General features: G+C 53.6%; 6 protein-coding genes across 7 annotated transcripts in view; all 6 read left to right on the forward strand.

Moving 5' to 3' along the window:
* The window catches only part of LOC111157905 (homeobox C10), a 5,136-nt gene extending 4,414 nt beyond the window's left edge, over positions 1 to 722 (forward strand). The window contains exon 2 of the mRNA XM_022519628.1: positions 1 to 722. This exon is cut by the window's left edge and continues 329 nt beyond it. The gene's annotated coding sequence lies outside the window, so the exon portion shown is untranslated.
* A 9,998-nt stretch (positions 723 to 10,720) lies between these two features.
* Positions 10,721 to 13,948, forward strand: LOC111157892 (homeobox C9). The gene is made up of 2 exons (XM_022519600.1): positions 10,721 to 11,327; positions 13,035 to 13,948. The coding sequence occupies exons 1-2, from the start codon at positions 10,790 to 10,792 to the stop codon at positions 13,277 to 13,279; spliced, it is 783 nt and encodes a 260-aa protein (XP_022375308.1). The 5' UTR covers positions 10,721 to 10,789; the 3' UTR covers positions 13,280 to 13,948.
* A 6,057-nt stretch (positions 13,949 to 20,005) lies between these two features.
* On the forward strand, positions 20,006 to 23,459 carry LOC111157889 (homeobox C8). The gene is made up of 2 exons (XM_022519596.1): positions 20,006 to 20,441; positions 21,818 to 23,459. The coding sequence occupies exons 1-2, from the start codon at positions 20,006 to 20,008 to the stop codon at positions 22,108 to 22,110; spliced, it is 729 nt and encodes a 242-aa protein (XP_022375304.1). The 3' UTR covers positions 22,111 to 23,459.
* A 4,548-nt stretch (positions 23,460 to 28,007) lies between these two features.
* On the forward strand, positions 28,008 to 41,093 carry LOC111157998 (homeobox C6). 2 transcript variants are annotated; one of them, XM_022519770.1, is made up of 3 exons: positions 28,008 to 28,044; positions 39,020 to 39,365; positions 40,097 to 41,093. In XM_022519770.1, the coding sequence occupies exons 2-3, from the start codon at positions 39,212 to 39,214 to the stop codon at positions 40,402 to 40,404; spliced, it is 462 nt and encodes a 153-aa protein (XP_022375478.1). In that variant the 5' UTR covers positions 28,008 to 28,044; positions 39,020 to 39,211; the 3' UTR covers positions 40,405 to 41,093. The 2 variants fall into 2 exon arrangements, with proteins under 2 accessions (XP_022375478.1, XP_022375477.1); XM_022519769.1 differs by lacking the exon at positions 28,008 to 28,044 and having other exon boundaries at positions 38,641 to 39,365.
* Positions 41,094 to 43,557: 2,464 nt separating this feature from the next.
* Positions 43,558 to 45,267, forward strand: LOC111157936 (homeobox C5). The gene is made up of 2 exons (XM_022519677.1): positions 43,558 to 44,044; positions 44,761 to 45,267. The coding sequence occupies exons 1-2, from the start codon at positions 43,591 to 43,593 to the stop codon at positions 44,973 to 44,975; spliced, it is 669 nt and encodes a 222-aa protein (XP_022375385.1). The 5' UTR covers positions 43,558 to 43,590; the 3' UTR covers positions 44,976 to 45,267.
* Positions 45,268 to 63,838: 18,571 nt separating this feature from the next.
* LOC111157847 (homeobox C4) lies at positions 63,839 to 66,148 on the forward strand. The gene is made up of 2 exons (XM_022519535.1): positions 63,839 to 64,489; positions 64,983 to 66,148. The coding sequence occupies exons 1-2, from the start codon at positions 64,051 to 64,053 to the stop codon at positions 65,336 to 65,338; spliced, it is 795 nt and encodes a 264-aa protein (XP_022375243.1). The 5' UTR covers positions 63,839 to 64,050; the 3' UTR covers positions 65,339 to 66,148.
* Positions 66,149 to 67,511: the final 1,363 nt, after the last annotated feature.

Genomic DNA, 67,511 nt, shown 5'->3' on the forward strand with positions numbered 1-67,511 from the left:
GCCCCCTCCTCCCTTTGTGCCTGGTGCTATATATTTTTTTTTCCTCCCTGAGTATAAATGCAACGCGCCTGCCAAAAAGGCAAAGACCTCAGACTCTCCTTCCAAGGGACCTATGGTTCGTGCTGCGAAGATGCCTCCACCTAAAGCATGAGAAACAGGGTGCCGGGGTGTGGGGTGTGGTGTGCCCGCATAGATGAGGGTGGGAGTGTGGCTGGTGTGTGTGTCAACCCCTCACTCACCCACGCACTCACACACACCATCCTGTCCTCCATGCAAAGTTAAGGTCGAACCCACCCGATCACAGGGGGAAAAAATCAACTAGAGAAGGTCTGTAATCTCGCAGAGCACAGTCAGAATCGCTCCTTCCTTGCTGCATTTCCTCCTTAGGATAATAGACGTTTTGGAAAGTTCGGCTAGTGTTTGTGTGTTTGTCGTAGCGCCCAGCGCCTCCACGAAACCCTCTCCATGTCTTTACCTCCCAGTCGCTCTGAGAATCTGCTTGAAGTCTCGTATTTGTACTGCTTTCTGCTTTTCTTCCATTCTCCCAGCACCCCCCACATTCTCCCGCCACTGACACCTCAGAAATTCCATCCAGAGGAATACAAAAAAATTTAAAAATTAAAAATAGAACATAGTGAAGCAAAGACAGACTGCCCCCCCCTTAAATATTGCCCTGTCCCTGTCTGGGAGTTGTGTTATTTAAAGATATTCTGTATGTTGTATCTTTTGCATGTCGCTTCCTTAATGGAGAAGAAAATCCTAATAAATTTCCAGAATCGTAATCCTCAAATGGGTGGTTTTTTGTTTTTAAGTGTTTTTTTAGCAACACCCCCACCCCAAAAAGAGGCTGAGTGTGTGGATGTGTGTGTTTTGTGTTTGACTCATCTCCTAGAGCCTTTCTAGAATGTCTCTTGGCGGGTTTAATGTAAGTGAGAGACCATAACGTTGATTTAAATATTATCCAGGTGACCACAATAAGTCAAGGTCATAAAACAGTAATGTCAGGACGGTCTTGGTGCGCGCGAGAGGTGGATTTTATGATCTGCAAATATAATGTGGTGCTGCAGTAAAAGATGCATTTAAAGGTGACTGGAGGAGGGAAAGAGGCAGAGAGCAAACTGCAATCTTGAGGAGCAGACGGATCTGATTGCCTGGGGTGCTGGGCCAGGCGCACCCCACCGCTGCTGGGGGAACCCCAAGAGCCCCCCACCTATCCAAAGAGAGGAATAAACTTAACCGCCGGAGGGGGACGAGGAGCTCAGCCAACCCCCCCCCCCTCGACAGCAGCAGCAGAAGCGCCGGCAGAGGCAGGAGGAGGAGGCGGCGACAAGGTAAGAGAAGCGGTTTCTTGTTCTTCTCTTGGCGGCATAGTGGGGACCAGCGGTGTCCCCAGGTGTCTGGCGTGCAGCGGGCACAACAGGGAGGAAGGTGTTTCGGGCATCTGAGCTTGCTGAGAGCCCAGGCTTGTCTTGTGGCCGTACTCACAGTGGAGGGCAGTGGCCGGGAGCTCCCTCTCCACCCCTCCCCGACCCGTTGCCGTGGGGTTCGGCGGGTAAAGGGGTAAATTGGTGGTTTTTGGCTTCTTTCTCTGCGCGGGCACTTAGGGTTGCCTCGAGGTCGACACATGGATGTAGATGTCGCTCCGTCTGGTCGTCTGCTGAGGGAAGAAGAGGGAGGGTGGGCGAGAGAGGGCTGGAGCTTGAAGCTTAGGTTTCCTGCTTTCTGCTGGTTTGGATCCGAGCCTTATTCAAGCTCTCGGTCTCCACGTTTTCTGGCCGTGGGGTTTTGCCAGGCAAGTGGCCTGATTGGAAGAGGCTCTGGAGCACAAGAGCCTTGGTTCGGCCACCCATAGAGGCAGGGAAGCAACGCAGAGCTGAGACAGGGAGAAGACCAGAGGGAATCCAGGAGGAGAGCCAGATGGACAAGACAGGGGACCCAGCTCAAGAGTGGAAGGACACTCCAGCTTCCCCCAGGGCCAGGGCCGGAGGCAGGGGAATAGCTCCACTGCGGGGCTGGGGGCGGGGCGGGGGTTTGGCGGCTGGAGGTCTCATTTCACCAGAGTTTCCCTGAGCAATTTGCTTAGACCAGAGGCTGTTGAGGCAGTCAGACCCCCTACCCACCCAGCCACCCAAAGTCTACTCTCTAGTCCTTAGGGAGGTTGTGGGGGCGGAAAGGGGGACGGGGCTGAATTTCTTCCTTCCCCAACCCCCTTCCCTTCTCCTCCCGATAGATGCAAAGCCGATCCCGCCCTGCTCGCTCAGCTGATCTGTGGCTTAGGTAGTTTCATGTTGTTGGGATTGAGTTTTGAACTCGGCAACAAGAAACTGCCTGAGTTACATCAGTCGGTTTTCGTCGAGGGCCCCAATCCACCTACCCTGCTCCTTCCCTCCCCAGTGGGACTGCCCCACAGCCCCCTCCCAGGTAGGGCAAAATGGGTACAGACTGAGGAGGACAAGCTGTGACTGGGACTGCAGGACAAGTCTGGGGAGCCCCGCTTCATATTGTCCACTCCTCAGCCTGTCCCAATCCCTGTGACTGAGGGAGAGGAGTTTTCCCAGCAGCTATTGTTTCCTGGGCCCAGCTGATGGAGACAGACAAAGAAAGTCTAGCCAATTCCAAGGAAATTGAGGAATTTGAGTAAGAGGTGGCCTGGTGGGCCCTCTCAGTTGGACAGCAGGGTGGAGCAGGATCAGAAGGAGAGAGAAGAGCACTGAAAGAGAAGGGAGTCTCTGGAAGGGCTAGCTTCTCTCACCTGCCAACCTCCAAAGACAAAAATCTACCTCCAGTCGGCTGGGGCTGAAGCTTCTCCCTTGACAAGTGGGGTGTCTGGGGGGGGGGTCCCAAGAGTTGGGGAACTCTGAGCTCCAGCTCAGCCACCTCCCCTTCCCTTTCTATAGCTCCATCCCCATGAGAAGGGGATATTTAGGGTGTTAGTAGGTTAGAGAAAAGCCATCAAGTCCAAATAGAAACACCCCCCCACCCCTCCCACCCCCGCCCAACACACACACACACACCCTACTGGGAAACATCAGGGCAGGAACCTAGTTCTAGTTTTGGCCTAGCTGTCTGTGGCCCATAGGCCTTGGTCTGTTGTGTCTGTGGCTGTCAGGCAGCTGCTTGTCTTTGCGCTGTGTGGAAATGTCTGGGTGAACGGAGGATGCCAGCGCCCACCATTACCATATTGTTGGGAAGGTTGTTGGCTGATGCCAGGGGGAGGAGGGGAGGATAATGGAGTAGAGAACCGAGCAAAGTGAAACTTTGCAAAGCTTCTTCCCTTCCTTTCCCTACCTGGCTCCTGAATTCTGGCCCTGGTCACTAGAGAGAAGGCTCTCAAAAGAGGCTTCTCTGCCTGTGGAGAAAAATGGGAGGGGGGTCAGGGAGAATGGGGAGATACACCCCTGTTCTCAGAGAGACTGGGAAAGAGAAAGCCAAGAGGAGAAGGATAGACTCCTGGTTCTCTTACTTTGGAATTATTATGATTATTAAAGTATTATAAACTTTGAGACAGGGGAATAAAATTACATCCCTGTAACAGAATATATACATGGAGTTCTATTTTCTCACAGTGGGCTGCTGGAGGGATATATCTAACCTTGTATATGAGTGTGGGTCCCTTTTTCTATATGTCTGTCTTCTCCAGACTCTCTCAAAGCCCTAGTATATTTTTCCATGCATACTTCGTGTATTTCTCTCTCTCTCTCTCTACAAAGAGATTTCTTTTGACCCCAGGGAGGCTAGAGGAGAAAATGGGAATAGAGCCTTTCTTCTCCCTGAGTTTGTTAGTCTTTCTGTCTATCCCCCAGCCCTTTGTGGGGGAAAATAATCTCTTTTCCTTGAAGGAAAGTGCTCAAATCTCTCTATGGCTCCTGGGGAAATAGGGAGGTTTTCAGAGAGGAAGGCCAGCTGGTGCGAGGCAGGCAGGGGCTCCCCTGGTTTGGGAGCCCCTAGCAGTCTCTGAGTTTTCAAGCTGTCAGAAGCACAGGACCAGTTGGAGTGAAGGGAGTCCCAGGCAGGGGCCGGGTGCTCAGGAGTGCCTGGCTTGGAGAGAGTGTCCCTGATGGGCCGAAATTCACCAATGAACGACTTTTGTGCTTTGGGTCTCTCTCTGCCCCCATTTCCATTTCAGAGTCGGTGGGCTTATGGGGGGGTGGCCACAGAGCCATGAGTCTGGGGTGTTCCCCTTCCCAGATCCTGGGGAATGGGGCGAATCCTCACCCCGCCAAGGTGAGGGCCAGCCTGGTGGCCAGAGTCCACCCCTATGGCCCTGGGACCGTAGATTATGGCTAAGGCGATGGTGATTATTTATTCGCTTCGCTGGAAGGGAGTCTTCAGATGAAACAGCGTGAAGAGGAGGGAAAAAATTATCTCTCTCGTCTGCGGATATTAAGATGGATTTTTATTTCTTAAAGGACCCTCCCCGCCGAGAGCGCATAAGCGTAAACTTAATATATGCTCCGCAGCCCAACTCCAGAAATCGCAATAAAAGTTAAAACCTCCCCTACTGGTTTTTTTTAATTATGATATGGGAAAGAGGAGCAGGATTTATAGAGCTGAACTCCCGGCGTGTGAGTGTTTAAGACTTGCGGGAGACGGAGGAAAAGGCAAGAGCTCGTCAAGGAGAGCCTTGGTCTCTGAGATATCTTGCTGGCTCCGGGGGCTCCGGCTTAGCCCGGCCGATCCTCTGTGGCCTCCATGGGACCTCGGCTCCCCGGCTCCCCGGCACCCTCCGCCCAGGCCCACGGCCTTGCCTCGGCTCGGAGATGCAGCCTTTCTCGGAAACAGGTGAAGGGCAGCGGCGGCTGGGGACTGGGGGCCTGCGGGTGGGCACTGGGCTTTGTGTGGGTCCCGTGCGGGGGAGAAGGTTTGCAGTTCAGGGCAGGGTCGCGGCCCGAGGGTGGCCCGGCGGACGCCTTGGCTAGGAGGGGTGTCCGGCCCGGCGCGAGGGCTCGGACAAGGTGGATTGTGTGTGGACTTTGGCCGCAGACGGAGCAGAGCAGGCTCCGGGGCGGAGGCTAGCCGCGAGGCGGGCAACCGGATGTTGAGTCTGTAGGAAGGACCTTGAGGTCTGTTTGGTGTTTGGGCTGCCGGGGGGCGGCGGCCCAGAGTGTGGAGCGCGCAGTGCGCGGGGCGCGGCGGTCAGCGTGGGCGAGGCAGCAGGCCCCGCACACCTCTGCAGCTGCCCGACAGTGTCCAGGGCGTCTGCACAGAGGCCGGCCAGTGGTCAGAGCATGGAAAATAAACGCGGTTAAAGGTCTTTCTTTCTTTTTCACATAAGAGGTCCTTTTCTCTCTCTCTCTCTCTTTCGGAGATACCTGGATTTGGTCCAGAACAGGTTGCCGCGGGAGGGCCCCGCGAGCGGCAGCGCGCGAGGGAGGGAGAGAGGGAGGGAGGGCAAGAAAGAGGGAGGGAGGGAAGGAGGGCGGGCAGCGGCGGCTGCGGTGGCCCGGGCTTCCCTCCCCCGGCGGGAGGCGGCTGCCCTGCATCTGTGGCCGTGGGGAGCCGAGGAGCAGGTAACGAAGGCGCTTCCCGAGGCGGGATTGGACCAAGCCAGAGGGACCGAGTCTTCCGGGTCTCTGCCCAACGCCCTGGAGGGGAGAGAAGGTAGGGAGATCGGCGCCCGCCCGGCCTGGCGGAGAGGCCTCGGGAATGTTGAACCTGTATTTGATTTTAGGCTCACACTCATGTTGTGAGTCTGTCTGCCTCCGGAGATGCGGTTTGTCTGTCTGTCTGTCTGTCTGTCTGAGACGTCCCAAACCCTAGGCTCTCCTTCAAAAGCTGAAAAAAATCGGGAAATTTCGTCGGAATGTACACTTTCATTCATTGGATTCTCTGCAACTCAGCGGGGCTGGCTGCTGCGCCCCCAAGTTGGAAGGGAGCTTTGGTCCAGCTTTCGGGATGCCGAATCCTCTGGTTCCCTCCGCCATGGGCTGAGTTTCCGGCTCCAGGTTCGCGGGTTGCCCTGAGGTTTGAGGCCAGACAGCTCCCAGTCTGGCAGGGAGGGCGGGGGAGAGACTAGCGGCTCTGGCCCCTTAATTGTACTTCGGACCCGTATTGTCTCTCCTTTCGCCACCTCGGCTTCCTCAGTCTGGGCTCCAAAGTCACTGCAAATTTCCTTGCGACACACACATCACACAAAGATCAGGTAACAAGGCTCCCCAAGCCATGGGGGCTTCAGGCAGAGAGCACCCCCAGTTCTGGGGCCGCTCCTCCCTCAGCCACTCCCCAGGCTGGGAAACCAGACCCGGTTGGGGGAGCCGGAAATAGCCCCGTTTGCTGCGGGGCGGCAGGGCGGGGGCCGGCGGGAATGCAGGCCGTGGCGTTGAGAGGGCCACGTTCACAGGCCCTGGGGGTTTCACTCCTGCTGGGCTTAGGGGCCTGACTCCTGGTGTGTAGGGATCCCGGATACCCACCTGGGGTGGGGGCAGGACGCGGTCTCTCCTCGCGGCGGGCCAGAAGAATTCAGTTTCTGCTTCCAGCGCAGGCCTTAGCTAGGAGGAGTTGTGTGTGGGTGTGTTTTTCCCAACAAAGAGGGATCAGGAGCGAGAAGGGGGGAAAGTAGAGGGGAACCGAGGAGGGGGCGGGGAGGGGGAGAGGGCAGCCGAGAGGTGAAATGAGCCCATTTCAGGGGGAGAAGGAAAATGAAAGCAAATGGAGCACGGCCTCCTCCGCGCGGGCGGGTGCTGACGAGCCGGGGAGCGGGCTCCCTGCCTGCGGCGGCTGGGGACCGGGAAAAGCCTGTTTTAAATTTAATCCGAACTTGACGGTGTGGATTGAACCGGAGGGAATTTAAATCACTAAGAGGGAGGCGCAGGGCGAGGGGAGGGGATGACTCTAACCTGTCTGTCTTTCTGTCTGTCTGTCCTTCCCATGGTGGTGCTATCTTGGTTGTGGTCGCAGCTGTGCAGGTCTGAGGTGATGGAGTCAGGGTGCCCCTCCCCCTTAGGGGGTCTCCTCTGCCCAGTGAATTCTTTTGGGGTCGGAGGCAAGCTCTAAGAACCAGAGTGAATGCAGAGCTGCTGGCTGAAGCTGGGGTTCCCCCCACCAACAGGGACTCCCAGTGTCCTCCAGTCCCTCGGGTTTGCCCCATCCGTGCTGAGGAAAACTGAAGGGATTGGTGGGGGTTGAGAGGGAGTGTGGGAATCTGGCAGGAGATTCAGCAGGAGTAGGTGAACCTGGAAAGACAAGCCCCTCTATTGGTGCCCCCACAGCCTTTGTGCCCCCACATCCACAGGCTGGGATTTGTGGGGGGAACCTCAATTTCTGCTTCAGAGCCCTGACCTGCCATCCCACCTCCAAATGCAGAGACTATGGGTACAGCCCACAGACAATTGTGGAACCTGAGGGACCTCGGCCTGGTGAACTCAGGGACTCCCAGCCTCTTCCAGCCCCCCTCCTCGTGGCTGCTGCTCTCTGCAAGGCATAGGCAAACCAGGGCATTGGTGGGGAGGGGGCTGTGGGCGAGGCCTGCTTCCTGATCCACAGCTGTGTCTGTGCCTGAGTGGGGAGGGTCTGAGTTCACACTCTCAAACGAAGGCAACATCTCCCATCAGTTTCACGGGGAATTTGATGGCAGCAGGGAGCCCCGGCTGGGTGATCAGGTCTGCCCCGCTGTCGCTGCCTCTGCTGGGTGGGCAAGCAGGGTGGGCAGGCAGCTCCAGAGTTGAAAAGAAGGTAGTGGCCAAAGGGGTAGGACAGAAAGGGGCATCTGTTTACAGCCGCTGTGTCTGACGGGCTCTTCCAAATAGTAGAGGCCCATAGGAAGAGGTCTTTAGGGACGCCTTTCTTCTAGGAAAACTGAGGTGGGGGCACATGGGCCCTGTCGGCTGGCGAAGATGCACAGGGAGGAGCGGTGCATGAGACCTTCTCCTTCCTCATGTCTTCTTTGCTCCTTGACTGGAGCGTGGCTCAGCCCCCAGATGCCTGGGGGGGCTGCCTGGGCTGAGATGGGGTTCTACATTCTCCAGAGGCCTAGTGTACCCACCCCAGCAGGTCACCCGGGAGGGACAGGAGAGGAGGCCTCTTCCTCCTTTGTGTCCGGACAGAAGTGGCCGCGGCGCCCGGAGCTGGTCCCGCGGCAAAGGCCTGGCGAGCAAGCGGACAGCACAATGCCACGGCTGCTCCCAGCTCGCGCCCTGCCCGTCCCGCCTGCCTATCGCCAGCCTTCCTCCCTCCCACTCTCTGAACGCCTTCCTCTCCCTGCTCTCCCATCTCTTTTCATCTTGCCCCCCTCTTTCCTTTAATTCTCCCCTCTCCTTTTCTTTTTATCTCAGTCCTCTGTTTTCTTCTCTCTTTCCTTCCTTCCTTCCTCTCCATGGGCCTGGCGCCGTGGTGCAGTTGTTATGTCTCGGGCTTAGTCTCTCTCAGGCTCTGTCCCCTGATGTCCTCTAGGTCTCTGTCTGGCCCCGGGCCCGCTGAAGGCTAGCTACACGTCTCTGCTCAGTGCTGCCAGCAGCCGCCCCAGAGCCAGGCAGGGTCCCCAGCCGCCAGGGCTGGGGGAGGTGCTGACGGGGCTGGGGATTTGGAGAAAGCCTCGGCAGGGGGACGGGAGGGAACCTCCTGTCTTTTCCTTGAACTAGTGAGGGAGAATTTTTGATTGACAGCTAACCCGACTCCATCAAGGCCAAAGAGATATTCTGTTTCTTGATGTAATTTGGATTTCCCACGCCAGTGCAGTCCGGGGGAGGGGAAGACAATCAGAGCTGAAGGCGAGGAGGCTGAGGCCCCGGGTTGTCTCTCCCTAGCCAGGCACTTCTCACACACCCCCCATGCGTCGAAATCCCAGCCCCGCTAGACCGAAAAGGAAAGAACCAGAGAGGGGGAGGAGCAGGGACCGGGGAGGGGACTTGGAAAGCTGGGGTCAGTGCTGTGGGCTGCAGATCTACCCTTCCCCCCTCAACTTTCCTTCCCCCCCCTTCCACAACACACATGCTACACTCTCTGGGACACCTCTCTCCAGCCCTTCTCCACCCCAGAGGAGACAGGTCGACAGAGATACAGGAGAAAACCATCCTCCACCCCCACCCCCAGCGTTTGGTCCCCTCCTGGGGACAAGAGTGGGAAAGAAGGGCAGGCATCTCCTGTCTGGGAATCCTTGTCTTTTCCTGCTGCCTCAGAACCTGTATCTCAGCCTCAGCTCCTGCCTATTTCCCACAGCACAAACTGGGACTCTTCTCTTCTGACCCTGAAATTGCACTCCTCCTTCAAACTCACTCTGCCATGCCTAGGGTGCATCGTGTCTCTGGGGGACATCACCTGCCCTTCTCTCTAGCCCCCCCCCCCCCCCCAAACCCCCCCCCCCCCTCTCTTGCCCCCACTGAAAATTTCCTGTTTGCTAAAAGCCCACCTTTACCAAACCACCATGGGACAGTCTGATGGAAAGCCCAGGGCTGGGCGACAAACCCCAAATTCAAGGAGGAGGGTAGCAACCAACTTATTGGGGGGAGGAATCCAAGTTGTCTGATCTTCCTTACAATCTCACTGCCCCCTCCAGAATTCCTGCGTCCGACCCCAAAGAAATTGCTTTCTCCCATCCCTCCGTTGCTTTTTTCCCGTTCCAAAAACAGCCTACAATTTTATTTAATGAAAGACACATTTATGAACAATCAAATGATCCTCATAAAAATTTTATTGAAGGACGTAAAAACAAGCTACTTGCCCACGACCGAGGTCGCTCTCTCTCGCCTTGCCCGCTCTCACCCTGGCTCTCTGCAGACAGAGCCCTGGAGTGACTTCTTTTGGGGGGGCAGGGTGTCGCAGAGATGGAGTTGGGGGCAAAGGAGGGTGAGCAGGAAGACGGGACGGGGATGCCCCACTTGTGCTGATCTCTCCTCCACTTCTTCAAGCTGGCAAAGAAAGATAAATAGATATAGACAATAAATTTAAAATAAAGGAGCTTGCATATCTGTGCCAAAGCAAAGAGAGGACTTCTGATGATAAAGGTGTATGAGGTCCGGAGGTCCTACCCCTCCCACAAGCAGACCACCTTCCCCAAGCTGCCCGACCCCAGATTTGGGGGGGCTGAGTTGGCCAGTGGCAGAAGGACGCTCCCCCTTTCCCTCCTTCCCTCCCTCCACCCCAGCTTCTCCAGTCCCCTCCCACCCTCCCTCCCTCCCTCGCTGCTGCTGCTCCTGAAAGAAATACATACATACACACTATTTAAAAACGCATTTTTAAAAGCCACGTTCCGAACTGACAATCGCTGATCTCGGCTCGCGCAGAGACTGCGGGAGCGTCGGGGCCGACAGAGACGGATTACGTCAAGAAATAGTTCCTCCACCTACCTCGGCCGGCCTCTCCGCCCCTGCGGGGCTCCCGCGCCCAGCTCGGCCCTGGGGGTCCGGGAACCCTGGCTTCGGGGACTGGCATTTTCACCCCATTAAGAAATCCTCCAGGGTGTGGGGGGGGGTGCGGGAGGCCATCAGCTTATGGGTGGACATGGGCAAGGGGGTGTGCTGATGAGGTACGAGTTGTCCTGAGGGGGTGGCCGGTGCCTTGGATCCAGAGTTCCGGACCCCCAGGAAAACGCAGGTCGCGGGGATCAGCCGAGAGAAGGGGGTGGGAGAAGGGGGAAAAAAAAAAAAAAAAAAAGGCAAGAAAAAAAAAAAAAAAGCCCCTGCGCATTGATCCGCGCCGTATTTTTGGGTAAATACGATCACGTGGGGGCCGGGGAACCAATGAGCTGCGGGGAAAAGGCTGGAAAAATAATTACCTGCCTTGATTGTTCTGTGAGCAGATAAAAAGTACATATACAGTTCATACAATAATCTTATGTATGTAAAACCCTGTTACGATGTCGGCGACGGGGCCCATCAGTAACTATTACGTGGACTCGCTCATCTCTCACGACAATGAAGACCTCCTAGCGTCCAGGTTTCCGGCCACTGGGGCTCACCCCGCCGCCGCCAGACCCAGCGGTTTGGTGCCGGACTGTAGCGATTTTCCGTCCTGTAGCTTCGCGCCCAAGCCGGCAGTGTTCAGCACGTCGTGGGCGCCCGTGCCCTCGCAGTCGTCCGTGGTATACCACCCGTACGGCCCCCAGCCCCACCTCGGCGCCGACACGCGCTACATGAGGACTTGGCTCGAGCCGCTGTCCGGCGCCGTCTCCTTCCCCAGCTTCCCGGCCGGGGGTCGTCACTACGCCCTCAAGCCGGACGCCTACCCCGGGCGCCGCGCCGACTGCGGCCCGGGCGACGGCCGCAGCTACCCGGACTACATGTATGGCTCGCCCGGGGAGCTGCGCGACCGCGCCCCGCAGACACTGCCCTCGCCCGAGGCGGACGCACTCGCCGGCAGCAAGCACAAAGAGGAGAAGGCCGACCTGGACCCCAGTAAGTTGGGAGCAATTTTCCTTTACAACCGGCGCGGGAGGGGAGGGGAGGCAGGGCGTAGGGGGGAGCCGGATTACAGCCCCTCGGAGCAGCGCAGGGAGCGCGGGAGAGGGGCGAGGGCGAGGGGGCGAGGACTCAATAAAAGCGAATTACCTTGGGGAGCTTTCAGGGGCAGGAAGGTCTGAGAAGGGAGCCCAGGGAGCCAGGTTGGGAGAGGGCTGAGGGGGGCTCCTCTCTCCCTGGTGCTGGCTTTGATGAGACACCCCCCCACCCCACCCCCAGCCCAGGCTTTTTTGGCTCAGTCGCTACTTTCCAAGAAATGCACACAGGGCCAAGGGATGGGGTGGGGGGTGAGGTTCATTTTATGGTTTGAGGTGGGATAGGGGAAGAGACAAGGAGGACACTGCGGACAGAGAGGAAATACCCCAGGGAGAAATATCACCCCTACCTCCCAGCCAGCATGGGGGTCCTCACCCCATCAGGGATTCATTGAACAGAAGGTGCCTGGACTTCTCCCCTCCAGGAGCACTAGGTGAGGGGTCTGGGGGATTTCATAACCTGGGAACTTGGAGAAATCAGGACTTCCAGAGTTGGGGAAGAGAAGTGGGGTCCCAGTCTCCTTAAACTTGAGAGCCCTCTTCTGAGGGTCTGCAGGAAAGAGGGTTGAGAACAGGGCTCAGGAATGAGGAATGGAGGGGGAGGCATCTCCCCAGACTGAGAATTATACCCCCCCAACACACACACACACATACTCCCATCAAGGAGACTGGAGCCTTAGAGTATTGCAAAGAAGGGCAGGGATGGGGGGGGGGCAGGTGGGAGCTGCTGGGCCAGAGAAAGGGGAAAGAAGGGGAAACAGCAGGGGAGGGGGTGCAACCCCTGGGTGTGAGGAAGTGTCTGGGGGAGTCCCAGGAGGGGGCTGCAGGAAATCCTTTCCTCCAGCTCCATAAGGGGCCAGGGCCTAATTATACCCCTCTGAAGGCTTCCCTCCTTGCCCTCAGCTACTCCCATAAACCTGAAATTGGAGGCTTGGCTCCTGCAGAGCCTGTCCTGGGGCTGGCGGGAGGGGGGCACTGGAAGCCTAACAGGGAGGCTAAGATATGGGGAGCCTGTCCCAAGGCTAGCAGCTCTCTGGGGAGAGGAGAAAGTCTTTCCCCATTCTAGCATCACTCTGAGAATTCGCCTCAGCAGGGTTGAACTCCGAGAGAGCGGAGGGCGCTGAAGAGGGTAGTGAGGGGCTTAGGGACTCTCAGGGTCAGGAAACAGAACTGCTGAAATTTCAGGACTGGGGGGGGGGGGGGGGGGGGGGGGGGGGGCAGAGGAGGAGGGAAGTGGGGAGGAGAGAGACCTCACTATAAAAATAAAAAACAAGAGAGAGAAGCGTTTATGGGCCTATGAAACGGTTGGGAATTTGGACTTTTTATGAGCATATTCTCGAATTACTACTCTTGAAGCTGAGGACCAGACTGTAGGGGCTTTGATAGCCTTGATTTCCTCTAGTTTGAGGTGCTAGAAATTGAAGAGGGGGACGATGGGGAGAGGGCAGCATGCAAAAGGAGACAGGGCGAAAATTCCCAAAGCAAAACGTGTCCAAATTCAGGTTCAATTATTGCATTGGGGGAGCCTGGCTAAGCCTGGGGGTAGGGTGGCAGGGGTCCTGGGCTAGAAAGGGGCTCCACTGACCCCTGCCTGTGTTTGGCCCTCCAGGCAACCCTGTGGCTAACTGGATCCACGCCCGCTCCACGAGGAAAAAGCGGTGCCCCTACACCAAGTACCAGACGCTGGAACTGGAGAAGGAGTTTCTCTTCAATATGTATTTAACCAGGGACCGTCGGTACGAGGTGGCCCGGGTTCTCAACCTCACCGAGCGGCAGGTCAAAATCTGGTTTCAGAACCGCAGGATGAAGATGAAAAAGATGAATAAAGAGAAAACCGACAAGGAGCAATCCTAAACCTGGCCCCAGCCTGCTGCCTCGGCACAGCCAAGGGAAAAACAAAACAAACAAAAAAAAAACCCGCAAAAATACCCCAACCCAGGCGGGAGAGAGCACGAAAAGAAAAGGAAAGAGCAAGATAGAGAAAAGCCAATCGGCTTAAAAAGAAAAAAAAGGAAGGGGAAAAGGAAAACTCTTGCGATTTGGGAGGGTTCAGTGTTGAGAAATTGGTGTTTTAGAGTTAGTTCTACCCAGCGAGGAGGAGGATGCGGGGAGAGAAGCCGCGTTCTCTTCTCCCACCGCAACTGAAATAAATGACACACACAAATGTGATTTTTCCCCTCCTTTCTCCAGAGAAGCCAGTACTTGAATCGCTATATTTCTATTTTTTTTTCTGTATCGTATTCGGTCCGGGCCATCCCTCCCCAGGCCTGGGGTGCTCTGCGTGCAGATTTTGTACAAAATAAGACACACACACATACACAATAACAATTCCCAGCCCAGGAGCTGAGGGACGAGGGCCCAGACCGTGCTGTAGGCTGGGTCCAGCGGCGCAGGCCGACGCCTCGGGCGTGTGTACATAGCAGTGTTTCTCCTCATCCCCAGCGTCCGTCCTGTAACGTGCTTCTGTTTGTTATGGTAGAACAGCTCTGTGTTAATATATCGAAGTCACTTAAAAAACCAGAAACCCAACCGCATCCAGTTCTCGTTATTTCTCCTCCCTGTGGCTCCCAGGCTGCTGTCGTGGAGGAGGCAAGTGCTCGGTGCCTTTGGGGCCAGCCGGAGCCAGGGAAGGGGCTCCCTCTACCTCGGAAGGGCAAGTGCTTGCCGCTGCTCTCAGGGCAGGGTGGGGTGGGCGTGAGAGCTCCAGGGGTGGAGTGGAGGCTGCTGAGGCCCTGGCCCAGCTTGTGCCTGCCCTGCCGGTGGCCTGTGAGTTTCCTGGTAGCTCCTTGGAGTCCTGGGCGGGGGGGGGGCATGGCATGAATGGTTTTCCCTGGCTGTAATTAATTGTAATAATTTATGAGTACATGAGATCGGAGGGAAGAGATAGGTGAAGATGAAAGGTGGGTGCTGGGTGAGGGCCCGGGCTGGATTCTTGCCTGTCTGCCTTGGTGCTTCGAGGGATGGCTGGGAGGGAGGGAGGGTGTGCGGTGAGCGGTGAGGGAGAAGGCTGAGCAGGCCTCAGGGAGCAGAATAGACACTGGGGACTGCGTTGAGAGTAAAAGAAGGGGGCGAGAAGAGGGAGGGAGAGAGGGAGAGAAGGAAGGAGAAAGAGAGGAAGTAGAGAGGGAAGAAAGAACGGGAAGGAAGGGAGAGAAGGAGGAAAGAGAAAGCAAAACAAATACAATCAGAATTAGATTTAGTTTCAACTTCCCAATGCATTCTCAGCTTCTGTCTCGCTCTCCCTCTCCCAGTTCTCTTTTCTTCTCAGTCTCTCTCTCTGTCTCTGGTGGTTTAGTTTGAATGTTGGTTTGGGGGCGACAGGGTTATGTGAGTGGTTTGGGGGCGACAGGGTTATGTGAGTGGCTGGGGAATGACGTGGCCAAGGCCTGAGGAAGCTGGTCAGGGAGTAGCCCAGAGTGGGGTGTTCCCTGATGATGGGGGTACCCCAGGCACAAGGGTAGAGGCCCGCATGTGCAACAGCCTATTGGGGCTGGTCAGTTGCACTGCACCCCAGAGCGCCTTCCCCAGCACAGGTCGTTTCCATCTGCTAATCAGAAGCAGACATGAGCTGCTGGGTATGCCTCGGCCCGGCGCCCCCTTTCTCGGAAATCCCCCAATCTGGAAACTATTAAACTCAGACGTCTTGAAATATAGCGCTTTAATATCTCAGGCTGCCCATTCTGGCAAGGGTGCAGGGTGTTGTTCTGAATACTTGGGGAATACCACCATAAAAGAAAATCATTGGGGATCCCAGTCCTTCTGCAGCTTCCTCCATCGCTTGGCCTTACAGGATTGGTGAGGCCCTTGGAGGGACCAGCCCCTTCCCCATCATTTGAATCTCCTACCCCCTCCTTCCATTCAACACTCCAATTTCGGGGGCTGGAGGAAGGTAGGATCCTGACACAAACATTTTGTTTGGATGATATTTTGAGGGGGGCAATCAAAAGTCGCAAACACTGGTTTTCCCAGTGGCTGAAGCACCCTCTCTTTCCCACTGAAGAAACCTCCACCCTAATTCCAGAAGCAGTTGTTTCCTTGGTCCTTTTGAAGGGTGCTTTGCCTGTCGTTTATCCTCTTTTCTCAATCCAAACTCCCCCCTTTGGCCAAATATTTCACTGTTCTGGGACCCTGGCCTCAGTTTCGCACTGGGCGGAGGCCAGGGTACCCGTGTCCCTGGGTCCTGACTGCCGGTCCTGACTGCGGAGACTCAGGCTTTTCTCAGCCCAGGCTCCGCGGCCTTTCCGAGCCTCCACCCCGCCCCTGCTTCAAGGCCCAGTCGCCTCCCCTCGTCCGTCAGCGCGGCCTGCTTCCTGCAGCCCGCTCAATCCGGCCTTACTCCGGACAGGAAGGAGGGCCGCAGGGCTCAGGGCTCCGAGGGTCCTGGCGAGATCGTGGGATCCAGAGCAGGCCCACCCGGCCCAGCCCACTGTTGAGTTCCAGTTCAGCCTTCAGCCTGCAGGTTAGGATTGGATTCAATTTTTTTTTAATTTATTACAATTTGTGAATTAAAACCACAACACAAGATACATCTAGGGAAAGAAACGAAAGCTGGGGGGGGCGGGAAGAGAGGCTAGCAAACGCCCTCCTGCCCTAATCTTCCCCTCCCACCTCTCCTCTGCTCCTTTGTCAGAATCACAAAACCCTAAAGGTTGTTCCACTTGGGAAGGCAGCGGATAGGTACATTTCCGCAGCCCCGAAATGCCACTTTTATGGCGCTGTTTGTCTCCCTGCGCTGGATTCTGAATGGGGCTGAACAAAACAGCAGCGCGGAGCTGGCTAGACGTCTGGGCTTAATTGTTTTATGGTTTAAATAAGGTGGACACTCTTTCCTTTGAAATCGGATTATAGAAATGTTTTGTCTATGGCCCACGGAGAACAGGACCTCACTGGCTGGGAGGGAGAGGTGGGGAGAGAGCGCGCGGGAGGGGGGCGCGGGTTGGGCTACAAACCAGGGGGCAAACAGTCGGGAGAAGGGAGAAGTCAGCGTCCCACCCCAAAGTCCTGCGGGCGGCAGCGGAGTAGGCGGTGCGAACCAGCGGCAGGGTAAGAGGATCGAGCAGTTTTGGGCGCGCGCCGCGGGCAGGAGGTCGCTGGAGCCTCGGAGCATGCATCTGCGTGAGCCGAGGTGTTCCGAGCCCAGAAATGCGCCTGAATAGGGGGGAGATCGCGGCAGGTCCTCTGCGCAGCGTCTCTTAATGCGGCAAGGGAGGGTGAAACAAGAAAATAGTGCGAAACCTTTGAGAAGGTTATTTGGAGAGTTTGGAAAACAAAAGGACAGCGGTCCCGGGGGAACTCCCTTCCGGGGACCCCTCGCTCTCGCACCCATTTGGAAACTCCTTCCTCTCACTTCCCACCTTTGGGCCAAGGCTGGGACCTTCCGGCTCTGTTGGCATTTTCCGGCAGGACGGCATTGGAGCAAGTGGACGCGAGGTGGCGCTGTTGCTCAATGTTAGAGGCGGCGGCGGTGCCCCTGGCCGGCCTGGCTGCACTGACATTTGAGGCACGGCCCGGAGGAGCGGCGGGGAGAAGGCCCCGCGTCCCGGCCCAGACCGGCCCCGCTGGCTCTGAGCAAATCAATCCTCTCACCTGCGAGGTGTAAATAAATCGCGAGTGGCGGCGGGAGATGGGCCCTCGCTCTGGCGGCAGGCTCGGGAGGCTCAGGAGGGCGGGCGTCGAAAATAATCGCTTTGCGAAGGAGATAAGCACCAAGCAGGCAGCGCGTAATTAACACAAAAAGGCAGAATGACCCGGACAAAAGAACATAAATCCGTGGTACCTAGGAGGGCGGAGTAGGCCTCGGGGCGAGGGGCAGAGACGCCCCAGCGAGGATGGCTGCTTGTGGTTCCTTTATTTCCAAGCTCCGGGAGCGAAATCAACCAGATACGTGTAAAAGAAAAAAAGACAATCCAATGGGGGGGGGGGGGAAAGAAAGAAAAGGAGAGGGACCCCCAAAAAGGGGAAATCGAGTCCAGCCAGGGTTTTTGGGACTGGTGGGCTCTCAGAGCAGACGGTGGTGGCAGCACACTCGGGACAGTCGCATTCCAAGACACAAAGGCCTGGAAGAATAGCTCTGTGGCAGGGTTTTCGCTGGACCATAAAATGTCGAGATATCCCCCCCACCCTCTAAAAGATAAGGCGCAGGCCCCAGAGAGAATTTGGCCTGCCGAGCCTCCTCTTTCCAGGCAGGAAAGGGGAATTATTTATGACAGTCCCCAGTGACCCAGATGCTGGGAACCCAGAGCCCATCTCCTTCAGCTTGGTACTCTGAGCAGAGGAGGCTCAGAGAAGGCAGGGCTGAAACCAAGGCTGGAGCTTGCTCTAGCAGTGGAGGAGACCCCTGTCATGTCCCCAACTGTCCTAGACCCTAGGGAGACCTGCGGTGCTGGCACAGCCCTCCTCTGATCCTCCCCTCCTGCTGCTCCAGGGCCAGAGTTCTGGACGTTGCAGAGTCTGGGCAGTCCTTAATTCAGGTGGAGGTGGGTCCCTCCATATTCAAGGGATCCTGGAAGTGTCTATGGCTGGGGCACCAGTGACTCTTCTTTGGGAATTTGGCTGAGAGTGGCCATTTTCCCAGCAATTATTTAGATATTAGAGGGACTTGGGGGCTGGTGTTATTCTACTCCATCCTTTCCTGAATTGCCATTCCTTCATCCATCTCCAGAGCTGGGCTCCGGCTGGGGAAGAAAAAGATCTGGTTTTCCAACAGCCTCCTTCCTCATCCAATCCTGAGACCCCAGGATGTGGAAAGAAAATAGGGAGCAAATTTTTTCCTGATGCAAACAGCTAGAGATGCACGTGTATTTGTCAGGCTTTGGTTCCCTGTGTGCCTGGGCGAACAGTGTCTGTGAGGTGACAGGGGTGCTTCCAGGCATGCATGATAGTTGAGGGAGCATGCGTTCGATGCGTTTTGGGGTGGGAGGTGACATACCCAGTGTGTGTGTGTATCCTGAGTGTGCTCCACTGTTGCCCTGTGTGCACCAACCTCACACACTGTGGAAGGGGAGGGCTGGAAAAATCCTTCTAATTCCTCTTCCTAATACGTATGCACACAGCACACGTATTCACAGCTCTCTCACTTTCTCTCTTTTCTCTGTCTGTGTTAAGCCCCACATAACTGTACACGCTTATGGTATGAGAAGGGTGCTGATGGACTAAGGTTCTTTTATCCATTGAATTACCTTGAATTTACCTAGTCTTGGGGATGGGGGAGGAACCCCCTAGAGAAACTATGGGTAAATATTTAAAGAGTGTCTGTTGACAGTTCCCATCCACATCCTGGCCTGGGCTGCCTGCCTGGGGAAGTAAAGGGTGTAGTGAGGCCAGGGGGCCCCTCCAGGTTGAGCTGGCATGTCCTATATGGCTAGAGTGTGTGGGAACAAGTAAGAGGCCTGCTCCGGTCCCATCCGACCCAGATACAAATAGTCTCCTGAGAAGAAACATCTTGGATCAGCCCATCCAGAAGTCAGAGACCGGCCAGCTGCCCTGTCCTCTGTCCCCATAAACTGCTTTGCTCTCAGAGCCCCCAGCCAAGCTTCAGGCAGGAGCTGGTGTCTGAAGGGGCCAGTGCAGCCCTGCCTGGGTCTATACAGTGTGCCCCACCTCCAGCCCTCTCCTCTACCCACAGCAGCCAGGCAAAGGATCTTACGGATAGGGGAGATGGAGCGGCTTCCCACCCTGAGGAGGGACCCGAGACATGGAGGGTTGGGGTTCCTGAAGTACTGGGGGATATGCTGTACTGATGTGCTTGCCCCTTCTGAGTCCCAGGCTTACGGACCCCCTGGGGAACCCATCTTTTGGGTTAGGGGACCTGCTCTCTCACGCTGGCATTCAACACCCCCGAGGGGGAGGGTCTTATACCTGTTGAGGTAACCTGGGTTGACCTGCTGGCTCAGGTATCTCTGTCTGAGAGGAAGGAAAGGGGAAGGGGGGGAGAGGCACCTTCAAATCGGAATGCGCACCTTGGAGAAGCTGGCCCCAGTCATTAGCTGGGGCTGGCTCACCCCCCACCACACACACATATACCACACCCCCTCCCTCCTCCTCCCTCTCCTCCCCTTCCTCCAGGTCCCCCCAGCCCTGAACCCCTCAACCCCCCGCCATCCTTCCTTCTCTCTCTCTCTCTCTCTCCCTCTCTCTCTCTCTCTCTCTCCCTCTCTCCATCTCTCTCTCTCTCTCTCTCTCTCTCTCTCTCTCTCTCTCTCTCTCGCCTGTCTTCATGTCGTGGATTGATGAACGCGAATCGCGTGTAAGCGCCGCCACCGCCGGGAGTCTGAGGAATTCGCCTGGGCTGTTAAAGGAAAGAGCTAAGTGCGAGAGCGCGAGCTCTACCTACCGACAGTGAAGAGAGCCGCTGCCGCCGCCGCCGCCGCCCGCGCCCGCCGCCGCCGCCCGCCCGCGCCCAGCCCCGGGAGCCGCGCCGAGCCGGCCGGCCCGGCACCCAGGCCCCCCCCACCTGCCCAGCCCAGCCCCGGGGAGCCGGCCGGCCCGGGGTTCGCTCCCGGGGGAGGGGACTTTCGGGGGTACCGGGCGGGGGAGTCGCGAGCCAGAGGGGAGGGGGCGGCGGGTTTTCATGTGCCCAGCATGAGCTCCTACTTCGTCAACCCCCTGTTCTCCAAATACAAAGGCGGCGAGTCCCTGGAACCGGCCTATTACGACTGCCGGTTCCCCCAGAGCGTGGGCCGGAGCCATGCGCTGGTGTACGGGCCCGGCGGCTCGGCGCCCGGCTTCCAGCACGCCTCGCACCACGTCCAAGACTTCTTCCACCACGGCACCTCGGGCATCTCCAACTCGGGCTACCAGCAGAACCCGTGCTCGCTGAGCTGCCACGGAGACGCCTCCAAATTCTATGGCTACGAGGCGCTCCCCAGACAGTCCCTTTATGGGGCTCAGCAAGAGGCGAGCGTGGTGCAATATCCCGACTGTAAATCCTCCGCCAACACTAACAGTAGCGAAGGACAAGGCCACTTAAATCAAAACTCGTCTCCCAGCCTCATGTTTCCATGGATGAGACCCCACGGTGAGAAGCCTTTTCTCTTTCCCCCTTGGTCTCCCGCGCTCCGGGGTCTTCCCCCCCCTCCCTTGCCTCCTTTTTGTCTGCCCTCGCTTTCCCTCCTGGCTTTGGGGTCTCTGCGGCCCCACCCCCGTGCCTGAGTGGGCTTCTCGAGGTGGGGAGGTTCAGCTGGGGGTGGGGCGCGGGGCTCGCCTGGGATATTTGGGGAACTGGGGTGAAGGTAGTGTCTGGGAGCAAAGGGTTAAAAATCGTTTTCTCCACCACTGTCTGTCTGCCTCTCTCCCTCTCTGTCTCTCTCTTCTTGCTATCCCTAAAGTCAAAGTTGGGGAGGTGGCTGGGCAGGGGCCCCAAGGACCCTGAGGTTATCAGCCTTTAGAGCAAACCAGTCTTTCCAAAAGGCAGAAAGCCTCAGTCCAGAACAGTGGCCAGGCTGTCTTGGGGCGAAGTGAGACCCCTGTTTCCCTCCCCCACCTGGACAAGAAGGGTGACAAGACCCCAAGGACAAGTGTCCTGACTCTCTGGGGTACCCACTGCCTCCTCTCAGAGAACTAGCCTTAAGGCTACTACCCCAACTTTGCTTTAGTTCCCTCAGTTGGAGAGAAGAGAGGGAGCCAGAGAGAAGAGAAAAGAGTGCAGGAAAGGAGAGGGGCCATGCAGATCAGAGGGCTCTGGGGTCCAGAGGACTCAAGCCCGAGCTGCCCCCAGTCAAAGGTTTGTGGGCTTTCCCTGAGACCTTCAGAGTGGCTCAGGCCATGAGCCCCTCCAAGGGTGGCCCCTCATGGCCCAATTTCGAAGTAAAAGGGGAAGTGAGAAAGCGACAAGTTCCAGCGGGGATGGCCCGTGATTTATTTGCTGGTCTCCAGTTAGCAATCAGGCCAAGCAGTGATACATTCCAGGAGATCAATTATTTTTCTTCCTGGCAAGGCATTAGGCAGAGAGATTCAAGGAGGGGCCAGTGAGCAGAGCCCCCCTTCTTTACCCCCAGATCTTTCTCCTTTCTTTTGGGAAACAGACTCTATCCCCAGCTCTGCTCACCAAATGCCACTCTGCACTTGTAAACAAAGCTGCAAGGGCCAGTTTCCTGAGACTGCAGGCCTGGGGTGGGGGGGAACTCTGCAGTGCTCCCCCTGGCCCCTGCCATCCCCCAGTTTCTTGACAGACCCCAGTCCCTGTCCCCACCCCCATCCCACCTCCCAAGGTGAAGCCGAACCAAAGCAAGCCCCCAAACTTTCCTGCCCTTGTCTGCTCCCAGCTCCTGCCTGGTCTTCAGGAGGGAGGGGAACTGGGGAGATCACAGGGGGTACTTTAGGGGAGGAAGAATGGTGAGGGGAAAGCCGAGCCCCCACCCAAACATAACCAGACTGGGGTTCTATTCTGTCCAGCTCCGGGGCGGCGCAGCGGAAGGCAAACTTACAGCCGGTATCAGACCTTGGAACTAGAAAAGGAGTTTCTCTTTAATCCTTATTTGACACGAAAGCGCCGGATTGAAGTCTCTCACGCCCTGGGACTGACTGAGAGACAAGTGAAGATCTGGTTCCAGAACCGAAGGATGAAGTGGAAAAAGGAGAACAACAAGGATAAACTGCCCGGAGCCCGAGATGAAGAGAAGGTGGAGGAAGAAGGAAACGAGGAAGAGGAGAAAGAAGAGGAAGAAAAGGAAGAAAACAAGGACTAAGCAAAAAAGAAAGCCCCCCTCCCTTAGCAACTCCCTTGAAGTTTCGTTTTATGGTAGCGGATAAATTGAGAAGTTTACGACTGTCATTTGCTTTTATAGAGAATAGAATGACACTCACAACTCTAACTACCTGTCAGATACTTGCAGCTCTGGTTTTATTACCTTTGGACTTCCCCCGATCTTTATTTGTTTGGGGGCTGGAGTGGGGGAGACCGAGACACAGCGAAAAGTTCGGACTCTGTCTCAGTCCTTGCCCCAACACACACACTTGTCCCTACCCCCACCCTTTGGAGTCCTGCCTGGATTTTAAGGTCTGAGACCTGGCCTCTTCGCCCCTCTCTCACCCCTTCTTGCCACACTCCCACCTTCCTGCTTCTCTGGTATTTATTTTAGAGGGGAGCCCTCTCAAAATGCGGAAGAAGACTTCTGGCTTTGCTTTTATGCTAGGATTAGTGTATTAGATTTACTTCCTTTCAAAAGAAAGGAAAGAAAAGGGAAGGAAGGAAGGAAGGAAGGGAAGGAAGATGTTTAAAGAAATTTTTTAAATGATAGCAAGGACTATCCCTTCTCCCTCTCTGGGGCTCCCCTACTTAGAAAGACTCCCTTGACTTTCTGTAGAAACCTGATGGAAACCTGAAGGAGATGCGGGTCTCTCCCCTCCCTCCCTCCTCATGGGGTAGATAGGAGCCTGCAATCCTGGCTAAAATCCTACCTAGCCATCCCATGGTCACTCGGGCCCATGCCTTCCTCCCCTTCGCTGTCTGATTTCTGTTGTTGGGCCCAGCTTCCTCTGAGCTACACTAGTATTAGCGCTCAGAAATCACCATAATCATGAAAATAATAAGAATGATAATAATAATAATAATAATACTGATAATAAATCTTTAACATACTACCTAAAGGGAACCTGCAATAATCTTGAAAAAATAAAAAAGAAATTTAAAAAAATCCTAATATGCAAGAAAAAAAAGAGAAAAAGGTGAAAATTTAAAAAAAAAGAAAGAAACCTCCAACGTATTTTATCACTACCTATAGAAAGAAATCCTGCTTTGAGAGTATTCGTAATGCGGTTTTGTTGTCGTTTGTTGCTGCTTATTTCACTAAGAAAAACCCAACAACTGAGACTGCCTAGCCCGCCGGTCCTGTGCGCTTTTATTGTGCTTCTAACCCCAGTAGAGTAGAACTAAATTGCACTGAATGTATAGTTAACTCTGTCTTGAATTCTCTGTTTATGCAATGTGCTCGAAAGAAAAAAAAAAAACGTTAAAATATATCTATAATAATAATTTTGGGTCATTCGTCTTTATGTCCAGCTATGAATGTAGATTTTGTGTCCCGGCAGCCCTGTTCCTGGTCCAAGTACTTTGTATTGTATACGTGAGTCATAATAAAAAAAAAAAAAGGAGAAAAAATATTTGAAGCTGGAATGACTTGCTTTTTCTCCAATGCCCCCCTCCCCCCCTCCATTCTCTACTCCTCCTTCCCTCCTTATCCTTCTTTCCCAGCCCCGTGGAAAAGGTCTCTGTCACTGATCTGAGTTTGAGGTGGGGGAACTCACTAGGAATTGAGAGGGCAGTCTGGGCAGGGAAGGCAGGTGAAAGGTGGGGGAGGTGCAGAGGTGGGGCAAGAAGAGCACTGTGCTCCAAGCATGCTCTCAGGAGAACCTTGGCTCCAAACTAAATGGGTTTCTAAATACCAGGATCCTAATGGGAAGGAAGAGTCTCCCCACTTATTCACCTTCCTCCTCCTCAGCCTCGGGCTGGGCCCAGACAAAGAATCTGCCCCTGTGCCCCTCCCACAGCCAGACCTTTTTCTTCCAGGGACTGAGGATGAGACCATGGGGGACTTTCTGGTCTCCACATGCCCCTCATGGTCAACCCTGGGCACGCAGCACAGAGTGGGGAGAATGTGAGGCCCCGGGCAGCCTGGAGGACTTGGCTAGGGGGAAGATGGCTAGGAGTGCGGGTTAAGGAAGCTTCAGCCTGGGGGAAAGGAAAGGAGAAGGGGAAGGTGAGTGAGTTGTACACCAAGCAGCCTGGGTCCATGTTCTGAAATTCAGATGCCATCAGCACAGAGCCATCCCTGTCACCCAGGCCGCTAGCATCAAACCTAGCCTCTGTTCTGGCGGTTACAAGCGGGCCTGGCTTCACCTTGGCAATTGGGCAGCCCGCCTGCCCTCATGGTGTGGGCCATTGGCCTGGGGGTGAGGACATGGGCCTGCTGAGTGGACAGTCCTCCATCCCAGCCACAGCAGGGTAAAGAGAATCTTCAGTGGACTCCTCATTCCCCAAAATAAGGGATTGAAGGCTCAGGGACTCAGGGGGCAAAGGGGTGTCTTACTCTTCCCTGGACATCCTAGGCAGAGCAATCTGTTCATGCCAGTAAGATTCTGGTCAAATAATACCAAATTCCAGAGATACAAGTCATCTGGCTCAGTCAGGAGAAGGGGAAAGGGAAGGAGATGGGATCTTCTGAAGGTCCTTTAAAACCAGATCCCCCAAAGACTGAAATATTTTTGAGGCCAGATCTCTCTCTCTCTCCCCCCGCCCCTGGTCAATGATTTTCACAGTCTTAGGCCCAGGCTGACTCTTATTTTGTGTAATTTTACCCGCATCTGGGTCCCTGGCTCCCACGCAAAGTGGTGGTGAATACAGGATTGGGTCAGGCATCCTTGATAAGGGACTCCTGCGGCTGAGAGAGAGGCTGGCGATTGGAAGTACAGGCTGCAGGCAACCGGGAACAGCTTTGAACAGCTCTGGGGAAAATCTTTAGAAACCTGGGGTCCCTGCTGTGAGCCGCTGAGCCAGCCAGGTAACCCTGTTTGCTGCGGGAGGCACTGGCTACCCGCTGCAGGGGAGGCCCGAAAAGAGAGCATTTCGCTCCGACCTCAGGCCTTCCCACGGGCATCCCTTCCAGACTCCGAGGGCCGGCCGCGGGTCGTTTCGTTTTTTTAACGTGGAATTATGATTGCTATTAATAAACATCGCCGACCTCGTAGCCAAGTTGCTTGAACCCTACACTACGTGGCTCCGAAGGACGTCGCTGAATTTCCCTCACACCCAATGCCCCATTCATCCCTGGCCCTGCTCAGCAATGCCCGTGGCCCCAAGCCGGGCGTCGGAGGGCGGGGTGCGTCTGGCGCCCAGCATCGCTTGAGATGCGAAGCCTGGGGTGGGCCAGACCAAGACAGCTCCAGCCGCCCCTTCTTGCAGCACCCGCTCCCCCACCCCTTCTGCCCACCGCCTCTTTTTTCTCGTTTGGAGAGAAAAGGAGGTAAAACCCGTTTTATGGGGGAACTTAATTGCGAGGGGGATGCGCTCTCTTTAGAAACGCGTCCTCCCAAATGCTCCCGCCGTCCCATTACCGGAATGGGGACCATTCGGCGGCAGCAGATAGGACTTTCTCCCATTCTTTACTTTTTTATTAGCCAATCAAAGTGGCTTCCGAAAGCTATTTGTGATTTGTGAAAAATAGTATCTTTCAAAATGCTGAGTTGAAGCATCTCGCTCATTTCGCCTTGAATTTATTATTCTAATCTCAACCGTAGAGATGGGATAATGTAGCTATTTAGTTGGGGGGCAAATTCGTTTCTTTTCTTTTTTTTTTTTTTTTTTTAATTTTCGGCATTTTATCTCCCTCCCCACTTCATCGCAGAGGCCAAGGAAGATGCGGGCCTGCAGGAGACCTGTGGGTGAGGGAGGTAGTGAGTTGTCTAAAGGGCTTTGGGGGGGACCCTAGGATAGGAGAGTAGATTGGCCTCCCCCCAGCCTCATCTTCCTCAAGTGAGATGTCCCACCGGCTTCCTGCCCGCTCCAGAAAGTTACCTCATCCCAATTACACCGAACTCGGGACAGGTTGTGCCACAGACGAGAAGTAAAATTTCCGGTGAGCAGCCCGCAGTGCTGTCCCATTCTCCCAGCAGCCCATTGTGAAAAGCTGGGCCAGAGCTTCCTTGTCGTAATTTTTAACTACCTGTTATAAAATTTATGGGTGGGTTTGTAAAAGAAACTAGGTCTCTGCATCCGGCTGAGGGAACTGCTTCGCTTACTGAGGGAGGAAGTTTGGGGAGGGAATGAGGAACCCCCTATGGCTTGGGGTGGGGCACCCAGCCATGGATGTCCCCACACCGGCCAGCTCCGTTCGGGATCAAGGGGAGTGTTTTGGGCTTTCAAATCTCCAGCTAATGGGGAGTGTTGGGCTGTGACTCGGCTCTGCTGTGACTGGTTGGCAAATAGTCTCTATGGGGGAATTTATTCTGGGCTCCCCCACATTGGATTAATCGCCAAAGTTAGGGGTCTGGAGAAAGGTGGGGGACACCTCAGGCGCTCAGAGTTTGGTATAGAAGGTGGAATTTGGGGAAGGTATGGTAAGTTTCTTTTTGTGGGGAGGGCCTCCAAGGTGTATCCCAGCTGCCTGGACGCCAGAATTTTTCTGAAAAAGGCAGGTGGGTGCGGGTCACCTGACAAAATAGAAAAGGCTTCAAAGTGCCTCGCATCCAAAGGGGTGGGGGGAGTAGGAACCAAGATCTTGGGCCTTCATTTTATTTTTAATTCTAAAAAAATTGGGAGTTATCTGCTATCTAAACCTAGGAATTGAGGAGACTTGACACTAGGGATGGTCTTGGAGAAGGATAAATGTAATTTTCTCTGAGAAAGGAGCCTGAGGATGATGGGTACTTTGGGGGTTCTGGAGGCTGCCCCCAACTCGGCTCTAGCTGCCTCCGCAGGGTTACTCAGTAGGGGTCTAAGCGCTTTCAGTTCTTCAGATGACGGCCAGGTCAGGCTTGGTTATGAGGCTTCCAGCAGCGTGTCCCTTCTGTCTAGGGCTGAGTGGGGGGCTGCCAGGGCTCCCCACTGGGAAATATGTAGTTCTTTTCCTAGAAAAATAGGTGGGAGTAGGGAGAGCATCCCTTCTCAGTCCCTTCACCCCTCCAGCCGTCACTGCACCAACCAGTGCCACAAACCTTTGCAAAGCCTCGCTTCCCCCAGATCCAACCTTAATACCCCATTTATTAAGAAAAATATTTAAAATTCGGTATGGCAGAGGGAGGGGGCCGACTCCCGGCCAGAATCCTTCCTTTCCTCCTCTTGCGTTCCCCCTTTGCCCTTTCTGAGCTAGCTTGGAGCAGCCTGGCCCGTTGGGAGTGGGCGGTGGGCGAGGGTGGGGTGGGGGTCGGGGGATGCTCCCTCTCCGAGAGAATTGGGTAAACATGGCGACCGCGGCGCCCATTTGCACACGCTACACAAATGCATCGCATTCCCGGTTGTTTGCAGAAAATTTACAGCTGAGTAATAAAAGTTTACGATCGACTCACAAGTTGGATTGGCCACAAGAAGTCATGTGGATTCCATCCATGAACGTGAACTTTTTATTGTGGTTTGTCCGTTCGGAGCGCTCCGCAGAACAGTCCTCCCTGTAAGAGCCTAACCATTGCCAGGGAAACCTGCGCTGGGCGCTCCCTTCATTACCAGTATTTTTTTTTAATTAATCTGATTAATAATTATTTTCTCCCCCCATTTAATTTTTTTCCTCCCAGGTGGAGTTGCCGGAAGCTGGGGGCACCTGGGGAGGGGGGATGTGGGGGAAGGGGCAGGAGTTGAGGACACCCCTCTCTCCCTTCCGATCCTTTAGCCCCCCAAGGGGCAGGAGGAATGCGGGAGCAGGAGTTGAGATAGGGAGCTGAGATGCCTCCGCCCCTCCCCTCTCCCAGCCTCTCCCTCCTGCCCCTTTCTTGCAACTCTCCTTAATTTTATTTGGCTTTTTGATCATTGGGATTATTCTTTTTTATTTTTAAATTTATATAAAGTGTATATGTGTGTGTGAAGCTGAGACAGGCTCGGCAGCGGCACAGAATAAGGGAAGACGAGAAAGAGAGAGTGGGAGAGAGAGAGAGGCAGAGAGAGAGAGGGAGAGGGAGAGTGACAGCAGCGCCCGGTAAGTGTTTCCTTATTGGTTCAAATATGTAACTAATGGTCCGTAGCTGGGTGGCGGTTTCAAGATAAGGACAGCAGCGGCTTGTCTTGGTTAGAGAGGAGAGGGGGGCTGGCGAGAGGGTGGGCGTGTGGGGAATTAAGGGGAGAAAAAGTGGGCGTGGGGGGGAGGATTGGGTTAAGCTGTAATACGGTAGTGTGGGAAGAGTGTTGTCCTGATGTCACTGTGCGCCGAAGTTGGGGGTCGGGGGGTAAGAGGACTGCGCCTGTGGGGCTCAAGGCCGGGGTCTAGTACGCTGATGCGCTGCCTGATGCCCACCCTGTCCTTACCTATTAAGAGATCTGTGGCCTCTTGGCTAATGGGACTGGGACGGAGGGGGCCCGGAAGCTCAAACTCCAGGGCAGGAGAGAAAATTATAGGCTGTAACCATTGCCCCCTGAGCAAAGTCAGCCCCCCAACCCCCAAACAAACTTTCCAGAGCCCCCTCCTTGCCCGCAGCCCCCTCCCTCCCAGAGAGCGCCACCGCGAGAGCTCACACATGCGCAGTGCGGGCCCAGAGCCGGGCGGCTGAGCAGGAAGAGAGCGCAGCTAGGCGGGCGGCGGGGCCTGTTAATTGGCAATTAGGGGGGAGGCTGTTGGCTGGTGCGCGTCAGCAGAGGAGAGTGCGTCTGCCCACCCCCAGCTCCCGCCCCCACTCGAGCGGACGGAAAGATGGGAGGTGCCCAGCACTGCGGGTGGATGAGTGGGGGTGGGGGACGCGGTACTCAAAAGCCATCTTGTGCTTGGAGAAAAGGGGCCAATCTGCCTTCTCTCACCGGCCCAGAGTCCCCCACCCCCAGCCGCGGCTACTGTACCCGGGATACCCACTGGGCTGCTTCACCCGCCTCGCCTGGCCGCTCTGAGCTAGGATCTGCCTCGTCGGAGGCGGAGGTGGGAATTGGGGAGGCCCCAGGCTGGCTGGGGAGAGGCCCAGGCCTCGCTGGCGGGGCCTCTTGGGTGAGTGGAGGCAGTGAGGACTCAAGGCGCGGCTGGCTACTGGGGTAGGGACGTCAGAATCAGGCGTCCCGGAGGGTCCTGGGCGCTCGGGATCTTCCTAATAATTGGTGCTAATGGCGTGTTGTATGGTCTTAACCCGACACATATGGTTTCATAACACAGTGGCTTAATTTCTTCCAAATGTACGTGGCCCTGAATGTGTTGCAGTTTGATATATGACCCCGCCCTGCTCCCTGGCCTGGGTCCGAGGCGGCCCCTATATGTGTGAGCTTCTGTTTGTAAAGGGCGATGCACACAACAAGCGCTTACACACCCAGGCAGACACACCCCAGAGCTGGGGGAGGGGAGAGCATACTCCTGGAGAGGTCTGAGAGTCTGGGGGCCAGACTCACCTTCAATCCGAGCTAAGAGCTGCCCCCCACCTCCAATCCTCTCTGGAGGCGCGACTGGGCTTCTCCGCCAAGCCCGAGTGGGGGAGGGGAACGCTCCTCGATTTCCTGTTTAAACCCTGACCCGTCGCCTGGGGGTCGGGGTTGGAGGGTTGGGAGGGAGAACCTGTTTTTATCAAATTCTCAAAAACGTAATTCGACTGCGTTCAAATCAAACCCCATTGGGTCCGAGTTGATGGTGAATCTTCTCTCCCCTCCCCCACAATCCCCTTCCCTTCCTCTCCTGCCCCCCCAAAATTCCCGTTTCATATCCGACATAAAGGCCTCTGAGGTATTCTCCCGGGGGAAGAAATGGCATTTTCTCTCCCCCTTCCACTCCCCCCCCCCCAATAGGACTTGTGTGTCGGCAGAGGCGTCTGCCGAGGGGCTAATTTCGCGTTCCTTGTTTACGATCGAGAAAAGCGCTTGGCTCTCCCCAAATGGGCCCAGCCCGCCGCCTACTCAGGCTGCCGCGCGCTCTCCCGCAGCTCCAGCGCAGCCCAGGGTCTGACGCCCCGGGTAGCCAAGCTGCGGCCCGCCAAGACCTCGAGTCTGTGCGACCTGAGAAAGGCAAGGGGAGTGCAGTGGGCCAGTGGAGGGGCCCCCGGAGGCCTGAAAATGGGAGCCTTTCTCCTGGCGTTTTGTGGGAACCGCCGACCGGTGAGGTCTCTATTTCTCTTTCGCCTGTATTTTGTCTGCCCCCCCCCAGTTGTCTGCCACCCACCCCGCCACCCCGGCCCTGCAGATGGCCGCACTGACTTGGTTGGGGGTGGGGGGGACAAGTCTCCTTTGTTCGTCCTCCCCCGAAAGAGTTTCCGGAGAAGGCCACTCAGGACAGTGGGTATTCACCTGGAATATTAGAGGGGGCCCCTCCCTTCGGAGGGGTGGGCCTGGGGAAGGCTCCAGTATTTATCTCGGCCTCCAGGGATCTAAACAGATATACTGCCTGCGAGATTTCAGGGTGCTCTGTTCATGAGTGACGGGATAACGGCACCATCCTGAGGTGTTCTTATATTTTTATCAATTGATTTTCTGTCCCTTTCTGGCTAGGGTCCTGCAGGCCCCCACGTCCTTCACCCCCTAGATCCTCCTCATGAGACAGAGGGGTGCGGAGAAAGTACAGCAGCAGTGACTGATCCTGGTTTTCCAGTTTTCTAGCCTGGCCAGGGGATACATCCAGCCCCCAACGCCAGCCCTTTCCTTCCTTCCTTACTTTCGATTTTCATTCCCGTCTTCCTCTCCCACTCTGGTGCTCAATTAGAAGCACAAGAGGGGCCACCAGGGGCAACCCTCAGCCTCCTTGTAGGCCAATGTCTCTGTAAACGTGGTCCTCAGTGCAGGGTAGCTCTGGCATGTGTATCTAATAATAGCCAGGGCAGCTGAGAATAGAATCTGGCCTTGGGACTCTGCACGCCCAGGGCTAAATCTGGGCAGATGCACCGAATGTGTCCGTGGGGTTCTGGCAATACTCCCTGGAGCTCAGGGCTCTCAGGGTTCCCCTCTGAGTCCACTCTTTGGGCACCTCGGCCCTGCCCCTTACAGGCTTTGTCAGTCCTGCCACGGACTGTATTCCGCACGCCAGTTCCTAGCTAAGGAGAAAATGGGCAGAGCAAGCCCTTTCTCTCCCTGGTCTGACAGTTGTGATCCCTACGAAGAATGCGCTCTTGTTTGGAGAAGGCGGCCTTGTTGGGTTGGCTGTTGTGTTCCAAAACCAGCCTTGGTAGCTTTATACACTTATTATATACGGGCTCAAATGTACAGACTCCGACTAATGCATGAATATATACAGACTCGGATTTCCTCGGTGGTTAAGTGTATATTACCATGCTTGTACTCGCTCAAACACCGTTTTATGTGCATGCAAAATTTTGTTAGATGGAATTGGGCTCAAGGAGGCACTCGGTGCACCAAGAAGGCGCTCTGTGCATGCTCTCCTGCAAACGTGTGCGTGCTGAAATCGGACTACGCGGGTTCCAGGAACCGACTGATGCCACAAAGTCTTTCTCAAGATCTTATTGCCTTTACTGTCCAGCCAGCTGGGCTGGGGAAATATTGAATCCCTTCTACTTTCTCTCCACACCTCCCCCCTAGACTTCCCCAGCTCAGAGGCTGTTTACCAGGGGTACACTGTGGTGTTGAAAGTGAGTTTTGTGGGAAACTCTTTTTGTGGGTAAGGTGGACCTTTGAGCAGTTCTGAGCAGTTGGCTAGGCCTGGTGCTTGCTGCCTTGCTGGGACAGTGAAGGAGATCTGAGTGGTTAATAAGGTGGCCTCTGGCCTGTGGTCTGAGGCAGCTGTTTGAAGAGGCTGGTGGAGAAGGCGAGACAAAGTGGGTAGGGGTGTGGTGAATATCTATCCCCAGCTCCGGGCCCTGCTCACCACGTAGCCCAGCTTTGCCTTCGTCATCCTCTGTGGGGCCGATTAGGGGCTCTCTAGGCTTGCCAACTACCCAGATCTGGTTACTGGTATGACTTCGTTTTAATTCTCTCTACTACCGAAGAAGCTGGGGAGAAAGCTGACAGGCAGGACCGAAGAAGAAGCTGGGTCTAGCTGCCTGTGGGCCTGGAACCCTAAATGTGAGCCAGGGCTGGGAATTCCCAGCCTCCCTTCCTAGTCTTTCTCCCATCCGGGGCCACGGAAAGCCAGAGCAGGGGAGAGTGTACATGTCCTTGAACCGCTCCTGAAAGAAAGTAAGGACAGGAAAGGGGCTCCTGGGGTTTTCCTCAACTCCCTAGAAAATCAGGTTCCTCCAAAGACTTTCCTGTCCAGACACGCTGCGGGTGCCGGGACGTGCAGCTTTCTTCCAGCTTTTCCCGCGGGCACTGGGGGCAGCCTGGGGCTTTTGGACCTGGGCCATGCCCGGGTGCTGGGGTGACATTACCCCCAAATTGTGCTCCTCACCCAGCCCACGGCCTCTGCCACGGCGGCTGCGGCCGCCCCTGTTTATTGTGTCTGTGAGTTGTTTACTTGTTTTGTCTGCTGCCACCCTGCGTCAGAAACCCGCCAAACCAGCAAACTCACCCAGGAGAACAAAGTGCGGCGCTCTCCTGTGCTCCCTCCCCTTTCCGGCACCCTGCGCCCGCCATTACCTCGTCCTTCACTCTCCTTTTCCCAGGGGAGGAAGCAGAAATTGTCCTAAAGTAGGGCAGCTGTTTATGGGGTTGGGGGAATTATGGGGACACCATAAACCTCCGGGTGTCTGGGTGGTAGAGAGACTTAGAGCTGCCCTCCCCTTGCCTCGGGCTTTTCTTCCTTCCCCCTGGCAACTGCTTGCTTAAGGGGGCCACAATCATTGAGAAAGCTGAGTCCCCCTCACCCTACTCCTCCACTCCTTTCTGCAGGAGTTTTCCCTGAGACACAGGTTGTTGGGTTTTAAATCAGAGTAATGTTGGCAGATTCATAAAACTAGATAAAGCATGTCGTTCTCCCCTCGCCCTCCCTTCTCCTCAGCCCCCCAAAATAGCAGTGAATTTAAGCAAATCCTACAAAATTAAATTGCCCCTTCGCTAAAGATCCTATAAATCTCCAATCCCGCCAGGTGTAGAGTCGAACAGGCCGCTGTTCGCCTCTAATTTTGCTCCTGGCTATCAAATCTAAAAGAGTATCATCGAAGTAAGTAATATTCTTGTTTCTGAAATTAATTCCCCCCTCCCCGTCTCTCTCTTTCTCTCTCTTTTCGCCAGTGCAGATTAAATGGTTCTCTCAGATCTGCAAACAATAAAGGATGAAATTATTTATAGGGAAATGAAGGTGGTGTTTCATTGTTGGCTTATTGTTCCAGAACATAATAACATTTTATTTTCAAGGGGGAGAACTTAGGCTAGGGAAAGAAACAGGAAAGGAAAAAGTGTGAGGAGAGGCAGGGCACCCCACCCCAAACTCCTACTGTATATGACTTAATATGACATTTACAATTCCCTCATGGCAACTCGCTGTGACGTCATAAATGCCCTGCTCTTGAATTTTATAATTCTCTTAAACCTCCAAAGTAGGGCCAAGCAGTGCTTAGTGTGGAGGGGTAAAAGAAAAGCCAGGAAGCTGGGGTTCCTTTGGCCCCATTTTGGGGGCCAAAAATATTCTAATTATTTTAGATTTTCAGTTTTTTCCTCCTGGGCCAACCAGGGCCACTTGCTTTTCCTCCCTGAAATGTCACTCGGCATCTGAGTTTCCCTCCCCATTTCCAGTGGGGGTGAGATACTCTGTCCAAAGGCTCTCTTGCATGGCCTCTCCTCAGCTGATATTCAGCTGTTTGGGACAGAGGTGGGATGCTTACGGGCCAGGTCTCCAAAAGCCAGAAATGATTTCTTCCAGAGATGAGCCCAAAGGATCTCAGGGCTGAGTGGGATGGTGGGACAGAAATGCTTGGGATCTATTTTACTTTTTAACCTTCAGTTAGTGAAGTGAATTGAGAAGCTAATCAAATGCCATTGTGGGAGTTTGTGTCCGCTGGTGGTAATAGCATCAACTGGAGTGATGGTAAAGAAAGGTCAGGCAGAAGTCTGGAAAGAGAGAGGGAGGAGAGAAGATATGAGGGGAGTGAGCAGAGCCTCACCATGCACCTTTCTTCTCTGTTTAATTGCAAATAAAGCAAAAACAGCTTGGGTAGCCTCTCAACCTCTTAGCTAAAGAGAGAATTTGCCAGCCCAGGCCTCAGAGGTGTTTGGGTGTTTGGGGGCAGTTCTCAGGCGCTTGACATGCCCCATCTGGCCTCGTCCTCCTTCCCCCCTCCCTGCTGAGCCCCAACCCCATTCAGCTGGCCAGCCTGGGCCCTATCCCCAGAATATAAGCACCCCCAAATGGGATCCATTTCCGGGTTGGATGTGTCAAATTTCACCTTTCTCCAAGTGTCTCCATGCCTGAACTTTGAAAGGAGGAGGAACATTCTGTTTTGGAATGCAATGTGTGTATGGGGAGGTATGTGCTCAGACAACTTCCCACACCGTATCTATAAGAAACTGGAGGCTCCTTGGGTGAGCCATGCTTTGGTGTCCCCAGGCAGTCCCAGTTCCCCGCATTCAGGTTCTCTGGTGGACTTGGAAACTCTCTTTGCAATCCTTTGCCTCTGGATTCTATGGTGATCAAAGGAACTCCTACACAAAACACTGGGCGTTTGGAGTAGGATTTATTTTTTAATTTTTAAGTTAAAAAATTCTAATCATAAGCCAGTCGGGCCAACTGAGCAGTCGCCCTAGAACAGCAAAACCTTAACCAAACAGTGGGATTGTAAGGTGAGCTGAACAATTATTGAAACTGCAAGAGGGATTTCAGCCTTTGCCCAGTGGCACAAAAGGGGCTGGTGGGGCTACCGCTCTCCCCCTGCTCTTGAAATCAAGAACTGGCAGGGGTGAGTGGGGCAGCTGCAGTGGCTGCCGGGCAGCCAAGCGCCCAGGCCGAGCGCTGAGTCCTGCGGCTCCCGTGTCCAGGTCCTTGAGCAGCCTCCGGAGGCGCCGAGCTGTGGTTGGTGGCGCCGGCAGCCAGAAATGGAGCGTGTATCTGTGTGCAAGGCTGGGTGGGTCACAGACGTCCGTGCAGAGTTGGGGGAATCTAGGAAAAGAGAGAAGATTGGCAGAACACAAACTAACTAGGACCCCTAGAAAAGATTGTCCCCCAATAAATATTCCAGATCTCAGCCCTCTCACTTCAGATACCCTTCCCCAAGAAATTAATATATTTCCTAGAGCAAAGTGGAAAGCAAAGGCAGGCAAGAGGAGGCCTGCCCAGGAACCCCTTCCCAGCCAGAGTTCAGTCACATCCACCCTCTCCCCAAATGAGAGCTGCACAGGCTCCCAGCCCCTGGCCTGGAGCAGGTTAAGGCTGGGGCAAGCGTGCTTTACTCATTCTGAGTAAACCTTCAAGTGCCCAGCCTCCAAAGCACCCCTTAGCCTTGGGGACTCCTGGCCAGGGACTGCCCTCATGCAGGCCCATGGCGCCTGCAGTAAGTTCCTCTCCTATAATTAGCGTTCATGAGAAGCATGTGTTTTGGACTGGGGACATGGGGGGACTGGAGCAGCAAGAGGCAACTTTCCCCCTTTATTCCTTTTCTGTGTTTTTCTGAATTCTGTTTTCGAATCCCCTAATTACAGCTCCGAAAGCGAAAATCTGCTCTTGCCGCCAAACCCCCTCGGAATGCCTGATTCCGGAGGCCCAAGGGGCAGAGCGACTCGGAGACCTGCAGGCCTGATAGGGTTGTTTCTCTGACTGCTCTAGGCTTGTTTTATAGAAACAAAGAACAAGTCCCCCCCTTCCTAGGACTTGTGCATATTTACAGAGCTCAACTGCAGTTTTAATAAAACATCTGTTCTTGCTTCTGCTGATGAGTTTCCATAATTGTTTTCAGACAAATTTAACAGGAAAATATAAATATATTTAGAAAAACCCAAGTCCCAGCTATCCCCCCATTGACACTCGTTGTTTCGCCCAAAAAATAAAATTAACATAAAATGAGAAGAGGAAAATATAATCCAGTGGAGGGAAGATCGGGCTCATCTGACGTGCTCTCCCCCCTTGGAGCGAATCCTTCCAGCAATTTCAGCTGCATAATTAAAGATCTGACTGAAAGAAGGAGGCTTCTTTTTTCAGGAATGGAAGGTGATGGGGGAGAGTATGTTGGAAATTAATTTTGCCGAAAATCTTTAAGCAGTGGATTTATTTGTATTTCTGCTTCCCCTTCTCTCCCCCTTCCAGCATTTCTGCCTTTTCCCCTCAGCAGCTGGTTTCTGTTCATTATAAGTCGGCGAGACCTTTCAGTCTCTGCCCTCTGTTTAGGGACGTAATAAAACACTTAACTTTCCGGGGCTGAGACTTACATTCTGCTCCTCAGGTCGCCCACCCCCGCGCCCACTACTTTCAGGACCCAAAGGAGACTATCCCCAACTTTAGGGCCCCTTTCCCCTCCAGACTTTGTTTAGGGGGGCTCAAGGAAACCCAGGCATCCTTGCTGGGGGGAGCCCCTTCTTTCTCCCAAGGTCCTTCCTTCTCCCACCCCTCATAAAAGAGATTTAAAAATACATAGAAAATCAACACTCATTGAAAGTGAAAGCTCATTAAGACATCCTATCTTCCATCATTCAATTTGTTGTACATTGCAACAATTTAATATCTTGAAGGAAATATCACTGACATGATTTATCCCTCTAGCAATCTCTCTGAAATGGGGGGGGTGGAGGGAATTTACTCTCTCTTCTGGCCTGTTCTATGTGTTACACTGCTACCCTTAGGGCAGAAATGAGGCTGGGAACTCTGAGAGCGGCTGCTTGTGTCCAGGGGTGCGCTGACTTGTTTCTTAGCTCAGCCCCCTGGGTCTCCCCCCCCAACCCCCAGTTCTTTCTCGATCTACCTCTTGCCCTCCAGGGGGCCTGGAGCCCCAGCCAGCTGTTGAAAACCTCTGTCCAGGCATGCCATGAATTGGAGGACAGCTGGATTCTAGAGCAAAAAGCAAGTCATGCTGGTGTCTGTGTTTAGGTACCTGCCATGTTACCCCAAACCAGACAGCTCATCTCCAGATTTCTTTCTTAATTTGGAACCCTCCTTTACCCTTTCACTTTTATCTCCTTGAGCAGAAGAAAGTATGGTCCGAGAGGGGGAACCTTTATAGTGATAGGGGTCTTTCTCCCACCCATTTAAATACCAACAAATTTCCCTCCTTTCTGAAGGATTGGGGCTGTATTTTTAAAAGCCAACACAAATTGCCCGGCAGGAAGACTCTTCAATCCCCCGAAGAAGCTCATGTATTAGCTAACATGTTGTCTCCACCAGCTCCTACACACTGTCTGCTTTTGGGTTCGAAACTTTATTTTTCCCCCCTAGCGACACTCCAGGGAAACCTTAACGTTACAGAAGATGAATAAACGAGTTTTTTCCCAGCATAGTCCCGTTTATGGCTTTATTGCTACCCATTGATTACTCCGCTTTGTTACACAGAAGGAAAAGATCATAAAATCCGGCGACATCCGGGTTCTTGTTATAGCTAGCCCCCCCCCCAAAAAATGGTGAAGAAGAAATATGAGCTTCCACTGCTCCCTTCGCTAGCCCCACTGCCCCCTCTTTGTCAGCTCAAAGCATTTTCAGCCTATATCACGATATCAAATTAAGTTTGGATTAATCAGGAGAAAAACCCCATTTGCACACCTTCCGCTGTTTCACTTCACCCACTGCAGCTCCCTCAGAAGCCTGGAACTCAGCTGCCTTTTCCTAACCTTCTCTTCCTTTTTCTCAGCCCCAAGGGGAGAGAAAATGGGGGTAGGGGCTGCTGGGAGGCCCCGCTCAGCCAGGTGTGGCTGGTCCTTGAGTGAGAGCTCCCCAGGAGACCTTTGCTGGAATCTCCCAAGCCTCAGAGCTCAGGTCCAGGGATGCCTCCCTTGGCAGGGCAGAGTCCGGAGGGGGCTGGGGGCTTGTGCAGGGGCTTGAGCCTGCCAGACGCTAACTGTCCTTCAGAGCTCCACCAGCCTTCTCTTTCTGCCTGGATCCTATGTGAATTACCCCACCAGCCCTCGCTGGCTCCAAATCATAAATTCTCACCAACATAAACAGGAGTTGATGTGTCTAGAAAGACTCTCAGAGTTCTTTCTTCTTCCTTTCTTTCTTCCTTTTTCTCTCTCTCTCCCACCTTTTACTTCCTTCTCTCTCTTTTCTGTTGTATTTTTATATTTTCCCTTTTAGGGAAAAATGCTGCAGCATTTTCCCCCAAAAAGGGTGTTCTGAGAGGCAGAAGGGGGCTGAGAGGAAGAGGAAGCCCATGCATGGCCCCGTTGCTCACTTCAGCTCTGCCACCGTGTCCTGAAGTCTCATCCTTACCCCTTTAGACCTCCTTGCTCCCTACATCTCCCTTCCACCTAAGACTATCAGCCACACTTTCCTTCCTCTGAGCACTATGTTTTATGCAGTTTCTTCCTACTTTTGATTTTTTTAGTTATTGGGGGAAAATATTGGTTTAGTGATGAGGACTCAGTCCATGGATGATCAAATTAAGGTTTCCTGTAGGCTTTCTGGGGATTCCCCCCTGAGCTGGGAGGGGGGAGCTCATCCCATAAAGAAATCAGGATGTAATTTTAGAAGGGGGGAGATATAAAAGATGAAATCAGATTGAAAATAGAGGGATTTCTCCAGACCTGGCTCTGCACAGCACAGCAAAGTTGGCTGGGGCTGAGAGATTTCCTAGCAGGGCAGCTCTTCTTCCCTGGGCCTCACGGCCCTGCTAATGCCTATTCACCCTTCTTCACCTCCAAATCAGTTCCCTAACATATATATATATTTTAAAAGAAATCCAAGTCTTACTTTCAAAGCACACACTTAGTCTCAACTAGGGAATCAACAGAAGCAGAAGCGATTTTTTTTCCCCCTTCTTGACATCTGGCTTGCGATTGGCTGGAAGAGGGTCAGCTGACTTTGTCATTTTGTCTGTCCTGGATTGGAGCCGTCCCTATAACCATCTAGTTCCGAGTACAAACTGGAGACAGAAATAAATATTAAAGAAATCATAGCCCGACCAGGTAAAGGCAAAGGGATGAATTCCTACTTCACTAACCCTTCCTTATCCTGCCACCTCGCCGGGGGCCAGGACGTCCTCCCCAACGTCGCCCTCAATTCCACCGCCTATGATCCAGTGAGGCATTTCTCGACCTATGGAGCAGCCGTTGCCCAGAACCGGATCTACTCGACTCCCTTTTATTCGCCACAGGAAAATGTCGTGTTCAGTTCCAGCCGGGGGCCGTATGACTATGGATCTAATTCCTTTTACCAGGAGAAAGACATGCTCTCAAACTGCAGACAAAACACCTTAGGACATAACACACAGACCTCAATCGCTCAGGATTTTAGTTCTGAGCAGGGCAGGACTGCGCCCCAGGACCAGAAAGCCAGTATCCAGATTTACCCCTGGATGCAGCGAATGAATTCGCACAGTGGTGAGTTTTACAGCTCCGAGATATAAATTAAATAAACTGAACTGGCTTTATGACCGGCTTCCCTAGAAGAACGGGCGGAGAGAGTTTTTTATGGCCCCATAAAAACAATCACGCTCGTCTCCTCGCCGACGCCGAGACAGGGCCCCCTCTTCTGCCCCCTCTGCTCGCCTCCCGCTTGCTCGCAGGGGCCTGGCCCCCTCGGCCCCTGACGGGTTGGAGGGCTCCAAGGCAAGCTGAGGGGGCAGGAACAGGGCAGTGTATGAGGGGAGGGGGTAGGAGGTGGCGGAGCCCCCCAAAGTCGAGTCAGGCTGAGGAGAAGGGAGGGGGGAGAGTAGGGGACAGAGAAGTGGGGAGAAGTTTCCAAGGAGCTAGGGTGCTTGGGGGAGGTGGGGGAGCCCAGTTGTTGAGAAATAGGGCCCTCATCCCCAGTGTTTGGGATTTTTCAAAAACCAGTTTTTACACTTACAGCTTTCTGCCTGGTTCTTGGCCGCCCCCCCCCCCCCATTCTTTGGGACACTCACCTACCAGCACATGGTGGGGGACTAAATGAAGTTGGAATCCTGGCTGTACCCCCAGTGGGGGTGGGGCAGGGCAAAAGGGAGAAGGCTCTAGTCCGAGGGGGCCCGTGAGCTGCTGGCCAAGTTGGGAGGGTCAGGACTTTGCTAGGCTAAATCGTCTACGGAGGATGCCTCGCTGATTGTTTTTAGTGTGTTTTGTGCCTGGATCTCTAGGGGTCGGCTATGGAGCGGACCGGAGGCGCGGTCGCCAGATCTACTCGCGGTACCAGACCCTGGAACTGGAGAAGGAATTCCACTTCAACCGCTACCTAACGCGGCGCCGGCGCATCGAGATCGCCAACGCGCTCTGCCTGACCGAGCGACAGATCAAAATCTGGTTCCAGAACCGCCGGATGAAGTGGAAAAAAGAATCTAATCTCACGTCCACGCTTTCAGGGGGCGGCGGAGGGGCCGCGGCCGACAGCCTGGCCGGAAAAGAGGAAAAGCGGGAAGAGACAGAAGAGGAGAAGCAGAAAGAGTGACCAGGACTGTCCCTGCCACCCCTCTCTCTCCTTCTCCCTTGCTACCCTCCCCCCAATTCCCTCCTAATCACACACTCTATATTTATCACTGGCACAATTGATATGTTTTGACTCCCTAAAACTAAATTAGGGAGTCAAATATGGACCTGAAAGTCAACTCTGGACCCCCTCCCTCACCGCACAAACTCTCTTTCACCACGCGCCTCCTCCTCCTTGCTCCCTCGCTAGCTCGTTCTCGGCTCGTCTGCAGGCCCTTTCCCCTGCCCAGGCCTTGGGGGCTCCGTCCCTGAACCTCGCTTCAGACTCCACAGATTTCCCTCCAAATGAGGACTTGGCCTCCCACCCCCTCGGCGCCTCCACCCCCGCCCCTGCGCAGAGAGCCGGCTCCCGGGCCGGGGCCTCCGCTCCGGGGCCTCAGGGCCCGGCCTGGCAGCCGCGGAGGGCGGGAGGCCCAAGGAGGGCGCGTCGTGGCCCCACAGCAACCCCCAGGGCCTCCCCGCAGCCCCACACCCGGCCCCTCTGCCCCAGCAAATGCCCAGCCCAGGCAAATTGTATTTAAAGAATCCTGGGGGTCATTATGGCATATTACAAACTGTGACCGTTTCTGTGTGAATATTTTTAGCTGTATTTGTGGTCTCTGTATTTATATTTATGTTTAGCACCGTCCGTGTTCCACTCCCATCTTAAAAGGGGAAAAAAAAAAGAGGGAAAATTACAAAAAGAGAGAAAAAAAAGTGAATGACGTTTGTTTAGCCAGTAGGAGAAAAAAATAAATTAAAAAATCCCCCCTTGTGTTACCCTCCTGTATAAATCCGACCTCTGGATCCGTTCTCGAATATTTAATAAAACTGATATTATTTTTAAAAGTTTATATCGGGATTTCTGTTAATTCGCTCGTGCGCCGGCCTGGGGTGAAAGTTGGAGCCAGCTCCGGGCGCTCTCGCGTCTTCCCGCCGCCTGCAAGACCCCTGCGCTCGCCTTTCCCGGGAGCCGGGCGCAGAGCCGGGGCCGTCCTGTCCTCCTGGTGAATGCGCTAAGGGGCCTGGGAGGGCTCTCTGGACTTCCCAGCGGAGCAACACACTCACCCCGCAAAAAAAGGCCGCATAGGATCTCGTTGCGGGTATGGGAGGGGAGGCCTGAGGTCGCTCGAATTGGTCTCCAAACCCACAGAGGCCTTTCTTCCTGCCTGTGGTAGCCTGGGGTCCTCGGCTTCTGAACCCCGATCCCCCAAGGGCCAGAAAAGTAGCCTTCGCCAGGCACCAGGGTCTCCCCCGTCCACTACCCGGAGTGAGGAGAGGGGCGCCGCGCGAGCAGCCCCCAGCCAGCGCCAGGCCCAGGCCGGCTGTTACGAAACGTGGAGGAGGCGGAGAGCCGAAGGAAAAGAGAAGACCGCGGGATTTGAGCCTTTCCGCAGGGACTGAGCGATTCAAGGACATCTCGAAAAAGAAAGCCTGGAAACAGCCTGCTCTGGGACTCCTGACGGGGCTGGGACAAAATTCCTTCTTCCTCACAGCCCCAGTCGCAGTCTGGTTCCTTACTCCTTGGCCTCTAAAACTCGGCGGGTGAGGAGCGCAGCCAGACCCTAACCCTGCCCCAGCTCAGGCCTTCTCTCCTGAAGCCCAGCCAGAGAAACCTGAGTGGACCTAGGGAGTGAGGTAGTGAGGGGGTCTCCGGGAGGGAAAAAAATCCGCCAGAGTTTTCCAGACCTTCCAGATCCCCGCCAGCGCCCCCTCCAGCGCCTCCGCGGGCGGGGGGGCAGGAGGGGGCCTCTCCTGGCAGGGGCGGGGATTTCCTGGGGAGAGGCAGGCAGGGAAGAATAAGACCTGGGGCTAGGGGAGGGGGGTCGGAAAGGGGCCGAATGGCTGCGGAGCCCCTGGCCACAGGCTGTGAAGGTTGCCCAGGCGTCTGCCCTGCCCACCTCCTCCATCCCCCACCCCCAGCCAGGTCTTTTCCACGCCTCCAGATAGCTGAGGAATTGCTCTCCTATGGACCTTCTGTATCTAGGTCCCTGAAAACCTGTTCCAGAGGCCTTTTCCAAAAAGGGCACAAATTAGGCCTTTTCCTCTGTCTTGCTCATATAATATTTGTGGAGGCTTCAATCTTGCTTCTCCATGCCCTCAACTGACATCTATTTTCTATCCCAAATATCTGGCATAGAATACCCCATCAGGGTCATACACAGGGATGCAGAGCAGTCCTCCAAGCCCATTGTGTCTGGTTCTACACACACACACACACATACACAGAAAATTGCCTAGTTGCCACTCTGGGGTCCCAGCATGATGAGGTTTACTCAACTCCTCCAGGATCCTCACCTCCAGGCTCATCCCAGAGTTCCCAGTACTTTCAGCTTCCTGACCCTCCCCCCTATCTAGTTCTGTCCACCCAGGACCCCCTTCCTGGTAGCATCCTGTCCACCTCTCCAGGGGCTGGGTTCACTTCCCCATGCTAACAGTCACTTCCTCAGCAGTAGCAGGGCCTTGGGGCCTCCAAGGAGAGCGACCTCGATGCTTGGTGTAGAGAACCTGAGGTAAATCCCTTGGGATCTCCAACTTGGCCAGGGACCCCCCTACCCACATCGCCTTTCCTCAGCCATTTTTGAAGATTGAAAGGTTCTGGGGGTGGAGAGACAGGGCTATCCGTTAGTTTTTGTATCCTAAGCAAGACCTCATCTTTCCTTAAAATTAAATACAGTTTAAAAGGCCATTTCAATGGTTTGTTGCAGCCGCAACTAGCGTCTCTACAGGGTAGAAAATCCAGCGGTCTGAAGGCGAGCCGACAAGCCATGCTGCAATTCCTCAAAGTAGGCACCAGGTGTCGCTGTGGGCTCGTTGTCCCGGCTACCCCCCAATTCCAAGAACCATTTTTTTTTTTCTCCCCCTCTCTCTCTTTCTCTCTCACTCCCTCTCCCCCTTGGTTGGGCTTTGCCAACATATCAAGATGCGTTTCGCCGGCTTCCATCACTAACCTCCCGGAGGTCATCAAGCCAAATTTATGAGTGGCCGCTCCAGTCACGTGACTCTATTTAAGGCTCCCTTATTTGGGAAGAGCGCATAGGATAAAGAAAGAGATATCTCCACCTATAAATTGTGCACTTTGGAGAACAAAAAACCCCTCAACTTCAAAGAGTCACAAATCACCCTTAATCAAAAAGGGTGCAGAAATTTTTTTTGGGCCCTCCCCGCCATGAGCTCCTACGTAGCCAATTCATTCTATAAGCAGAGCCCCAATATCCCTGCCTATAACATGCAAACTTGTGGGAACTATGGATCGGCCTCAGAGGTGCAGGCATCCAGGTACTGCTACGGTGGATTGGACTTAAGCATCACTTTCCCACCGCCTCCGCCTTCCAACTCTCTCCACGGGGTAGACATGGCTGCCAACCCCCGGGCTCACCCCGACCGCCCCGCCTGCAGCGCCGCGGCCGCTCCGGGACACGCTCTGGGCAGAGATGAAGCGGCTCCTCTGAACCCCGGGATGTACAGTCAGAAGGCGGCTCGCCCAGCGCTGGAGGAGCGAGCTAAGAGCAGTGGGGAGATCAAAGAGGAGCAGGCGCAGACAGGGCAGCCCGCCGGACTGAGCCAGCCACCGGCCCCGCCACAGATTTACCCGTGGATGACCAAACTGCACATGAGCCACGGTAAACTTTAGGACTTCATTTTGCGCGCTCGGGTCCGCCTGGGTTTTATAGGCCATGCGGGGCAAATAAAGAAAAAAAACCTGCGGCCATAAATTTTACGATCCAGGCATCAATGGCTCGTAAAACTGTCCACTAAAAGGCTTAGAGGCTGTGTGCGCCCAAATTTACGACGACATAATTGGATCATAGGAACAAAACGTGTATAAAAGGCAATATTCAATTTTTGGGGGAGAGGGAGGGAGTTAAAAAAATAGAGGGATCTGAAGGGTGAGGAGCACGGAGCTCCAGAGCGGGGATCCCCCCGCGGCTCCCTCCCTCCCTCCCCTGTGGTGCCGGCTCAGCCGGCGCTGGCCGCTCCGGAGGATTCCAGCGACTCGGGAGGGGCGGGAGGGGGGTCCCCGGTGCTCGGATCTCGAGGGTGCTTATTGTTCGGTCCGAGCCTGGGTCTCCCTCTCCCCCCAGCCCCCTCAGTCCCTCCGGCTGCTGAGTGAAAGCTGCGGCGGAAAGTTTCCTGCCTGGGCAGAGGCGCTTCTCCCGGGGGCTAGATTGGGCTAGGCTGGGCTGGGCCGGGCCCGCCTGCGGCCCGCTGGTCCTGCCCTGCCCTGCTCGCCTCCTCTCCCTCCGGCGGCGGGTGGGGGCCTGGGCCGGGGTCGGGGCGCTGGGGCGCTGCACGCTATTCACCCCTTCCTGGCTTGGGGGGGGGGCTTATATTCCAGAGACGGACGGCAAGCGGTCCCGAACCAGTTACACGCGCTACCAGACTCTCGAACTGGAAAAAGAATTCCACTTTAACCGCTACCTCACTCGCCGCAGGCGTATAGAGATCGCCAACAACTTGTGTCTCAACGAGAGACAGATCAAGATCTGGTTCCAGAACCGCAGGATGAAGTGGAAGAAGGATTCCAAAATGAAAAGCAAAGAGGCTCTTTAGAGGCAGCGGGGAGGCCCGCAGATAGCACCCCGAGCCCGCTTTGGTCCCCGCGCCTTTCCTTTTCGGTTTTCCTCTCTATAATTTGGGGGCAAGGACGGGGGCGGCAGCACCGGCTCCGGGGCCTCACAGACAAAAGCTCTTTCCCTTGGCATTCCGCATCCCCACCGACCCCTTTCCCGAGGGGCTATCCGCGCTGCTTGGACTCCCTCCAGTTCTGCTCAGCACCAGGGGAGGGTGGCGGGCAGGGCAAGCTCTGCGGGGGTTCCCCAGAGGGCTTTGGGATCCCGGTTGGTGCTGAACGAACCCGGGCCTGGGCCTCCTCTTGGGCTTCCAGCCCCAACGCGGCCCTCCGGTTTAAGGTGGGCCCAGCAAGCGCTCCAGGACCCGCGGCCCGACACCCGCCCCCCACCGGCCTCCCCTGTCCTTTGTTCCCGGCTTAGGCTGGCCAGGCGGCTGAGGGTTGGCGAGAGTGGTTGTGCTTGGCGGAGTCTGGCCCCAGACTCGGGGTGCTTCGTTGTAGCGACTAAGCTCCATGTTTGGCTTTTAAATGATTTGCATATGAAAGGGGGAGATGACTGAAGGTCCGCCTAAGGCCCCCTCTTGGGGGGGGGGGCTTAGGCTCTAGGCCTAGGCTCTCCAAACCTTCTCACCCATCCCTAAGCCCGGTAACCTCTCCAGCCTGCGCCCCCGCCCCCGCCCGCATGCCCTCTCAGGTCCCTCCGCCTCAGACCACTAGCTAGCTCAGCTATGGGGGTTCCTTGCCACTGGACCCCAGCAAGCAGTCCTAGGTTTCTTGGCTGCCCACTAGTCCCTGCCACAAGTCTCTGTGCCCTCCTGCCCCATCGCTGTTGTCCAACTATTTATTGACTCCAGGTCTTTCCTGAAACTATATTTTGTCATATCAAATAAAGACAAAGAGAGAACAGGACTAAAGATGCAGCAATGCCTCTCTGTTTGGGGCACGTATTGGGTAAAAGTGTCTAAATGGCTATAGAGTACAGGGGAGGCCCACAGCTTCTCTGCCTCTTTTGAAAAAAGAATTTTTAGGAGCTTCGAGAGGGATTGAGAAGAGGGTGGTGAAACTGAACTCCTTCCCAGATCCCTGGTTCCCGGAAGGGCCTTTGGGGAAAGGGGAGGGCACTTAGGTGGTGTGTACTGACGTTTCCCACGCCGTGGCTTGTCCAAGGCTTTCAGGCCTCTGTACCCCACTCCCACCTTGGCTGGGTGAATCTGAGGCCTTTAGACAAGCAAGCAGACCACTGTCTCCCAGAGCTAATCTGCAGGGCCTGGGGGCTCCATGGTGCTCAGACTCTTGGGTCCTTTTGGGTCTCTGAAGATCTCTCCCAGGCCTAGGTGGCCCATTTGGTCCCAAGAAGGATTCTCAGAAAGAGTTGGTACTGCTTGGTGAAGGGGTCTGGGGGGTGTTAAAGGAACTGTGTGTTAGCTTTTTAAGATACCGGGGGAGATGGGAGCGAGGAGGGCAGCCTACAGTGAACCTGCCTGGCCGGCAACGTGCAAACCAGTTTCTCCCACTTCTAGTGCCTAAGGCTATGCAGGACAATTAGCTGGGAAAGGAGTTGTGTAGACTGGTGCCTGAGTCCCGTCTGTTTGCCATCATTTGTCTCAGTCTCTGGGATTTTGTGTGGAGGGGGAGGGTGGACTAAAGGGAAGGGGAAAAGGCAGATAATTCAGGTGGTGCTAAGGCCGGCTGAGGCCCGTACTCTGCTCTGCTCCGGGCTCCTGGAATGGGATGGGGGAGGAAGTACTTTATAGGAGAAACAAATGTGGGAAGGGTCCATAAAACTTTACTGCATTTCCTCTCCTGCCTCCCACAACGGGGGTCATTTCCTGGAGCCAAGACTAGGCCCCCCACACTGGGGGAGGGTGGGGTTCAGGAGCTGGGCTAGAAGGCTGCTTTTACAGCCAAGAGGGAAAGGGAGCAGAGAGACTCTGGGGAGGGGCAAGGGGAATATTTATGATTATTAATGCTGATGCTCCTTGAATTTATTATAAGGACTGACTTCTCTGCATCCCACTGCCTAAGCTATCCATCTGTCTTTTTTTTTTTTTTTTAAACCCAGGAGTCTTTCCTCACCCCGTGCCTAGCACGTAGGAGGTCTCAACAAATGTTTATTGATCTGTGCCCATTGCTGTGCCCTTCCGTTTGCACTCAGGCCAGGTTAGGGTGCCCGTTCGGTCTCTCCCTGACTAGCACACAAGAGTCTGCCCAGCCTAGCACCACCTCGGCTCCGCTCTCAATCTCTCTCTCTCTCAAATAAAATGTGTAATTTTCTTCAGGGAGTTATTTTAATTTTTTCTCCATGCTGAGTAAAACTATTGGGCGAGCGGTGAAGCGTAGAGAAGCACTGACGTCTCCAATGGGTAACGGTTAACTAAGAAAGAGGCCGTGGCACCCGCCATCACACCCTCCAGCATCCCGGGCTGCAGAGGCCCAGAGCTCCCTCCCCAGGGGATGCACCACCCCAGGGGTAGAACCAAGGGCTGGGCCAGGGCGAGGGGCCAAGTTGTCAGACCCTCCCTGCAGGGCCCACCAGCCCCTCTTGGCCCGGAATGCCTCCTTCCTGCAGTGTTAAGGCCTCTTTCCCTGGAGGAGCTGGAGGGTTGACTCAAGTTTGCCAGACTTGGGTGGACGCAGCCGTGCTGGCTTGCCCCCGCCCTTTCTGTCAGGGTGCAGGCCTGCCCCAGGCCCCGGCCTCTGCTTCTGTGGTGTCAGCTGCCACAACTTTAGCAGAGGGCTCCGACGTACTCCCCTATGCTGGGACTAGGTATGGCCCAGACCCTCGCTTTCTCCCAGAGTGGAGTCTTCTGCTTTGAAGCCTGGGCTGGTTCTCCCAGCCAGCCTCCTGGAACAATCTGCAAGCATCAGGATTTAGCCTTGCCCTGGAAAAGTTAGTGGAGGGGCTTCCAAGTCCCAAGCAGAGACCATGGAGCCTGACTCCCCACTTTGCCCAGAAGCCCAACCCCTCTGGCAGCCAGACAAAAAAAAGGGGGGGGAAGAAGCGTGACTTACCTTCCCGGGGGAGTGGGAAGAGGGGGACATGACCCACTCTGAGCAATTAGAGGAGAGAGGAGGAAAAAAAAAAAAGGAGGAAAAAAATATCAACACGACCTCGAAGGCGACAGGTCCTTATGGAAATAAGTAAGTAAATAAATAAATAAGGATCCACCCTCTCCCCCCTCCCCACCCTGCAAGGGGGGTGTGGGGGTGGGGCAAAGGAGCAGCCTAAGGGCTTTTTAGTGTAACTGAGCATTAGAGAAATACGCAGGCTTCTATGTGAATTTAGGAGTTTGAAACTTTTGGAGGTTATTTATGTGAATGGCCCGAAGGCAAGCCCGTGAGTGGCTCTTGGGGGACCACGTGATGTCATTAAACCAAGTTTTATGGTGTAGGGAGAGCTGACAAACCCACAATATATTTACATCATATATAATCTTAACTGTCCAGCCACGCAGCTGCTGGTGAGGTTTAATGCTAGGACAGAGGGCCTGGCAGTTAGAGGGGATTACGGCGCTGGGGATGATGGTGAGAGGTTACATCTTCGCAAATGAATCCCAGGCGAACGCTGTAAGTTAATTTTCTCTCTCTCTGACCCTTTCTCCCCCGTTTACCTAATCCCCCCTCCCCATGATAGAAGGCAGTTCCCACTCATTAAGGGGAGGGGATGAAGGCCTCCCCAGGCATTCCCAGGCTAGGGTGGAAGAGTAGAAGCCGCTGGGAGGTAGGAGGATGGGGGAGCTTGTCTCCTCTGACCATTCTCCCCTCCCTGCCCTTTATTTACTCCAGCTGCGAGTCAACTGTGGTAGAGAGGCCTGGGTTCTTTAGAGCTCTGCCAGTTCTCCCTGACCCTCTCTCCCTTCTCAGTTGGGAAGAAAGACTGCGGCAGACACATGGGTGTTTGGTGTTTGTAGGAGTGTGCCAACTCTAGGCGCAAGCGCAAAGGGCCTCTGGGCCCCCCACCCCCGACCAAGGAGGGGGCCAGTTCAGCCCTTGAGCCAGTGGTTCAGAGTCCAGGCAGGTCAGGCAGCTGGAGAGGGACGCCAGGAAGGCAGGCTTTGGGACTTCTGAGTCTCCAGGGTGCGACCTGAAATTGCAGAAGCATCTTAAAGGAAGCTGGCTGAGCCCAGAGAGTCCCAAAGCATTTTCTCTTTCCTCACCACCAGGCCTGGTGGACAGCTGTCCCAGCATCTGTAGTCTGGGGTCTTGGTCGGCCTGGAGCCAGGGTAGTTTCATGCCTCCCTCTAGCTGTTGGGATCTTTCCTGGCATTCCCAAGCCCTTGCCTGAGGCAAAAGTAGGCCCAGGAGGGACTACTTTTAAGAGTATAAATGGGTTGGAGAGTGGAGGCAATGTCTTTACTAGGCTGACCAGGAAAGCCCCCCAGCTCTGGGGAGAGAGTGGCTTCCGTGTGGTAGAGTAGCCATCAGGGCCGGATATGGGCATGGAGTTCTTCTGCCAGTCTCAGGCTCAGGCTCCCTAACTGTGTCTAGGAAGGAGGCTTCCGGCACGGAAGGCGTGTGTCCTCCACACCTGCGAGCGCAGACCCCTCCCCATGCGGCACCCGGAGCTAAGCCAGGACAGCAATGACATAGAAACTCAGTCTCCTTGAAGGGGCCGACAGAATCCTACTGAATCTGGAGGGATTCGGAATCAGGGCGGAAGGTGGGCCCATGGAGGGAACTGGTCCAGGCCAGAGAAAAAGGAGAAGAGTGGCGGGGCGAGCCAGGTCTGCACCTTCCCAGAAGGGAGGACTGCTGTGGGGATCCAGGGCACACGCTTTTGTGGAGAAGCGCGGTTGAGGACGGAAAGAGGATGTAGTTAGTGTGCCCCTGCCGCCCAAGGGGACTGAGGAGGAAGCAGGACTCAAGCAGAGACAGAGAGCCCAGGCCCGCTCTGAGAGAGTGAAAGGGAACAGAGACCCAAAGACACGCCTGAGCCAGGCGATCTCCAAGCCCAGCTCTACCCGGCTCTCGCTTGCATAAGCAGCGCTGAGGCAGGACCTGGGGGACTCCCTGAAGCCATCCCTCTGGGGACCCCTGTCCCAAACCATGATTGGGCCTCCCTTGGTACCATAGTCCTCCCTACTCCTTTATTTCCCAGGGAAGCATGAGGATGCCAGAGGATTTCCCCAGGAGCCCATTCAAAAAATTAACTCTCATATTCTTCCTTTCTCATAATTAGCCCTCTCCACTCTCCCCTCCTCAGTAGTCTGTGATTTGGGCAGGGGGGGGGATTCTGGAAACTTTCCATTCAAGCCTCAGGGAGATGGGAGTTTTCCTTGCTTTCTAACTTGACTCTTCCCCTCCCGCCAGCTCCCCAGGGCTTTAGGGAGCGAGTCTAATGGTTTTCATCCAAGAATTTAGCCAGGGCCAAAGTTCCACACCCAGGCAAACTCGGCCTTCCCGTACCCCTGGCCAAAGCGCAGTCCCATTCCGTTCCTCTACATGGAGAAGGGTGTGTGTTTCTGTTTTATAGATTTACACAGCGTCTCTTGGGGGTTCAATGGCTTCCTCATCTCCTTTTCTGTTCCTTAGGCTCAAAAGTTCCATTTAAATACCACTCCCTCTTCCTGCCCCAGCAATACTAGATCGTCCTTCCTCTCAATCTGTCTGGGCCAGTTTTTTGCTATTTTGTAGAACAAATACATAAAGACAAATATAGATAGAAGAAAGACAAATATAAGTTGGGCCTGAGATTCTTGCTTTTTCCACCCTGCCCCCACCCCGTACTCGATTTTAGGGTCTTCCTGGAGGAGGAGGTGGGCGATCCATCAAGTGCCAAGGTGCCCTAGTCAACCCGGGAAGCTTTTAATTTTGTTCCTAGGTCTTTAACCCTGGAAAAGGTCAAACAACCAATCAGAAATGTGCTAAGCAGGGTCACATGGCCCCCACCAACCAATCAGCCAAAAAGTACTTGGGTTTCTGTCTCGCCCTTCCCCTCCATTCCTCTTCCTCCATCCCTCCCTTATCATCCTCTTTAGCTCCTGGGTCTGCCCTATCTCAGATAGGAATGGGCAAAGCGATGCTGAGAATATTCTAGACCCTCCCTTTGTCCCTGAACTAGTTCTAGGGACTCTTTGGCTTGTGTCCTGTAGTTCTAACAATGTGCCTTGGCCTCGAGGTCAGTCTCAGTTGTACAGGGATCTGAAGTTGTGGGAGTGTCCTCTGGATCATTCCCATTTTCTCCGGTGAGATCCTATCCAATTCACTGGGCTTTATAGATGTGGACTCTCGATCAGGGTGTACAGTAGGTGTGGATATGAAATCCAGTTCTGAATTCAAATTCTGATGGCAATTATCCCCTAAACACTTACCTTGTACCAGTTTTCATTCTCTTCTGATCCTCCTGGGGACAGGTGGGGGCGAGTAGAACTTTTTTTTAAATTTATCTCTCTGGAAGTGCCCCAGAGCCATTTGCTTTGTCAAACAACCTCTGATGTGGGGAAGGGAGCAGAAGTGGGTTGAAAGTTGTGTTTGGTACCTCTAGCTTGTTGAATAGCTTTGAGACAGTTGAAAAAGGGTTTTGGAGGGATGCCTGGGTGGCTCTGTCAGTTAAGAGTCTGCCTTGGCTCAGGTGGTGATCCCAGGACCAGGTCATGATCCCAGGGTCCTGGGATCGAGTCCTGCATTGGGCCCCTTGCTCAGCAGGGATCCTGCTGCTTCTTCTGCCTGCCACTCCACCTGTTTGTGCTCTCTCGCTTGCTCTCTCTGACACATAAATAAATAAAATCTTTTTTTAAAAAGGGATTTGGAAAAAGGAGTGAGCACAGAAAATCAGGACCCTCCCCTGATATATTATAAAGAGTTGATAAATTTAAGTCCTTTTCCTTTGCATTCTAAATAATAATAATGAACAACTAAGTGATGATCCTGTGTTCTGGCCAGTAGCTATTAAAGAACACAGCCACCAAAAGTGTGGCTTCCTGTGTTTGTGTTTACATGGGTCAAGTCAGAACAAGCAGTGGGTGGGAAACTATTTCTGAGCAAGAACACCTGATGGCACAGAAGCTGTGCACATAGGACAGAAGTGCTGTGTTTCCTGAACACCTGGGCTGGGCCCTGAGCCAATCCACTCGTGCATGGGTCCAGACCCAGACATTGCTCCCTCCAGTACCCTCCGGTCTCCAGGGCTTTGTTCCATGGTTAATTTTAAGGTTGAGTTCCCCTTCCCTCCCCTTCTCCTCTTGCTCTTCTACCTTCTTGAGCTGACTGAAGGGCAGGAGCTCTGATGGACTGTACCACCCAGACCTCTAAACTCTCTTTAGGGGCATCAAGGGTGCAGGGGTGGAAGGAATAAGCCAATATGAACTGGGCTTTGCCAGCATGACTCTGCTTATTGGTCTTCTGGGTGGGCCTGATTTGGGGACAATGCATAGGACAGATGGAAGGTTTGGAATGAGAAGTCAGAGGAAGGGCAGCTCTTCTCAGAAACCAGAGAGCCCCCACTTTCTAAGTCAACTTCAACCATACTGCACCACTCACCTCTTTCATGTGTTAGAATTAAAGCACACACATTTATTTTTCTCTGGTAGGTGGTGAGGTAGTCTTTGAGACCAACCTTCACCTCCAGTGTGAATTTCTCACATTGGAGTTTCTAGATCTCATGAAGGGTAGAAAAAGAAAGATGGAGGCTTGTTTCTGTCCAAACAGGCACTGAGAAGAGAGATGGTATTGCCTCAATTCCTTCTAATACCCATGTGAACTTTATCTGTCTCTTTGACTCTCCCTTTCTGTGTACCAAGTCTTTGGGCTGAGTTTTTGAACTGAAACATCAGGATCCTAGACTTCAGTTCTCTGTTTTCTTTTGCTGGGGGTGCATGAATTACTCTGAGCCTCCTGCTCGCTCATGGGACTGGAGACCCTGGAGCTCTTTGAGATGGAGAAAAGAGACAATCCGGATTTAAGACCCCCCAAGCTAAGGCTTTCTGGATTAGTTCAATTTAAGAAAGGAACTTCCTAAACTGCTGGAGGGCCAAGAAAATCACATTGCCTTTTATTGGACCCTTGTAACTCAGAATAGTGTGTCTGCATACATCCCTTGGCTGCTTTGATGGGGCTCTAGAAGCTCAAGTTGTCTAGACTGAGGCATTGGGGTGATTGAGATCTCTTTGTCCTTGAATCCTACAGAACCCTGGGATCCATCTTCCTCTGCCATTCCTAAGGGTCACGGAGGGGCAAAAGGAAAACAGAAATATCCAGGAGGATTCACTCTGTGTGTGTGTGTATGTGTGTGTGTAATGGGGGTGGGTGGTGGGTGGGATGCAATTCGGGACTTGGGAAAGTTGAGCAAGGCAATCCGGGACTTGTTCAGCCTCTGATGACCAGGCCTTAAGATCTACAATGAGAAGTTGAATAGGAGACTTATGCAGGAAGGCAGCTTTTTCTCTACACCTGACACACATACAGAGAAAGTTCTACCATGATCTGCAGCCCCACATGGCCTGGGTGGACTATGTGGGCTCAGCTACCTGGTATTCCTTCAGGACTGCAGGTGTCACAGTTCTCAGAGAGGTAGGGCAGGCCGGGTTCTGCCCTTGAAATTTCCCTACATCTTCCAGCCCCCTGAACTAGAACACCACACTGGAACACACAGAAGTATATATATGTGTTCAAGTATGGTATGAAAGAGAAGCCCTGGCAGAATACGGTAAACCAGCCGACTTGAGCTAACTTCCCACTCATTGTCCTGCCCCATTTTTCCCATGGGTTCAACCTGGAGACCATTTCTCTTCCCCAGCCCACCCCTGCCCCCTCAACCCCCTGGGTAACTGTTAAGTTTTCTCTCTTCTGCCTCCCTGGAAAACCAAGACCCTGGAGCAGCCCCACAGATGGTGGCACCCAGGCTTTTGATGACCTTTAGTGTCCTGTTGTTCTGTTGGGTTGTGGGGGGTTGGACTACAAGACCAGACCCCTTATCTGATCAAATCCTCCCTTTACTTGCTATTGTAGACTCAAACTCAAGCTCAGGGCTGCTTCTTTGTTCAGTGGGGGAAATTTTCATCTAGTAAATATTTTTTTAAAAAGTCAACTTCCTGGAAAATCCAATGTGTGTGTGTGTGTGTGTGTGTGGTGTGGTGTGAATGAAGGGAGTAAGGGTCAGGTCCCTCATTTTAGATTGTCTGTCCTTGTCCTCTGGGTGGAGGATGGGGGCGTGGGCTGAGGTTTTATTGAGGGTGCTTTTCCTGTTGGGAGTAGAGATGGGGTCATAAAAGCCTAGAGGAGACTGTTTTGATCTGGTGACTTCTCAGGAAGTAGCATCTGAGGTTTTGCTTTGAAAATCACTCTCCCCCAAGCTGGCAAGCTAAATTGGATTGCACTTCCCCAAGCCCACCTGGGGCCCCTCCTTACCTCCCTTTCTTTCCCCAGTAAACCAAAGGAGAAAAATAAAAAGAAGTCCAGAGCTTTCTAAATCCTATTCCTCCAATAAGAAAAGGGCTCCTTGGTGATTTCTTCCCCCTCAAAGTTCCAGGTTTAAAAACCATGCAACCTTTCATTTTTCTTTTTGTCCACACAGACCTTGGTTCCCCCCAACCCCTCAATTTAAAAAGAACTAACATAGAAGGCCATCAGCTTCTGAGCCTGGTGATAGTACTGTGACTCCTGGGGACTCTACCATAACTTCTGGGTCTGCTATCCTCCTGTGACCCCTTTCCTGAGCCCCAAACCCTTTCTTTGGAAGTTGGGACTTCAGGTGTATAGAAAACTCTTGAGAAGAGATATTGGGAGTGAGGCATATAGAAGAACCCATCTAGAACTGAATGAATGGAGGAAACTCTCTACAGTGACCGGGTTTTATGTAATTAAAGATGGGTGCAGGGGTGTGTGTGTGTGTGTGTGTGTGTGTGTGCACGTGAAAGCCCACAGCCTTCTCACATCTCGCTGTAATCACACTATCTCCAAACTAAACCTTATTTTACCTGAATAGCTCCATTTTGTAATGTTAATGAGCCTTCCCTCAAAGACACCCCAACCTCCCACTGGTCGCTCCATCCGCAGCCGTGGGCTAAGGAGCTGAAGGGAATGGAAGTAAAGAGCTCTCTACCTCCATCTCAATTAGGGATGCTTTCAGGCCCAGGGATCAGGGCTCTTATCTATCGCTGGAGAAATGCCCCCATATGCTGGAAATGAGGCCACAGATGATATGCGTTCATGGGCCTCTTAGACCTTATGCAGGCTCTAGTTTACCCTCACTTGTTCCCCAGAGAAGTCTGGACTGGAACACCCTGAGCCCACAAACACTAGAAAATCTCCCTCATTCCTAGGACTCAATGCAAATACACCTCTCGTTATAGAGAGCTGCGCAGTTGAATAGCTACCTTTGTGAAAATGTATTTATGGGTCTATCTATGTCTATATAACAGGATGTATGTTTTCTTTCACTCTCTACTCCACATTTAAATGCAGGTGTATAGATCTTTAGATTTATAGATCCACAGTGAACATACCAGTCCTCTGTCGAATTCCTGTGTGCGCATTACCAATCTTTCGGTAGTGGTTGGATGTATACGCTGGGGTGTATTGGTACGGCTCTTGCTAAACATCTAGATGAATATTTGGGTTTTTTCCCCCGATTGGAAAGAACTATGTGTGTGTTGCTAGATAAAACTATGTTTTATCTAGATTTATGCAAGGGCCTCAATGCATAAAATAGCTACATATTGAAGCTACATATTTGGAGATCTTTATGGTCTTTGCAGTTTTGCTGCAAACTTAAACATTTAAGCATATGTTTAGAGATGGTTCCATAATACGTATATCTATATGTAGGGGCATAGATCTCCCTCTGAAAGGATTTAAACTTACTGCATCTCTCTGTCTATCTCTGTGATCAATAGAGACATCAGGCAAGTGGGCATGGAGAACAAATACCTTTTGGATGTTTTGCTTATTAAAGTGAGTGATTCTGTTGCTATCTCTAATGCTATCTCCAAATCTAGTCCAACTGAGTCCTCTGCCCCCTGGAAAAGCCACTGTGGGGACCATAGCCTCTCTCTCCAGGCTGTCCCTATGCCCTAAAGTCCCAGCCAGGCTCCCCATCCTGCAGTACCTCTCAAGACAGCCACTAAGGAGAAGGGGAGAGAAGAAGGGGTGAACCCTTCAACCCGGCTCCTCTTGGATCCTCTTGGCTCTCAGGGTGAAGAGGCTGACCGGGCGTGAGAGTCCTCCCCAACCCCAACTGGACCTTTGGATTTGGGGGAAAGGGATGACTAAGTCCTCGACCGTTTTTTGGAGGGTGCCCAAATGGTGCCAGGGTCACCGCCCGACCCCTAGGTGTCCCCTCCCCGGTTGTTCTTGGCACCCAGGGCCCAATTAAGCGGCCGCAGCGCTCCCTGCAGCCGCGCTCTTATCGGCCGGGATTGATGCCTCCGCCGCTCCTGTATATCATTTCCAAGATTTTTTCTGTCCAACTCCTCGGCTCCTTTGGCTTCCGCGGCTTTGACTAATGATTGCTACAGATGCCAACGTCTCCAGAATCCTAATAGCCAGGCAGGCGGACTCTTATTTACCCGGCAACATTGCTGCGTGGGGGGGGGGGGGGGGGGGGGGGGGGAGCGGGGGTTGGGGTGCTGTAGGTCGGAGGACAGGGAGAAGGTTGTGACCAACTCAAGTTTCACTGAACTTCTTCCCCAGTGAGGAAGACATCCCAAGTCCCTCCTCTCCCTGAGGGGGAAAATATAATCAGAAAATACTGCTAATAGTAACTCATTGCTTGCCTCGTTGGAAGGGATCAAAGAATAAACAGGACGTGGGAGAATAATCAGAGGAATGTTTATTAGTTGTAAATAGATGAGAGAGTAAGCGGAAAACCAGCGGTTTGGGGAGGAAAGAGAGTGTTTTCTTCCGGAGGAAGAGAGACGGGAAAGAAGTCAGCCACGGCGGGCTCAGGGGCTCCTTTTCTTTATTCCATGGCTCACCCATCCCCTCCCCTCCCCAAATCCACACTTCTTCTAAATGAAAGTTCCTTCCCTCTTCCCCGTCCTTCACCTCACCTTCAGTCCCTCCGGCGCAGGGGCCGCTGACCCGCGTGTTGTCGGACGCAGGTGCCCGCAGCCCAGAGCGCTGGGGCTGCCAGGCCGACGGGCCTCTGTCTGGGGCCGGGAAGCAAAGGCAGAGTCCGCGGCCGGCTGCGGGCTGGGGGGCCGCCCGCCCTGCGGTCCCGCTGGCGCTCAGGGGCTGAAAGTTGTGGACGATTTTGCTTGTCCTGGCGCTTGTGGCCCTCCGGCGTGGGGCGGCTCTTTGGGGGAAGCGGCTGGAGCTCCCCGCCGAGCCTGGAGCCCGATTTGGTTCTGCCTCGGGTCCCCATCCAGACCTTCTAAAACGCGCCACATTCGGGTGAAGAGAAAACACAAAAACGCGGAGCAGCGCAGCTCCGGGCCCAGGCATGGAGTGATAACTCAAACACGGAACATTTTTCTATCAGAGGATAATGGAGCACAAAATAATTCAGGAAGGCGAATGGGCAGGGCCCGAGTGGCAGAGCCCGGCGGCGTGGGGCGGCTGCAGCCCGGGCTGCGCGCCGAGAACCGTGGGAGGACCATTTCGTTGGAGTGTAGGGCGAGGCAGCAGCCCGGACCGGACCCAGGCCACCCGAGGGGCAGTCTCTAAATTACAGCCCGTCAGGAGGACTCGGAAACACAAAAAGAGAGCCGAAAGATTTAAACAGTCGGAGGCAGAGGCGTCCCGACGCGACCAAAGCGAAAATCAATCACGTAATTAAACCGGGGCGAGGGCGAGGCCCGAGGCTGGGGGTCCAGGGTTCGGAGGAGGCGGCCAAGGTGCGCGCCGAGGCGGGCGAGCGGCCAGGGGACTGGGGGCTCGCCCGCCGGGCCGGAGCGCGGAGGGGCTGCGGGCAAGTTTAGAGCGGATCGCAATGGATTCCCGCTTGGCTGGGAAGAACAGGCTGCGTGTCTTCTCCCAGGCCAGATCCAGAAGCTACCGATGGCCCCTTCTCCGGGCCCCCCATTTTTATGGAGCTGTGGTGCGGGGTTAAAGGTTGCTCCCCATTGTCCAGTGGTGCCAGGGATGTGTCTAAGGAAGTTTGTCTGGGAGCCCAGGGGGAACCAAGATGCTGCCTCTGGGTTTGAGGGGATGGAAGGGGTTGGCACCCCAGTTTCAGGCCCTTGCATAAGTGGCCTGGGCCTTGATTGCCACAACTCAGAAGTCAAGGCAACCTTTGGAATGACTCCCATCTGTGGGCCAAGGCTGGAAAAGTAGGGGCAAGTGGGCTTTATTAAAGGAGAAACTCGGGGCTGAGCAAACTGGGCCCCTTTGGGCAGGGAAGGAGAAGGGACAGTTCCTGGGAGAGGAAAATGAAGCACATTGGGAGCTCTGTTTAGTGAGGGAATGATGCTCTTGTTATTATAGAGGTTAATAATGGTAATGATCTTGTATGGCTGGGTCAGTCCGGAGAGACCAAGCTCTCCACAATCCTTTCTCACAGAGGTTTTTCTGGATAGTCAAGGGGGCCCCAACTTGGTTGTGGCTGGGGAGAATAAAATAAAGACCTTCCTTCCCTTCCCCTGCCCTTTCCTCTCTGACTCCTTGAGGACTCCAGAAAACAAGGGAATCTTATAAAAAATCTCCATCACTCCCCCACCCCCATTATTTTCCTCTGTTCTTTCCAGCTAACTAAAATGCACTGTCTCCGGGCGGTGGGCTTTCCTGGAGTGCCCTTCTCGTGAAGAAAGCAGTTCCAAGTCCCCAGGAATTCTGTCTCTGACCCTGGAGGAGAGACATCCAAGATTTTCTTGCCTGCTCCATGGGATTCTCTCTCTCTCCTTAGTCTTTCCCAGTTTCTGCCTTTCTTGGTCCTTGGTGCCTGATCCCATGGGTCCGTGGCAGCTCAGAGGCCAAGAAGAGATTGGGCCATTTTGAGATGCCTTCATCAAGCCCCCAGAGGGTTCCCAGCCTCCTGTCATTTCATTAATTCTGGAAGCACAGGCCAGGGAGCTCACCATAAGCTACACCAGAGCCAGCCTAATTCCTAGAACTTTCAAAACTACATTTTACCTCCTTTAAAAGTAAAAGTCCTTTCCCCCCTTAACAGGAAAGTTAAGGTTACAAATCTCCTGCAGCCTTAAGTCAGAATTTTTAGCAGCAACAGCAACAATATTAATAGTAAAAAGAATTAAAGCTTGCATCAAAGGCAGAAAGGGACACCCTAGCTCAAGTTTTAAAGGGGATATAATCCAGCAGCCTTGGATGAGAGTGGGGGTGAGTGAGGCCAGGATGACCAAGAAAGGGGGTGAGGAACCCAATCTCTAACTAACAATTTCTCCAGCATAAAAATGAAACATCAAATTCGTTAGCCCAGGGCCTTCATTTTTCCCCTTCCACATTATAACTAGTTATTGAACTCGCTGGAAGATCTAAAGGCCATTTGCGAAGAGACAAATTTCAATGGAGTTTCCCCATCAATAACCCCATGGCAGTGACCTATTGGAACAAGTCAAACACCCGAGGTGAAATGCAGGTCACTCTGTCTAACCAATATTAAAATGCGGCCACTTTTTAAAAAGCCACTTTAAACGAGATTTGAGGAAAATTGAATTCCAAGGAAGGCAAGGCAAGGAGGGGGAAATCCACGAGAGGACCTTGCCTATGGTCTCCGAACAAACAAGAGAAATTCATCTTTAATATTTTAAAGGGGGGCAAATTAACATTCCATGATTGCTTTTTTTTTTTTTTTTGAGACTATAAGCGATTCCAGGAGGAAAAAAAAAAAAGGTTTAGTATTTTCTGGTGACACGTCCAGGTTATTAAAATCATTTTAGACCAATTCATTACTTTTACTGACAAGAGATTTAAGAAAAAATCAATTAAGCATTTGCATATTCTTTTGCATACATTACCTCTGCCTGCTGGCGTTAGAAAGGGACAAAAACACACATATAGACATACATACAGACATACACACACCGCAAAAAAATGAGATAAGAGTCTTGCTTTACTTTGGGGTTTTCAGGATGCTTGGAGAAAAAATAAAAATGGAGTGAATTACTTGATTGCATACCATCTAATAGTCCATTTATTTGAGGAAGAGGAAAGCGAAGTGTTGCGATTTTTTAATCTCTAACATAACAATAACAAAACCACATCATACACCCACACAAAATCCTGCACTTCCGAGAGTGGGAAAAGGAATGACCCTCATTTTCCTTCTCTTTGCCCTCCAAATCCTGAGTTGGTTCTCCCATTTATTTTTCTCCCTAGGAAAATCCAGGGAGTCTGAGGGGTGAGATTTTGATACAGCACAGAATGTGTGGAGCCGCCGAGGTCCCCCAGCCGGCAGCTTGTTACTGGGGAGGGGAGGAATATGGGTTATCTAACGGTCAGTATGGTAATCCGGGCACAATAAGGCCTCGCACACAATGGACACATATTTTTCTTCAGCGGTGTCAGAAGGGAAGCGCTTTGTACTGAAACGTGTTTCCGAAAGAGAAACCAGATCGAGATTTAGAAAGGAGATGGGGAAGGTGGCATTCAGAGAGCGTTTGGAAGCTGGCAAAGGGTGGTCAGAAAAAATAAAAATAAAATAAAATTGGGATAGAGAGAGGTGGAGGGCAAGCAGGGGTGGAGATCCTTGGGCTGGCAAGACAGGAGCAGCAGGGCAAAGCACAAAAGGAGAGAGGACCAGATACTAGGACTCATCCACAGGCAAGAGCTACTTGAGTGCCCCCCCCCACCATTAAGCCAATGCTAAGTGCACGAGCTCTCCAGAGGGATTTTATTTCTGCACTTGTAATAATATCCAGGTGAAATTGTTTGCATGTATGTGTGTGGTAGAGCCCAGCTGGCTTGCTATTTTCCCCTTGTGATAGGCGACTTCCTTGCTATTAAGGTATAGGCACCCCAAAAGGGCTTTTGGATAAACGATGTAGATGAATGTGGGCCCATTTGGAGGAATCTCCCAGATTTCACTTTCTGGAGGTGCATGTTAAATTAGATGTGCAAACCTGGGAAGAGAACCCCAGATATTTATGGCTGCACAAGGAGGCATTTAATGTATTAATAAGTATTAACAGTATGTATGCATATGTATTTGTTAGGTGTGATAACCAAAGACAGACTTGACATTCAGCTGGAGGCCACTGAACTCTCTTTATCTACTTAATATGTATTGGCCCAAAGTGGGTTTCCTGCTCTGGCTCCCTTGACCCACCTGCAGGAGCTTAGAATCCTGGGGAGTGGTGGCAGAGGAGGGGCGACGCCTTGGGAGGAACTCCCTAAAAAGCCCAAGAAGGTGAAGAGATGGAAGAAAAGAGGGTTGGGGAAAGGGCGGGGGGCAGGGCAGGTAGAAGGTGAGTGTGAGGGCTGGGAGCGGTGGAGCAAGGCCGAGACCTCACCTTTCCAAGGAGAGAAAGAGTATTCTGGGCGAGGATTGGGTGGGACAGCCTGATCCAGGTGCGGTCCTCAAGGGAGGTTGGGGGTGAGGCTGGAAGGCTTTCTCCTCCTTCAGCAACCCTCCCCTCAACCCCACCTGCAATCGGGAGCTTTGGCTTTCCCTGGGGCCAGTCTGGGGCTGCAGTTCAGACTCTGTGTAGAGCAGCATTCAGCATTGGTTTCCCTTTGCCCTCTTCCACTAACTTATAATTAACCCACCCCTACCCCCAATAATTACAACAAATAAGCCACCCTCCCAGGCTCCAAGCCACTATCAACTGAACCCCAGCCTTCTCCTCCCCACAGTTTCACGTTCCTCTTTCAACCAAACTGGCCAGTCCTCACAGGCTGACGGGCCCAGACAGGAATGGGCAGGGACCCACTGGGAAATTTGGGACACTCCTCTGAGAGACGGTGTACCCCCAGGGAATTCCTGTTCCCTTGACCGCCTGGTGGTAGGGGGATGGGTCATTGTCCTCCTGGGTACAGGGTATCCAGGGGCCCCCAAGCACTGGCTCCTGGTGAGCTGGGGGTGAGCAGAGACTCAGCATTGGAGGACAGAGAGTGGCCAGGGGGCCCAGGCGGTTCTCATTCCTGACCTCAGGGTGAGCCCTAAATTTTGACATGGGGACCCCCTCTCCCGCATCCCTAAGGTGGTGAAAGACAGGTGGGGAATCTCCCGCCTTCAGTCTCCCTCTCAGGAGGGCTTTATTTTTTTTTCCTTTTCCCCTCCTCATTCCCTTAATTGCAGATGTTCTAATTAAACCCTCAAATAGTTGTTATGCCGTTTTAAAAGGTACTTATTCAAGTGTCAACCAGGCTGGGCTGGGAGGAGGCAGCGTAGGGCGGCGAATTAAAGGTAGATTGACTAATCACGGCGGCGATCATAATAATAAAATCAGAGGGAAAAAAATCACATTACGACTTTTCGTGGAAAGGAGGGAGCAGGCAGCCAGCGGCCGCCAGCCCTGCGCCGCCGCCGACACAAAGAGTGCGGGCGATTCCGCGAGACTGATTTATGACGTTTTACAGCCCTATAAAAGCTGTAGCGACGAGGCAAGTGCTCCTACCACCGCTGGCAGATTTAGTCTAATAAATAAAACATAAACAGTTAACTTTATGTGTCACTTTTATTGTTATCAAGTAAAATATAGCCGAGCTCCGGCAAGCTATGATTTTAAACTATAATTGTTATCAAGTACAACAAGGGGACCCAGCTCCCTCCCTGGGTTCTCCCTTCTGCTACCTCCCCCCAGCTCTGAGTTATGGGATCAGCTAATTGGAATTGGTGGCATGACGTGGCCACCCCTGGCTGGGGGAGGGGGTCAGAAAAAGCAGCCCTTTCTTGCCCCCTCCCTTCTCCGTGCCCCTGACACCCGCCATCAGGGTATTCCCTGTGGGTGGGTGGCAGAGAGAGGGAAGCTGGTAGGAATGGACGGGAGACCCCCAAGGCCTGCCCAGCCTCCTCGCCTTGGAGCTCACCCCTCAGGTTTTGGAAAGCAGCCTGGAGCTGGCCCCTGGGAATGTGTGTTTACATGTAAACACATGTGTTACATGGATACGATCCCTGGCCGGAAGCAGGCTCTACCCGCACAGGCCTCCCTCTTAACTAGGTCGGCCCTCTGTGGGGACGAAGAAAGAAGAGCTCCCAGGGCCTTGGCTGGGCACCATCTCGGGGCACTGACTTCTGGCAGATCTCTCTCCTCCTTGCCCCACGTCCTTAAGGAGCCAGCCTTAGAGGTCGTTGTCAGAAAGCCACAGGCCAGATGGATTGAGAGTAGAAACAGCAGCCAGCAGTAGAAGAGTTCCTCTGCTCTGCGGCTGGGGCAGGGAGGGTCAGTGGATACCAGGGGAGGAGATCAAGGCTTCTGAACTCTGCTTTTGCCAACCACTTCCTGTCTCTCTTCAGCGGGGGCTCAACCCCCAGACCTCCAGAAATGACGTCAGAATCATTTGCATCCCGCTGCCTCTACCTGCCTGGTCCAGCTGGGACCCTGCCTCGCCGGCCCCGTGGCCATAGGGTTGGGTGAGTGTGTATGGGGAAGGGGAATGGACTCTGGTATCCTTGGATGGGGGGCAACCCAGGCTCTTCAGCCTCCTGGGCTCAGCCTGGGCCCCTCCCCATCCAACCTCCACTCCAGTCCTCCTCATTCAACTTCCTCTTCCTGCAAAAGAGGGGCGCTGCCCAGTGACCTACACAGACCGACACAGGATCGCCATGAATGGAGACCTCTGGAAAAACTCAGGAGCCGAGGCCCAGCGGGCCCACCGGAGGCCCACGGGGAGACTCTGGGAGGGGGTTGAACCACAGCCTCCCGACAGCCCCCCAAAGCCCGGGCTTTGGAAGGGAGCTGGGGGCTTCCCATCTCCTTTTGCAGGGGAGGGCTGTCAGTCGGCGGGGTGCGCAGTGGGGGTACCTCGGCCCCCGCCTGCTAGCCCCCCATCACCACCCCCACCACCCCCAGCACCACTACCACCACCACCACACACACAAAAAATTGGATACATTTTGAATAAAGCGATTCGGTTCCTTATCCGGGGACTGGGTTGCTCCGTGTGATTGGCCGGCGGAGTCACATGGTGAAAGTAACTTTACAGGGTCGCTAGCTAGTAGGAGGGCTTTATGGAGCAGAAAAACGACAAAGCGAGAAAAATTATTTTCCACTCCAGAAATTAATGATCATGAGCTCGTATTTGATGGACTCTAACTACATCGATCCGAAATTTCCTCCATGCGAAGAATATTCGCAAAATAGCTACATCCCTGAACACAGTCCGGAATATTACGGCCGGACCAGGGAATCGGGATTCCAGCATCACCACCAGGAGCTGTACCCACCACCGCCTCCGCGCCCTAGCTACCCCGAACGCCAGTATAGCTGCACCAGTCTCCAGGGGCCGGGCAATTCGCGAGGCCACGGGCCGGCCCAGGCGGGCCACCACCACCCCGAGAAATCACAGCCGCTCTGCGAGCCGGCGCCTCTCTCAGGCGCCTCCGCCTCCCCGTCCCCAGCCCCGCCAGCCTGCAGCCAGCCAGCCCCTGACCATCCCTCCAGCGCCGCCAGCAAGCAACCCATAGTCTACCCATGGATGAAAAAAATCCACGTTAGCACGGGTAGGCAACTTTGCTTTTTGCTCTCCCCCTCCCTCCCCACTTCCCCAGCGCTCCCCACCCTCCCCGGCCCCCTCCGGCCCCCGTCCTCCTTTCTCTCCTTCCCCCTCTCTCTCCAGGAGCGACTCTGGGTTAGCACAATTGAACTGGATTTACGAGCGAGAATGGGTAATTACATCCCCCATAAATTTTATGGCTTAGCTACTCTGGGCAGTCCGAGCCATGTGCTACGATCTGTTATGTATGTGTGAAAACTATGCTCGCTTTCTAAGGGCGCATAAATAATTCAGTGTCGTTACAATGAGGATTCCCCTCTTATTACACTACAAAGTCTCCAGCTTCCTTCAACTTCTTTATAACCCATTTAGCTTGATGACTTTATTTCCACCACCCCCTCCTCCTGTTCCACAGAGCTGAGGATGGGGTGAGGGTGGGGGGCGGGAGCCTGCTGCCTCTGAACCCCACTATTTGCTTTTCCCCTCCTCCTCCCCCCCAGTGAACCCCAATTATAACGGAGGGGAACCCAAGCGCTCGAGGACAGCCTACACCCGGCAGCAAGTCCTGGAATTAGAGAAAGAGTTTCATTACAATCGCTACCTGACCCGAAGGAGAAGGATCGAGATCGCCCACTCGCTGTGCCTCTCTGAGAGGCAGATCAAAATCTGGTTCCAAAACCGTCGCATGAAATGGAAGAAGGACCACCGACTCCCCAACACCAAAGTCAGGTCAGCGCCCCCGGCCGGCGCTGCGCCCAGCACCCTCTCGGCAGCCACCCCGGGCACTTCTGAAGACCACTCCCAGAGCGCCACGCCGCCGGAGCAGCAACGGGCAGAGGACATTACCAGGTTATAAAACATAACTCACACCCTGCCCCCACCCCATGCCCCCATCCTCCCCTCACACACAAATTGACTCTTATTTATAGAATTTAATATATATATATATTTTGGTTCTTTTCTCTCTTCTTTCCACCTTATACCTTGTCAATTCCAAACTGACAAAACAGATAAACAAGCCCTCTGCCCTTCTCTCCCTTCCACTGTTAAGGACCCTTTTAAGCATGTGATGTTGTCTTAGCATGGTACCTGCTGGGGTTTGTTTGTTTGTTTGTTTGTTTTAAGGCCATTTTGGGGGGTTATTTATTTTTTAAGGAAAAAGCTGCAAAAATTATATATTGCAAGGTGCGATGGTCTGGTTTGGGTGAATTTCAGGGGAAATGAGGAAAAAAAAAAGGAAAGAGAGATTTTTAAGCCAATTCTCATCCTTCTCCTCCTCCTCCTTCCCCCCTCTTTCCTTAGGCCTTTTGCATTGAAAATGCACCAGGGGAGGTTAGTGAGGGGGAAGTCATTTTAAGGAGAACAAAGCTATGAAGTTCTTTTGTATTATTGTTGGGGGGGGTGCTGGGAGGAGAGGGGGGACGACAGCAGACAAAGCTAAATGCATTGAGGAGCCTCTCAGAGCTGTGCAGTTTGAGGAGCCAAAAGAAAATAAAAATGAACTTTCAGTTCAGAGAGGCAGTCTATAGGTAGAACCCCCACCCCACCCCACCATCGTGGTCATTGTGTTTTTGGACTGAATTTACTTGATTATTGTAAAACTTGCAATAAAGAATTTTAGTGTCGATGTGAAATGCCCCGTGATCAATAATAAACCAGTGGATGTGAATTAGTTTTACGTCAATGTCTGATGGTTTCTTTTTATCCCCCTCCTCCTTCTGGCCTGGTAACATCCCACCTTCTCTATAGTTGCCTAAGTTTACTCTAAGCAAACACACAAATCTTAACTCTCAACTCCTTCTCCAACGTCCTTAGGTGCACCAGCAAGGGGATTGGGACAGGGGATCCTCAAAAAAGGGGATGTGGAAGATTAGTGCTGATTTCCCCCATCCCTTCCCTGAGTCTGCCAAGAGGCCAGACTCTCCTGGGGGTCTTTAGAGTGGAGCTGGGAGCGTCTCACTTTTCTATAGTCAGGCACAGTGTCTTCTTTTTGTTGATTTCCCTCTCCCTTTTTCTCTTTTCTCTCTGTTGAGTAGGCCTGCCTTATTTGCAGACAAGAAGGCAAGTTTAGGGAGTGGGAGGAAGAGAAGAGTTTTTTTCTTCTTTTAGGACTCTTTTGGAATGAGGGATTAAGGAAGATGCCCCCTCAACCTGCCTGTGCTTCTTAAAAGAAGGAAGATTTTGAGCTGGTGACTCTGGAGCAGCAAAGTGACCCGTCAGGGTGGCTTCTCTGTTTGTTTAGACTTGGAAAGAAGGGTGAAGTGGAGGCCAGAGGCGTGGGAGGCCCCCTTGCTTGGGTAGGCCTCAAAGCCTGATGCCTGGAGATAATGAAGAACTTTTTATTTTTTCCCCTAACTTTTATCATGGACCTGCTAGGTGTTGAGAAAAGCCACAGGGACTACCCCTCTTCCTATAAGCTCCCAGGTCTTGGCAGGGCTTGGAAATAGCTGGAACCAGGCTGTCTGACTGTTTAAAGAAAAAAAAAATTCATTTGTTTCCTTGGGGATTAAAAAAGAGAGAGAGAGAAAGAAACAGCAGCAACAAAAACTGGCCTGGATTACCTGAATAATTAATTTAAGCCAAAGGCTCCCAAATCATCCTGATCCTCAAGACCAGGCCCTAAGCGGGGCCTGCTCAAATTTTTGCTTGCTTGTTGGAAGAAGTGGGAGTGGGGGCTCAGTGGGCTTCTCAGACAATTTATCTAAATTTCAGAATAGAAGGCACCAGAAGTTGAAGAGGGAGGGCAAAGAGATCCAGGATTTGTAGCTGAGGATACCCCTATCCCCTCTCCCCAAATTCTGGAGGGAAAGGTAACAATGGGACCAGTTGTGAAAATCTGTTGTTCGGTGTGCTTTGGATTTATTTCCTCTCGAACCACTTGCTGGCTGGTACTTGGAGTGGGGTGCGTGTGTGTGTGTGTGTGTGTGTGTGTGTGTGTGTATTTGTGCGTTTTGGGGGATATCACTTGGTCCTATAGGTCTACTTTCTTCTCCCTCAATGGTGCCCTGGAGATAGCAAAACATGCTGCC

This window comes from Enhydra lutris, unplaced genomic scaffold, assembly GCF_002288905.1.
Source record: "Enhydra lutris kenyoni isolate GAN:26980312 unplaced genomic scaffold, ASM228890v2 scaffoldscaffold56, whole genome shotgun sequence".
Classification (NCBI taxonomy): Eukaryota; Metazoa; Chordata; class Mammalia; order Carnivora; family Mustelidae; genus Enhydra; species Enhydra lutris.

Bases quoted from the DNA above. Each gene is read 5' to 3' on its own strand.
- LOC111157892 (XM_022519600.1), top strand. From the start codon at position 10,790: ATGTCGGCGACGGGGCCCATCAGTAACTATTACGTGGACTCGCTCATC. The intron at 11,328-13,034 runs GTAAGTTGGGAG...TTGGCCCTCCAG, and splicing joins GAAGGCCGACCTGGACCCCA to GCAACCCTGTGGCTAACTGG.
- LOC111157889 (XM_022519596.1), top strand. From the start codon at position 20,006: ATGAGCTCCTACTTCGTCAACCCCCTGTTCTCCAAATACAAAGGCGGC. The intron at 20,442-21,817 runs GTGAGAAGCCTT...TATTCTGTCCAG, and splicing joins TCCATGGATGAGACCCCACG to CTCCGGGGCGGCGCAGCGGA.
- LOC111157998 (XM_022519769.1), top strand. From the start codon at position 38,966: ATGAATTCCTACTTCACTAACCCTTCCTTATCCTGCCACCTCGCCGGG. The intron at 39,366-40,096 runs GTGAGTTTTACA...CTGGATCTCTAG, and splicing joins GCGAATGAATTCGCACAGTG to GGGTCGGCTATGGAGCGGAC.
- LOC111157936 (XM_022519677.1), top strand. From the start codon at position 43,591: ATGAGCTCCTACGTAGCCAATTCATTCTATAAGCAGAGCCCCAATATC. The intron at 44,045-44,760 runs GTAAACTTTAGG...CTTATATTCCAG, and splicing joins CAAACTGCACATGAGCCACG to AGACGGACGGCAAGCGGTCC.
- LOC111157847 (XM_022519535.1), top strand. From the start codon at position 64,051: ATGATCATGAGCTCGTATTTGATGGACTCTAACTACATCGATCCGAAA. The intron at 64,490-64,982 runs GTAGGCAACTTT...CCTCCCCCCCAG, and splicing joins AAAAATCCACGTTAGCACGG to TGAACCCCAATTATAACGGA.